Source organism: Oryctolagus cuniculus, chromosome 2, assembly GCF_051225735.1.
Source record: "Oryctolagus cuniculus isolate XC-2025 breed Fujian yellow rabbit chromosome 2, ASM5122573v1, whole genome shotgun sequence".
NCBI lineage: Eukaryota > Metazoa > Chordata > Mammalia > Lagomorpha > Leporidae > Oryctolagus > Oryctolagus cuniculus.
Genome location: NC_142868.1, coordinates 6,514,139 through 6,586,227, shown reverse-complemented (window position 1 = coordinate 6,586,227; position 72,089 = coordinate 6,514,139). Strand labels below are relative to the sequence as shown.

Below are 72,089 nucleotides of genomic sequence, written 5' to 3'. Positions count from 1 at the left end.
AGAGGGTAGTAATCTTCTTCAAATACACCACCCCAGACAGAAAAGACCTTTCCATTAACTCCCCACTGTACAGCCGAGGCGAGGCTTGAATTAAAAATAATGAAAATCAATAGGCCCTTTACTAAATGCTGAAGAGCAGAAACAAGGACATAAACAGCCCTCTGATATCAAAATTTCATCTCAGAGGCCAGCTGCGTTCACCGGGATCCTTAGGGCGGGGGGCTGTGCCTGCTCCTTTTCTTCCCTGGTCCTTGTCCCCCCTCACTCAGCAGATGCTATTTTCATCCTGGGCTGTCATCTGGACTCCTCCGAGTCTAGACGGGGAGGCAGAGGGTGGCTCTCCTTGGATCGGGGACTCTTGTGCCAGAACTCACCTCTTCTCCAAGGAGCTGAAAGCGATTGCCTTGCCCGCCTGACCCAATTTCTTTATAGCCTTGCAATGGACACCATGGCTGCCTTGCCTGAAATCAAGTCAGGATGCCACCATTAATTAATTGCATACATTCTGCTCAGGCATTTATATTTTTGAGCTTCCACTTTTCTGCTAGTAAAATTAGGAGTCTATGTTGGAGGTGAGCTCAGCTCAATTTCTTATCATTCTATAATTCTAGGACCATTCATTTTCACCATTCAAGTTGTTCATAGCCTATGTTTTGTCTCTGACAGAAGATTTCAAAGAAAATTTCCTCAACTTAAAAGCTGAAGTCTAAAAGGAAACTGTAAAGATATCTTTTCTCATAATGTCTTTATTTAACCTAATGTGACAAACTATTTTATTGCAATATGTAATCAATGTAAGCATAGCTTTTTTTAAACATTTTTTACAAAAAAGGTTTTTAATTCATACATAGTCATTGCTTTTAGAGTGCAAGCCTAAGTATGCAGGAAGTGGGCTCCTGAATTCTCTCTCTATGCACAGCACTTAAAGTACTTTATGACTAAAGAAATCCAAGAGAACTTTCTATCTCTGATAAACTCAGCTGCATGTAAAAATAGCACACTATTTCAAACACAAGGGCGAAGTCATCAGCTTCTCCCTCAGGCCCTGGTGTCCGGTCTGTGAGACATGAGAAATGACAAGCAGGATTGAAAGTTGCCTCCTGACATCAAGCATTCGCCTGGATCTGCAAACCATGGCCCAGGGTCATTCACCAAAGGGCCATCGGCACAGATGCAGAAGCGACGCTCGTACAGAACACATGGATAGAATTTTCAGATGATGGTGATGAGGATAAAGCTCAGGCTCAAAAAACAGAAGAACCCCAATGGAAACAGCACAATGGCTTGAGCGACTCCCATGACATTGACAGTAAGTATTATTGTGTCGAAATTTCATGCTGTTAGCTGAATTCTTTGCACCATGAGAGGATCTTAGACAATTAGGTGCTTCTGCTATGGCATGAGCTCCAGGAGGACCACAGCTGGAGCAAGGCAGAGAGGTCTCCAATGAGAGTATGGCAAGAACCAGCCCTAAGAATGTTGCTCCAGTGCAGAATCAAGTTAGGGGTCAGAAGGCAAACTTCTGAATAATGAATATAGAACAAAGGGACTGGATAGGCAGGAAAAATGATAACTGGAGCCAGAACACATCTCTGTTGATAATAACAAGTGTCATTTAAGCACCTTGGTAATGTGGGACATGGAAATTATTAAAGGTCCTATAAATCAATACATCTTCTCAAAAGAGACAGAAGGTTTGTGTTTTCTTGGCTTTGTGATGTCATGCACTTCCAGCTGAATTTGGTTTCCACCACCACGTTGCATGGTACTTTAGTATCATCTTTTTTTTTTTTTTTAATTTTTTTGACAGGCAGAGTGGACAGTGAGAGAGAGAGACAGAGAGAAAGGTCTTCCTTTGCCGTTGGTTCACCCTCCAATGGCCACCGCGGCCGGCGCGCTGCGGCCGGCGCACTGCGCTGATCCGATGGCAGGAGCCAGGAGCCAGGTGCTTTTCCTGGTCTCCCATGGGGTGCAGGGCCCAAGCACCTGGGCCATCCTCCACTGCACTCCCTGGCCACAGCAGAGAGCTGGCCTGGAAGAGGGGCAACCGGGACAGAATCCGGCGCCCCAACCGGGACTAGAACCCGGTGTGCCGGCGCCGCTAGGCGGAGGATTAGCCTAGTGAGCCGCGGCACCGGCCCGAGTATCATCTTGCTAACAATTTATAACAAACTCAGATACCTGAAGTACCACATATGTACTATACCGCAGTTCCAGTGGATCAGGAGCCTTGTCTGGCTCTGTTGGATCCTCTGCTTCAGGGTCGCAGCTGAAAGCTACAATCAAGGTGTCAGCCTCACTGCAGGACTTGCCTAGGAAAGCATTTACTTGCAAGCCAGGTGCTTGTATGTGGCACCTTGTTTCTTGCAATTATCAGAACAAGGGTCTCAACTGTTGCCAGCAGTTAGCTAGAAACTGCCCTTGGCTTGTTGCCATGTGGAAGGGCAGCTGATAACATGGTTGACATGGTAGCTTGTTCCTCACAGGCAATATAGTTTCCTAACAAGGAGATGTTACAAAGTTATTTAATCTAGTCACAACATGCACTCACATGTATCCTTTACCACATTCTAACAGTTCTAAGTATGTTATAGGACATGTCCACATTCAAGTAGAGGGTATAATGCAAGGTCATAGTTCCCAGGAGGCAGGAATTGTGGGGTCTACCTAAGAGCCTACCTGCCATACTTAGAGCTATTTGTTGGCACATGATGCCAATGCTACTCTCCTATTTTCCTTGAGAAATGAAGTAAAGACATAACAGTACAGCCACATCACACAGTATAGGCAACAGACTAGATATCAGGCTCTCTAGTCAAGTCAGGGTTAGTGACACACAGCCATTTCTCCTTTCTCTTGACTACTGACTGGGCTTCCTTTCCCAGAAACCAGGAATAGCAAACTGGATGAAATGAAATGAATAATGTTACATGGAAGAGTATAAGGATCTACATTTGGGTACCTTAAACTTACTGCACAAGTTGAGGCAGAGCTTGGTAATAAAGGCTTGTGAATAAGGCTTAGGGGATTTAGTTGACTCAGTATGAATCAGCAGTGTGATGTGGCTTGCCAAGAATAGTTCAGGCAATTGTAGGCTGTGTTAGACTCAGTGCAATTCGTCTAGATGGAGGGAGGAGATGACCGTTCCTCACCTTGTACTTCTCTGACAACACATGGAAGACAGTGCTAATTGCAGACCCTACTTCCAGATGGGACATAGGTCAATTATATTACCCCTGCAAAAGAGACTTACCAGGAAATTGAGGAGGTTGAAAAACCAGAAAGATAACAAAATCGATAAGGGCTCAGAATATTTAATTTGCAAAGACAGAATCCTGAAGTGCATACTAGCATTGTTGCTAAATACCAGGGGTCTGTCACAGGGACAAGGTTTGGGTGATGGGTTATGAGCCTTGGAAATAGAACTAAAACTCACGGCTGGGAGAAGCACTGGAGAATTCTGCTCAGAATGAGAAACAGTTTCCAATAGGCACAGCTGCCATAGCACAGAATAAATGGCTCTCATTGAAAGTCTACATTGAGCCATTCACTCATTTCACACTGTTATGATTTCCTGGTGATGGCTGCCAAGAACCAACCTATGCAGAAGCCCAACAAACAAGGTGAATTTCCTATTCCCAGGGAAAGTACCTTGAACAAGACAAGTAAACCAACAATTTCAATTTAAAAAAATGGGAAGTGCTAAGTGCCGAAGTGGCTAACAACCCCAGAACCAAATACAGTAATATCTTGATTATGTCACATGCAAGATGGCACAGCTCAGCTCCTATGATCTCATGTGCCTTACCATTCTGGGGACCAAGCTGTAGGAATTTGAAATAGGAGACAAGCAATAAAGCTGATGGAAACTCACCACGCCTTTGAAAGGCTCCTGTCACACAAGGCTAATCTGCTCTCCTTCCTTTGGAAGGAGTACATCCCATGGCCAAGCCCAGCATCAGTGATGCAGAAGCAGAATCTAGCTACACAGGAGGCACAGCAGGTCAGATTGCAATAGCCAGGTACCGTATGTGCAGTCCACTATGGGGAAGTCCTCTGAAACATGCTATGGGAGTTGAGAGGACATCAGAGGAGTTTATGGAAGAAGTAAATTCTGCAGAAGGACTTTCAAAGATAGAGAAGAGCATTCTCTGTTGTCTTGGGTTAATCACTCTATTTTCACACATATATTTGTGGTGTGGAATAATACATTTCAGTGTGAGTGTTTATAAATCAGTTAGCTGTGGTCTAAGTGGGATAGGCTTCTTGCCTGGGGAAAGAAGCGAAGAGAGTAAACAATCAAATTTTCTACTTGGGGAGAGAAATCTACAGAAATTTAAATGAGCTAAATGAAATTTAACAGTTGAGAAATTACAACTATGAAGAGCTAGGTTAATCCGGGAATGAAAGGGAGTGAATCAAGAGAAAAAAAAACATAAGAAGTTGAATTTAATTAAGGGACCTAGAAGGAAGATATTAGTAGCTGTTCTCCATGAGGAATAATAAATGAAAGATTGTCTGTCAGTTTTGCTTGTGAAGGCATAAATTATGGTCTTCCTCTTGCTGAAAAAAAGATTATATTTAATCTATCCATGAAAATTCTACAGATGGAGGGAGAAAAATCAGGCTGATTAAAGTTTGTTTATTTGTTTGTTTATATGAAATTTTTATTGTCTGAGCAGAGCATCACAATTCCCAGTGGGACAGAGAGAAGCATGTTCCCTCTTTTCTAAGTGTGGCCTGAGAGCCAAGGGGAGTCGAATGGGGAAGGAACGGGCACCTGGCCTAAAGCACTTCACTGCTCACATTGCACGTCCTTTGCTTTTTAATACCTTTTATCCTTGTGTTCAGGGAGTAGTTTCTTTTTTTTTTCTGGTGCAAAATTACTCTTTTAAAACATTTGGAATTAGCATGCCAAATGCCAACTGCACTGTGCAATGTTTGAGAATGAATGCTTCCCCAGCAATTCTCCACTGGAAAATGGCCTTGTTCTCCTCCAAGGAAAAACACAAATTTTAAAAACTGTTGTAATTGTAATAATGCTACAACAGTATTTCCCTTGAAATCTAGCACTGGGACCCAGGGTGGGCACAGTTAGGGGTGAACTGGGTGAGTACCAGACTTCTTATTGAATGAAGTTTCTGCTGTGCAATGCAAAGCCTGGCAAATGGAAGTTACGAGGCCCAGATGGAGACATTGGTCCTTGTAGCCAGCAGTGTGATCTTGGCTAATGATACTAATAATGGGCATTGGGGCCAGCACTGTGGTGCAGTAGGTTAATCCTCCGCCTGTGGCACCGGTTCTAGTTCCGGCTGTTCCTCTTCCAATCCAGCTCTCTGCTATGGTCTGGGAAAGCAGTGGAAGTCTAAGTGCTTGGGCCCCTGCACCTATGTGGGAGACCAGGAAGAAGCACCTGGCTCCTGGCTTCAGATCAGCGCAGCTCCAGCCATTGCAGCTATTTGGAGAGTGAACCAACGGAAGGAAGACCTTTCTCTCTGTCTTTCCCTCTCATTGTCCGTAACTCTACCTCTCAAATAAATAAATAAAATCTTTTTTAAAAATAATAATAATAATGGGCATTAAATGTGTGCCACATATGATACTAAGGTTTTATACCTATCAATTCGGTAATCCTTGTAACAATATCATGTGAGCTAGGCCTAATTTTTATTACCATTATTATTGATTATTTCCATTTTATAGATTAAAAAACCAAGACCCAGTAACTTGTCCTAAACATATAAAAACTCTCTAGAAATCAATAACAAAAAGACAAAGGGATGGGCCATACTGTGGCATAGCAGGTAGAGCTGCCACCTGCAATGCTGGCATCCTACATGGGCTTTGAGATCCGGATGCTCTATTTCTGATAGAGTTCTATGCTTATGGTCTGGGAAAGCAGTAGAAAATGGTCCAAGTCTTTGGGCCCCCACACTTGCGTGGGGGACCTGGAAGAAGCTCCTTTCTTCAGATCCACTCAGCTCCAGTTGTTGTGGCCATTTGGAGAGTGAACCAGAGAATGGAAGACTCTCTCTCTCTCTCTCTCTCTCTCTCTCTCTGCCTCTTCCTCTCTGTAAGTCTGCCTTTCAAATAAATAAAATCTTAAAAAAAAAAAGACACGGGAAAAAACGGCAAAAAATATGAAGAAACATTTCATCGCATTTGTCATCACAAAAATGCACGTTAATACCCAAATAATACACTATTACATACTCAACAGAGCACCTAAAATTAAGTAGACCAACACTATCATGGCCTGGAGAAGAAGAACAGCAGCACTCCTGATGGGAGATGAGTTGGCCCAACCTCCTTGGAAAACAGTTCAGCTTTGACCACTCAAGTGACACAATTGCAAGTCTGGTGAATCAGCAATTCCACTTGCAGGTGTGTGCCAAACAGAAATGTTCACAAATGTGGGCCAAAAAATATATGCAAATATATATAGAAGCATGATTTATGGGGACTCTAACTAGAAACAATCCAAATGCCATTAAGAGAAGTATTACCAAGATTATTCAGGATATCCCTACAATCTAGCATGTCTCAACAGTGAAAGTGAAATTCAGCCATGTACCACAACAGGGTTGATTTCATAAACAATGTTCAGTGAAAAGCCTGAGACACAAAAGAACACTGTCTCATGGTACTCAAACAAGTCCAAAGTTTGTAAAATTAAACTTTACTTTTAAAACTCAAGATAGGGCAGCATTTAGCCTAGCAGTTGAGATGCCCACATACCATTTCAGAGTGCCGCAGTTTGATTCCTGGCTCAGGATCTGGGCTCCAGCTTCTCACTAGTGCAGACCCTAGGAGGTAGCAGTGATGGCTCAAGTGAATGGGTCCCAGCTCCTTATGTGGGAGACCATACTGAGTTTCTGATTCCAATTTTTTGTAGGGACCAGCCGTGGCTGTTGTGGTCATTTCTGGGAATGAATCAGTAGATGTCCATCTCTTTGCACCTACATCTCTCCAGTAAATAAAAATTTTAAAATGTGTTTGTAAAAGACTCAGGATGGTAGGAAAGAGGGAGAGGCCACTGATGAGGAGAGATCAGAAAGCCTTCAGGAGGGAGACCAAGTGCTCCTGGTCTTGCCCTGAGCAGCAAAGGAAAGTGGGATGAACATTTTGAATCCACTTCTTTAACCCTGCTAATAGGTCCTGGTAAAAGCAAGGGTTCTTCTGTTGCTTGCTTGCCTGCAAAGCTCTAATAGTGAACACATGCATTATTTATTTATTTCCTCAAAAATTAAACACTAACATATAATACCCTAATAGATTTTATTAAATGATTCCACCTTTTTCTATGAAACTGGGGTTTAAATATACAATGAGTGTTAATGTTTAATAACATTAAACATAAGAAAGTTTATTTATTTACTTTTTAAAGATTTCCTTTTTATTTATTTGAAAGTCAGAGTTACACAGAGAGAAGGAGAGGCAGAGAGAGAGAGGTCTTCCATCCACTGGTTCACCCCCCAATTGGCCGCAATGGCTGGAGCTGCACCCATCCGAAGCCAGGAGCCAGGAGCTTCTTCCAGGTCTCCCACATGGGTGCAGGGGCCCAAGGACATGTCCATTTTCCACTGCTTTCCCAGGCCATAGCAGAGAACGGATTGGAAATGGAGCAGCTGGGACTTGAACAGGTGCCCATATTGGATGTTGGCACTGCAGGCGGTGGCTTTATCTGCTATGCCACAGCATCGGCCCCAAACATAAGCCAGTTTAAAGCTAAAGAATTATAAATACATGGGTACAACAAACCAATAATTTCAATTCCCTTCTTTGTTTCACCTTGTTATTTATTCAGTCTTAATCCCAGCACTGCCTTTGGGTAATAGAGCTGCTTTTTTTTTCACATGTAATTTCTAATTTTCTATAATTTCCAAACTATCTATTATTAACCAGCAGTATTGCAAACTTTAGAAACTTAGCTTGAGTAATGAAATATGGATGCTTAGAAGCAATGTGCAGACTTTTCTCAGGTATCACTCTGGGACTGAAAATGCTTCTTTCTTCCCTCCTGCATCCAGTAAATTCAGGAGAGGATTTGGTCATCTGAAACCCCCTCATTGAAACTAAGCTTTGCTTCCCTGATGCCTGCTCAGGTCCCTCCTCCAGTGTGAGACCCCAGTCCCTTCCCTGATCAGTCAGCAGGAAACAAAACTCCATCAAGCCATCAAGTTAAAGCTATCTTACTTCTCTGAACATGTCAAACACTTTAAGGCATGGTGCACATTCCTAGATCACAGTCGTATTCACCTCTTGTCTGATAAAATGATTTACTAATTGATAAACGACTCAAGATGTGATTCGGTGATTTTTTCTTTTACTTTCTTTATTCTATAATATAATATACATTGTGAAATGTAATAAGAAAGGCACAAGAAAAATGTTATGAAATCTGACTTTAAGGGGTCTTTCAAAGAATTAACATGCTGTATTTCATCAACTTCAAGATTTTTTTACATCTTAACATTTATGAAATTGGGTTATCTCGTAATTGAGATCCTACTATTGTTGTTGGCCAAGAAGCGGACATGGTCCTGATGCCACTGCCTGCACATTTACAGACTTTCTCCTTGGCAGGTGGTCCCTAAATTGGCCTTCAGGGATCCCCACCTTTTGGTGCTCACTCTAAGATCTTGCTTCTGATAATCAGATGTGGCCAATGTACCAGGATGCACATCTGAGATGAAGTTACAGAAAGACTGCTGCTGCCCTCCTGAACACACTATTTTGCTACCTCACTTACACTCTTATGAAGCTAATCATCTTGCTATGAAATTACCTGTGGAGAGACTATGTGGCAAGGAGCCAAGGATGTTGCTTTGAATGGCTAGCAATGGACTTAGGTCCCCAGTCCAACACCCAACAAAGAAGCTAAACCTCCCAACAGCCCTATTAGTGAAGAATCAGATCTTCCCCAGTGAGCTTGGAGTGACTGTGATCCTACCTAACTCTTTCATTATAGACTGAGACACCTGAAGCAAAGGACCCAGCTAAACCATGGCCAGATCCCTGACCCATAGAGACTTCAAGATGATAACTGTGTGTTGTTTATTGTAAGGTACTAACTTTGTGGACAATTTTGTATGCAGACATATGTAACTAATACATTCAGATCACCTCAACTTTAATTTGAGATAGCAGCATTGTTTGAAGTATAAATGATGAGTATAATTTCCATGATGATTTATTTAAAAGATATAGCAAGATTTGATATTAAAGAAAAGGCAGCATAAATGTAAACAGGACAAAAGCAGAGCACTTGTGTATAAATATGATTTTATAAATCAATGCCCCTAGTTGAAGGAGTGACCAGTAACACTATATTCTCTTGCAAAGCAACAGCCAACTTCTTCATGGAACTGTAGTAGGCTAGCCAGGCTGTCATAACCCAGTACCACAGATTGGGTGACTTAAACAATAGATATCTATTATCTCACAGTTCTGGAAGCTTGAGGTCTGAAGTCAAGGCGTCAGGAGGGTTTGTTCCTCCTGAAGGCTGTTTGGGAGACTGTTCCATGCCTCTGTCCTTGGCTGTGAATAGCTGATGTCCCCCTGAATCTTCACATCATCTTCTTCTATCCTTTATTTACCTGAGACTATCAAGTCATATTGTATTACAGTCCACCCTAATGACATCAAATCATGTTGATCACCTTTATAAAGACTCTGTTTCCAAATGAATTCACAGTCTGTGAAATTGATGGACAAATAATTCAACCCTATATATAGCACTTTCTTAAGCACTATATCAATAAATAGATTCACTGTTTGTGGGGATTGGGCTATGGATATCATCAGGAGGCCATTCTGTCTACACCAAGGGTGAATGATGGAAGAAGAATCATGGGAATTTTCTGCATACTCCTGCACAAACTGCATGTCATCCCGACAGTGGAGCAGAGCTGGAAAACCTAGAAACAGAATGATTTGACCTGCACAAGCAAACCTCCCCGGCTGGATCATTGAGAAAGGAAAGAGTCCATGTTTGGTTTTCCATCAGGGGCTTCTTCCTCCTACTCTGCCTTTTCATTATTCCTTATTTTGTTGGTGAATACAAGTCTGGTCAGGTGACATCAGCACCTCTGGCTAACGGTACCATTTGAGGTCAGTGCCAGGTACTCCTTCTGTGAGTGCCAGTCAGCTGCAACATCTTTCCTATTTGTTAACATATGGTGTTATGTCTTTTTTTAAATGCAATTGCACTCTTTATAAAAGAATAAATGAGAACTGGACAGAATACGTGAATGGACTTGAAAGACAGAGATTCAAACTCTACTTTGCATGACTGCAAACTCTTGTTTTTTGAGAATTTTCCTCCTCTACTTTGATTTTCAAGTAGCAATAACCTCTGGAGCAGATGTTTTATATTTACAAGAATAACTGTTTTCTTAAAAGGTCTGTATTACAGAGGCCATTAGTAGTGCTTAAGACAGCAGCTTTTTTGGTTCTTTTTCTTTCTAAGGAAGGTGAATCCATTTGATATAATTCTGTTTCATAATAGCAATGTGTGTTAGGTATTTTACATGTAACAATATGAGAACATTGTTTCTCCTGTGTTATAAAGAACAAATTGAGGTTGAATGGCATGGGGGAAGTCACAGGAAAACAATAGGGAGCTGTTATCTGAACTCCAGCTGTCTAGTTCTGGAACCTGTTCTTTTGGAGCTTCTGACATCTACTGGATGCCTATTTAGGGGTAGTCGTTTTCTTGTTCTCTTTTCAAGTATGAATAGGAACTAAAAGACATAAACAATGAACATAATAAACTTACAGTAACCTGGGGAAAAATCCATAGCCATGGTAACAATTAGAGAACAGGACAGTGCCTAATGAATGCTAATTATGGGTAAGGGAAAAGTGAATTAGGAACAAAGGAAGAAGGGATCAAAGCAGTCATCAGTTTTGGGGTCTTAAATCAGCCTTAATAAGCAACACCCCTTTTCCCTGCTCATGGCACAAAAACTCAGACAGAGGAGAGCTAAGTGCCCTCTTTATTACTGACAGAGAGTAAAGACTGGATTGGACAATGTCATCATGGAGAAGCCAGCAGGCTTGCTAGCTACATTCCAGAACTAGGCACACTCACCTGGGAAGGAAGAAGCAACTCCAGATCGGGTCAGACCTCCCTCCTCCAGGGAAGCAGCCCAGAAAAGCAGTATAGGAGCTGGATGTAGCAGGCACCTTGTCCCAAGATGAACACTACAGTTGATAGCAGCATCTGCAGTTATTTTTCCCTGATTCCTTCTCCAACTAAGTCCTTCCACTGCCCTAGGCAGGCAGAGTGAACTTAGCAATTCAACAAGGATTCCAAGATGAGGCAAGTCCATAAAGGCAGGTGGACCCCAGATAAGGAACAGGAGTTCGGGAAGGGCATTTTGTCCTCCAAAGAATACACCAATACCTCTCTGATATTTAGCTCCATACGGACACGGGTGCTGTTTCTCAGTCACCTGTCTGTGAGGGTCAATGCCACTGCTAAGCAGAGGCTACAAGCTAAAGAATTAAGTGAAGGGGCAAGTGTTTGGTGCAGCCACCACTTGGGATAACCACATCCCATATCAGAATGCTTGGATTCAGGTCCAGGCTCCACTTCTGATTCCATATTCCTGCTAATGCAGACCCTTGGAGGTAGCAGGAGCTGGTTTAAGGAGTTGGGTTTCTGCCATCCACATGGGAGACCCAGTATCACTGTTGCAAGCATTTGGAGAGTGAACCAATGGATGGAAGCTCTCTCTATGTCTCTCTGCCTTTCAAATGAAAGCAAGCAAGCAAGCAAGAAAGAAAGGATAAAGTGAATCTGAAGCAGGATGCAGAATCAAGGGCTTCAACGTGAGATAAAATTTTCCTGGGGACAGTGTCTACATAAGAGCTTTTATGCTTTAAAGTAGATTGTATGTGGGAAGAGAAAAACAATTACACAAAGAACTGAGCTTTTAAACCTATCACTTTCTTTTGCCAATTAGTTTGCTCAGTGTAATTATAACAATATCATGAATATTGGATTTTAATACCTTATGGACAGTTGAATTCCTGGAATGTAAGTACATTTTGAAGACATAAAGAACTCAGCTCTCTCCTTCATTTGAAGAAACAACATACAACACTCTGAAGTTCTCTTTCTGGTTTTATGAAATGTATGTGTGCAGGTGAGAAAGACAGCACTGAACTGTTATCATGAGACAGGAAGAGAGGATGACTTGACTTGGATGTGCTTTTAAATATAAATATAGCATTGCTAATTGCATGCTGGGATGTGCAACCTTTAAGAAGTTATTTAACTTTTCTCTGTTTGCATGTAAAATGAGGATAAAAAGAGAATACATTCAGATGTCCTAGCATATAGTTCCTCAAGAAATGCCACCATTTCTTTTTCACTTTTCTCTCTCTCTTTCTTGTTTCCTACACTATTTCATGGGTTTTCCTATAAGATAGTTTTCATATAAGATAGTCATTTTTCATTCATTTACATTAAAATATGTTTTGGAATACGCCAATCTGATCATTTTGAATACAAATTTTTATATATAGGAGCTAATTTTCTGAGCTTCAAAGCATTTTATGAAATATTTATTACTACCACAAAGGAGAAAATACACAGAGCTAGCTCTTATACATGTCATTATAAACCCTTTTAAATGGAAAGTGTTGCAAGAGTCTCAAGCATCTTTCAGATTTTGTGTGGCTTTCTCTCTATTTTAAACCTGGAATCAAAACACAACTTGGAGGGGAGAAAGCTGCACTATGAGTTTTCAGGGACAATAGGGCCACTCTCTAGCAGGCTGCACAGGAGACCCCAAGAGAATAGAGACCTGCTAGAAATATCAGGTGCTGCATGAAGTTGAGAGTTCAGTGTATGAGGTGAAGGTCTGAGAATCACATTCCAAATGTTTCTTGGGCCTTCTCAGTACACAGAGAACTAGACGGTTAATAGTATTTCCAAATTGAATTGCATTTTTTTCTCTTCATGCAACTATGTGAGCTCCTTTACTTAAGGGGTTGAATTTTATTCTTCTCCATGGTCTCCACCCATGTACCTAGCACAGGGGCTGCTGGATACAAGGCATCTAGTGAATGTTGGTTCATCTGAATCATGGGGTGAGGAAAATTCCTTTGTTTCCTTATGAGCATGTACCTGTCTCTGAATCAGTTCTGAAAGAAGAAATCATCCAGACCTGCTCATCAAATGATCGGTGAGCTTTGGTCCCTGCAAACCTAAAATCAAAGAGACTACCACAATTTTCCATTGCCCTGAAGGCATTCTGGCACTCAGCGGGGTCTAATAATTTGAACAAGTAGACCACTTCAGGTCTGCAATATTGCAATTTTTGTAGCTCTGATGTGTATAATTTAGGGCAAAGCTTGACTTAGGCTCAGAAATAAAAGCAATATGCTGTCTGTAGTTGTTTATCTAACACAACAAATGGACTGTGAGCTATTTGTTTGAAATCGTATTTATAGAATCCTTTTACCTGAATCAACTAAGCATTTGAGATTCATGCAGTCTCATTGTCAGCACAGGCCAACCTCTCCATCAGAAGTGCTAGGCATAGCACTAGGGATTTAAGGGACTCTCAAAAACATGGGCTTTTTAAATTAATTAATTTATTTATTTTAGAGATTTTTATTTATTTATTTGACTGGTAGAGTTACAGACAATGAGAGAGAGACAGAGAGAAAGGTCTTCCTTCTGTTGCTTCACTCCCCAAATGACCACAATAGCCAGAGCTACGCTGATCCGAAGCCAGGAGCCAGGTACCTCCTCCTGGTCTCCCTTGCATGTGCAGGGGCCCAAGCACTTGAGCTATCTTCTACTGCCCTCCCGGACCACAGCAGAGAGCTGGCTTGGAAGAGGAGCAACCAGGACCAGAAACGGCACCCATATGGGATGTCGGTACCTCAGGTGGAGGATTAGCCTAGTGTGCCACAGCGCTGGCCCAGACTTTTTTTTGGAAAGATTTGATTTATTTATTTGAAAGACAGAGTTACAGAGAGGTAGAGACAGAGAGGTCTTTCATCAGCTGGTTCATTCCTTAAATGGCCGCTAGGGCTGGAGCTGCACCGATCCGAAGCCAGGAGCCAGGAGCTTCTTCTGGGTCTCCCACATGGGTGCAGGGGCCCAAGGTGTTGGGCCATCTTCTACTGCTTTCTCAGGGCATAGCAGAGAGCTGGATCGGTAGAGGAGCAGCCAGGACTAGAACCGGCACCCAAGTGGGATGCCAGTGCTTCAGGCCAGGGCTTTAGCCTGCTGTGCCACAGTGCCGGCCCCTACATGGACTTTTAAGTGAAGAAAATACTTAAATATAATGATTCATCTGCATACTGATGCAGTCATAAAATTAATTTGTGTGTGTGTGTGTGTGTGTGTAAAGGAAACTAACATATGCAAAAGTCATGAAAGTCAGAACTCAAACCTGTAAGTACATATGCCAAGAGTAAATCGGGTGTCATAAAGGCTCTCAAAATCTTGTTTTCATGGGGCCAGCATTGTACTGCAGTAGGTGAAGCTGCCGTCTGCATTGTAGCCAATCCTGGCTGCTCCCCTTCTAATCTAGCTCCCTGCTAATGTGCCTGAGAAAGCAGCAGAATGTGGTCTGTGCTTGGGACCTGGGTGATGTTCGACTTCAACTTAACTCAACCCTGCCCAGTGGATAGATCTTTCTGTCTGTTTGTCTCTGTTTTTTCCTTTCTGTCTGTAACTCTGCCTTTCAGATAAATGAATCTTAAAAAAAAATGTTGTTTCAGAATAAACACAAAATAATCATTTAATCATGATCAGTGAATTGAATGGACAAACAAGGAGTTTTCAAAACATTTGTGAAAAATATGTATTATGAAAAAATCATGCATGGATCTTAAAAATCTTTTATATTCAAATAAACTTACCTTTTAATTCAATTTAACATGAACTTTTTAAAGCTCCCTCATCCAGATAAATTGGGAGTTGGGCCAGGCTGGCAGCGGAGACGTGTGATGGGTTAGCCGAGGTGGAAGGACCCACAATCCTCCACGTTTTGTGGATGTGACCCTCATTTCCTCTCTCACAAGCAGGCTGCTCGGGCTAATTAGGAAATCAAAAGAAATAGAAACAATTCTAGACCTCAGCACAATCAAATTAGTGGAGCTATTTGAGGAGACCATTTTTATGCAGTACAATCATTCTGTCTTTGTTTTGGTCAAATGAGCGAAAATCATCTTTCAAACCCAGTGCCTCCCTCTCTGCCCAGCCGGCTCTGTGGATTGCAGTGTTTCCTACCAGCTCTCTTTGGTGTCAGATGATCTATTCCTAGGAAGATGGGAATGCACAATGTACAACCAAACAAAACCCATCAAGCTTTCCACGCAACAAGGACCTTTTAAGAATGCATTTGATTTTAAAGGTGATTCAGCAGTAAGAGCCATTAGAGCAACATCTAAATCAGGACTTGGAAAGTTTATTAAAATTGGATTTTTAACCTGATCCCAATTTCCTCTGCTTATAAAGAATCCCATTGGACTCCTTAATATCCGTGCTATTAACCTGAAACATTTAAACAGCCAGTATGGGAGAAGAGATGAGATAGCGCAGCCCAATAGACAGGGGCTACAGGTAAAATTCTCTTGTGTCCAGGCAGGTAGAGTGAGTGTGGATCCTGGACATTATTCAGAAGAAGTGGTTTCTCTTTCTCTCTCTTCTACTTGACCCTTCTCCTGACCTCCACACTCTCATCACCTATTAGGGAGAAAGGGAATAACCAAAAGCAACAACAGTAAGCATCAACAATCCATCAAATACAACAACCACTAGACTAGGTGTCTACCTTTTTAAAAATAATCTTATTTATTTATTCATTTGAAAGAGAGTTACAGAGAGAGGGGGAAAGATAAAGAGATAGATCTCCCTTCCGCTGGGTTCATTCCCAAAATGGCTACAATAGCCAGGGCCGGGCCACAGGTCTTCCATGTGGGTGGCAGGATCCCAGGCAGTTAAGCCATCTTCCACTGCTTTCCCAGGAACATTAACAGGGATTTGGGTCAAAAGTGGAGCAGCTGGGACTGGAATAGGTGCTCCCATGGAATGGTGGAGTCACAGGCAGTGTGTTAACTCTTCATGCCACAATGCCAGTGCAAACTTTTATTTTTTACATATTTAAAAATTTTTTATATATTTGGTACACACACACACACACACACAGAGAGAGAGAGAGAGAGAGAGAGAGAGAGAAGTCTCCCATTCACTAATTCACTTCCCAAATACCCACAACCAATTTGAGTCTCCCATACAGGTGACAGAGACCCAACTACCCAAGCCACAACTGCTGATTCCCAGGAGTGAACATTAGTAGCAAACTGGAATCAGGAGTGGAGTCAGGACTCAAGCCCAGACAATTTGACTGGGATGTGGACATCTTAATGGGGATCCTAACTGCTAGGTTAAATACTCAGCCCCAGGAGCCCCTAGGAGTCTAATTTTAAGAGGAAGGGGAGTGCCACAGATAAATCAGCTCCTCCTCTGTGCTCTGATGAACTCCCTCAGTCATAAAATGAGGAAGTCTGGATTAATGATTTCCAAGACTGTTTAAAAACATCTGCTTTAGAGCCAGCAAGACGTAAGACTTGAACGTCAGTCTTATCACATATTACTATGCCACCTGAACAAGTCACTTCTGTAAACCTGTTTTCCCACTTGTACAACAGGAAGCTCCAAGTCTAAGAAGGTCAGTCGAAGAACAGGAGGTGCTACTTACGCAATTCATCGTGCACAGGACCTGGCATATAAGCCCTACATCGGTCTTGGCTGGTAATTATTCGTGATTATTGATCAAAATCACAGGTCAGTAGCTTAGCTTTGCTTTCCATTTCATTCCTTGACCCTTTACCTTCTACAGAACACAGTTCATGACCTAACTGATGTCAGTGAGTTTCCGTAAAGGTGGTCCGTGGGTGTTTGCCATGTTTCTGCTTGAGATAAGAGTCTATGCTCCCTTGAGACAACTGTGATGCCTTACTTTGCCATTTCTCCCGTAGCGTCTGGCATAGTGTTGATTATATACTAGGTGCTAATAAAAACCGATATCTTGGAATATTGGCAGTATGCAGATCAACTGCTATTACCCTGCCATTTCCAAGTTGATAACACTGAGAAAGAGAGTCTTGGGCCACATGTCTATGAGTGGCAGCCATCTTTCTACTTGGCTACCACTGTGTCTCTAGGAACCTCCATTCCTATACACAGTGCTTTGAAATGGAAACCTGTCAGGCCTAAGCTGTGATTCCTTGAGGGAAGTTCAATGTGTACTCTTTTTGAGAGCACAGGAAGTTTCAGACACCAAGCAAGGTGCTGGGGAGTGGTACTTACAGTGCTCAATCCGTGTTCAAGGCACTGTTAATCAGTAGGGAAGACAGATGCCTAAGCAGGCATTTTAAGAGCAATGTTTATTATAGCAGAGCTAGGTTCTGGTGCCATATGGCGGCCTGTTTGCAAGCCTAAGTCCTGACCAGAAGGCCACAGATAAGCTATCTGGGAGAGCAGGTCAGTGCCCAGACAGAGACACGAAGCTGAAAGAACAAAAGGGACAGTTGTTACTTTCATTTATCTGAATAAATCACTGATCATTGATGAATAAGCGTTTGCTGAAAAAAATTGATAAAAAGAGAAAATGTCAGCCCTTGAATTCTTGTCACTTGCCAGATGCAATTGGATTCACTTCCTGCAGATAAGATTCTAGTTTCTTTCAAGGTCTTGAGGTCAGTTAATCTGCCTTTGGCTTCCAGGGTTCAAACAGAACCATTGCCAAGTGAGACCTCTGTGTCTCACCTGTGAGTCGTAAAATTCATTCCATGGGCAGCAAAACATCTTGAACCCTTTAGAGAAAGTAATCCTATCAACTTAGAGTATCAGGGCTGCTGCCTGCTTTTGAAGAACTCTCTGGCTGCCCTGTGCTTGGCTGCTGGTGGACACTGAGGGGCACCAATGATTGGCAGGGCTTTAGCCCAGACTCCACTCACCTGTACAACCTCATACCTGATGTTGGGCGCCTTCATACAATGGGGAGACAAAAGCAATTTCATTTAAAACTAAGATCAGTTTTAACACTAAGGATTTTTAAAGTGTAGCTTAAAAGTGACCTTTAAAAATTCTTATTTTGGGGGCTGGCACTGTGGTATAGCGGGTAAAGCCACGGCCTGCAGTGCCAGCATCCCATATGGGTACTGGTTCAAATCCCAGCTGCTCCACTTCCAATCCAGCTCTCTGCTATGGCCTGGGAAAGCAGTAGAAGATGGCCCAAGTCCTTGGGCCCCTGCACCTGCGTGGGAGATCCAGAAGCTCCTGGCTCCAGGCTTCGGATTGGCCTAGCTTTGGCTGTTGCAGCCAATTGGGGAGTGACTCAGCTGATGGAAGACTCTCTCTCTCTCTCTCTCTCTCTCTGCCTCTCCTTTTCCCTCTGTGTAACTCTGCCTTTCAAATAAATAAATAAATAAATCTTTAATAATTCAGATTTTAAAGATTTATTTATTTCCTTATTTTATTCAAAGGCAGACAGAAATAGAGACAGAGATCTCCCAGCTGCTAGCTCACGTCCTAACTGCCCACTGCCCACACAAACCAGCTTGGGCCAGGCTGAAACCAGGATCCTGGAACCCCCTCCAGGTTTCTCACATGGACGGCAGGAACCAAAGTACGTGAGCTTCCCAGGAGCCAAAGTACCTGCTGCCTCCCAGGGTGTTCATTAGCAGGAAGCTGAATGGGATGGACGCTCCAATGCAGGTGCTGGAAACGGGATGTGGCTGTCCCTACCCAGGGCACAGCAACTGCACAACGGGCCCTCCACTAAAACTTGTATTTTTAAACTCAAATAGGCATGTCGGCATTGATCTCACTTAAAGAAGTAGCCAGAGTCACTGAAATCCCTAAAACCTTGTTTTCCAAAACCAAGGCTTGGTATCCACCTCTCGGATGCTCTGGTTTTATCAGTCATAAAGTGTGGGCATTGCTTTTGTCTTTCTGAAAGTGCTGATGAAAATCTTTGCACTAAGGAGCCAACTGACTATGGTTATCTCCCCCTAAGAGGGAGAATATTATTTTTCAAAGGTAAATGACAAATTCGAATCCTTCCAAATACGACTCACATCTCTCAATATTTAAGAAACGGCCGATCCTCTGCGATCTCATCTAAAGAAGTTCTCTGAAGCGCTTTTGCGCCTTGCGGGGGAAGTGGGTAGTGATGGGTACTCTTGCCCTACGGGAGGACCTGCCTTCGCTCCTGTAAGCTGCGCTGAGTTTCTCCAAGGAGGCTGCAACCCCGTGGCCCGCGAAATCTTATATCTAACGAGAACTACCGGATGTCGGTGTGGGTTCGCGCAGAAAACCGCCCAGGGGCGGGGCAGGGAAACCCCGCTTAGTTTCAGGGCTGACGTTTGGCAATTCTGGTGCAGGAGCTGGTGCATGGCTGAATCCTCCCCGCTCCCGGGTTAATCCGCATCCTCTCGCTAACTCCAGAGCTAATGTGAAGACGTGTACAATGCCAATACCGCGCGCTCGCAAGCCGGGTCAGAGCGAGGATCCTGGCCCAGGCGGCCACCCGGGTGCAGCGCCAGTTTCAGAGGACCGACGGCTCCCCCTGCTTCCCGGGCGGCGCACGGAGCACCGCCGCCTAAGGTAGGTCACCTGCTAGGAAGGAAACTCGCGGCGCGAGCGTGCAGGGGAGCGGCGCAGGTCAGAACGCACCACCAGCTCGAAGGTGGGAAACAGGTGCGCTCGCGGCTCGGACGCAGCCTGAGCGAAGAGTAGGTGCAGTCCGTCCTAGCTTTGCAGCGACAGCCGAGTCATCCAGCCCAGCCCCGCCCGCTGGCCACTCTGACCCCTCCCCTAGCGCCGCCACCCGCGCCAGGTGGGCGGGACCGACTCCTCCAGCACCCTCCGCCCGAGCCCGGAGTCCGCGAGCGCCGCGGAGTCGCGGGCGGGACTCGGAGCGGGCCGGGCAGCAGTGGGCGCTCGCGATCCTCTTCTGCCCTGCCCGCTCTCCCTCCGGGCCCGGCTTCCTCCGTCCCCTCCTCCTTCTCCTGCTCCTCCTCCTGCTCCTCCCCTCCTCAGGACTGAGCACCAAAACGCCCGCCTGCAAGGTCTCCGGCGCGCTGGCAGCCGCGAGCCGCCGCCACTGCCGGGTCTCCGTGGGTGCCTGCGTCCCTTCCACCGCGCGCTCGCCTGCCTGGACATCCGCTCCACCTGCCGCGGGTGCTCGGCGGTGCTGCCCATGGCCCAGCCCGAGAGCCGATTGAGGGCGCCCGACGGGCTGGACGGCGGCGTAGCTCAGGTGAGTGCAGCGCGCGCGGGGCGGGGGCCGCCGGGCTGGGGAGCGGCGGAGCCGGGGATGCCGACGTGCCTGCACCCGGTGCCCGGACAAGTGCCGGGACCAAGGTGGGTGCAAGCTGGAGCAGGTGGAGGGGATGGGGTGGGGGATGAGGAAGGCAGGAGAGATTCGGGGTTTCCCCATGCTCCTCACCTCTTGCCCTTGCACCTCAGTTCTTCAAGTCCTGAGGGACAGGTCTAAAAGGGCAGGAATCGGGGTTTCAGGATCTTAATGGGTTAGGATTTTTTTTTTCCTTATAGCAGCCGTAGGTTCTCTCCTGCCCGCCGCTCGGCGCCCGAAGCTTCTTCCTGGGACTGTGTGAGGCAGCGGGAGTGCAGCGCTCCGCCGAGCCGGCTGCACCTGCAGCCCGGGGCTGCGTTCCAATGCCCTGGGCTCAAGTCCCTGGGCCGAGGAGCAGGAGGAGGGAAAGCCCCTGGTTTGCGTTTTCCTTAGGCAGGAGTCGATGGGAGATGGGGCATCTCCCGAGGGCCAGAGGTGCGCCTAACGCGGGAGACGGAGGCGACTGTCCGGATAGGAAGTAGCCTCCTGGTGAACCCCAGGTGCGCGCGACTTGATATGTTTCTTGTTACTTTTTACTATTTTTTTTTCGTCTCGGCTTCTATTTGGGGCACCCGGGGTAGAGACTTCTGATGGCGGTGGGGTGAGGGGTGACGAGGCTCAGAACGCCAGGGGAGAGAGCGTACCCCGGCTCAGGACGCGCTTTCTCGCGGAGCGGGTCGGCTCCAGGTGCGCTCTCCCGGCCGAGCGCTAAACCGTGCGCTGCTCCCCCTTCTGGCTCCAGCCTGTCCCGGGAACTCGCCGGACGCCCGCGAGAGAGCCGCACCTGGAGGGCGGCGCACGGTGGGATGGAGAGGCGGCTTCAGCGCCAGGTGCGGGGTGTCCTGGCTCCGCAGTCACTTGCAGGCGCTTTAGGGCTAGCATCGCGCCCCTCCGCCGGGAAGACCCCTGCACTTCCCCGCACACCCTGGACCCTCTCTCGGACAAGGGGCTCTGTCCCTCCCTCTCCGCCCCCACTTCGCAGAACCAGCGTGTCCCTGCCTAGCCTTGCGCACGTCTCGCTCCTCCCCTCCCCCTGTGTTATCCTGGGCTATTTTTAGCTGCAACTTGTGCCAAGATGCTTCTTGGGGGGATTTGGGGGAGGCAACTCCAAATCCGCCGCCTCTGGACTGCAATCCCAGAAACACCCTGCTATTCGGCAGCAGCCACAGGAGGTGGCTGAGGGGCTCAGGGTGGAGTGCGCTCGCCTTCCTCTCGCAGCCCGGGCTTTCAGAGGGAAACCTCTGCCGCCTCCGGCTCCGCTGCGCCGCTGGCCTCTCTAGACGCAGTCTCATTCGCTTTGGCGCTGGGCGCTTGGCCCGCTGCTTTGGCACGCAGGATCCTTCAGCCCCACTCCTGCTCTCTCCCTGGGGAGAAATCTCACCTGATGTTGGAATTACCAGGTTCCAACCAACGGTTAATTCCAGCAATTTCATCCTTCCAAAAAAATTAAAAAGGAGGGAGATAGAGCTATCTTGTACTTCCCAGCATCTTCAAAACGCATCCTTTGACACTCGAAATCCGGCTTTTTTGCTTTCCCATAACATTGGGTGCAATCCGAAAAAGCCTGACCTAGTGAATTTTCAAGGGATGAACGCCTCCTCTGCACATCCTCCCATTACCCTGCCCTTTGTACTTCCAGGGCTTGAAGCCCCCCACTACTCAGGTTGCAGAAATAACATATAGCGATGGACCGTTGTGTTATGTAAGGTTTTCCCCAGCGCTCAGCACGGAAAGCTGAAGGAGCTGTTCTGGGCTTTAGTTAGCTCCTCTTACTCTTTCAGTGGAGTTTGACAGGGATGGACAATTTCATGACTAAGCACTCTTAAGTTGAAGTGGTTAATTACGCCAGCAACATTCCATGAAGATCCCACACTGAGGCTGTTAAACTGTGCCTCTGGGCATCAGGTCCTCGGAGCAGCTGCAGGGTCCCCAGGCAGGTGGTTTTAAGAAGATGGGTTGGACTGGAGGAAGCTAGTGGGGAAGTGTTGCCTTGGCTTTGCAAATGGGTATATGGAAAAACCCAGGGCCCTGGCTTCTTGCTGGTATGCCCATCCCCCACCCCTCAAGGCCACCAGCTAAAATAGTGCCTGGCACTGGTGAGTTCCTGAGTAACTCTTGTTGAGGACGGAGTTTGGCTTTAGGTGGACTCCATAACGTATCTGGGACTTGTACTTTTGTTGGCAAAAAAAAAAAAAAAAAAAAAAAACAAAAAACAACAAGGAATTCTTGTTGGAAAATTCCTGGGAGCTCTTTGAAGGGAGGCCACATGGAAGCTTTTCTCATCTGGAAATAAAATGTGGCAGTGACTAGGGGAAGGCTAGCGGGAGGGACTGCCTGGAGACAGTGGCCTGATCACATGCATTGCCTTTCTGAGACAGTGGCATCTACGGACGTGGCACACACAACCACGGTGACTGTTGAGTCGTGTTTTCTCTGGGGAGGCTGGAGTCTGCAGGGAGGGACAGGCTAATTATGGGTTTTCTGAGGGAACAGAGCCTGGACCCAGGCATGCTTGGGCAGCAGGTTCCTGGGCTTGTGTCTAAGCCAAGGTCAGTGGCTGGGTAAGACCTAGTTGTGGCTGCAAAGTAGCGACTTCCTAGCTGCCCCCAGGGAAACAGAGTAACTTTCCAGTTACCACTGAGGAAGGCAGGAAGTTTCCGGCTGGTGCTGGAAAAGACCAGGGTTGTGTTGCCTGCCCCTATCCGGTTCATCAGCCTGATGCTCTCCACTTCCCTCAGCCTGGCTGCGTGTTCCAGGCGTTTTCTGTTAAGGTCGCCCTTCTCTTTAGGGAAGGGCCAGAGAGTGCTAACTGGATTCCAGGCCAGCTTGTGGTCCCATGACCTTAGGCAAAGCACCCCCCCCCCCAGCCTCAGATTCTTCCTTTGCAGAATAGCTGTTGCAGCATTATTATGGGAAAGTGAAATACCGCATAGGAAATGGCTTTTGGCAATTATGACACATTCATGGAATTGAGCAGTTATTTACCTTCCTTGCATTTTTAAACTTTTATGTCTACTTTAGCATTCATTTTCATTGTTGTTTGTGTATGTCTGAGTAAAGTACAGTGCTAAATGTTGAATGAGCAAGATTTCATGTAACGGACCAGTCTCTTGTTGTCACTCCAGGTGAATTGTGCCAGCATCAGGCCTCACTGCTCCTCAGAATTACTGACTTCTTGTTTTCAGAATCAGAGTTAATCTTTAGAGTTTTTTTTTTTCTCTTCTTTAATGTATTGTGTGTCGTATTTCTTAAGAAAATCTGTGGAAGGAAGGCCTTGACATTGCTTTCCTCAACGCAGGAGGAAGTCACAGATGTGTGAGTGAGTGACGGGTTTCCTGAGATACCTGAGAACTGTCCCCACCCCACCCCCAGTCTGTTCTGGCTCTTCGTTGCCTTCCTGTAGGTATTGTTGTGGATTTGTCCTCAGAACCTAGCTCAGCGCCTGGCACTTAGTAGATGTTTGGTAAATATGCTTGGAAAAAGGATTGAATGAACACAGGAGAGCAGATGGCATCATTTCTGTCATAAAGATTTGCAATCTGCAGATTGGAAAATGTAATTAATTTTTTAGGGGTACAAAAGACTCCTGATTGGAATTCAGGTCTATCCCCATCCCACTCTTCCTCCCTGCCTGTGGTGCCTCGATCCTCCGTCACCACTTAAAATCCTAAGTGGTTAGAAGATGCCCGGCATCCATATTTAGGGAGCACCACCCTCTCTTCAAGGAATGTTTCTGGTGGAGGCTAGGGATCTTTCTCCTTGTCCAACTCCAGATTCTGAACACGGAGCTCAGCTGAGTGATCCCACCTTGGGGCAAGAGTCTTGAAGGACAGCTGAAAGACACAGGGGCACGTGAGTGTTTATTTTGCACCTTGGATCATGGGACCAGCAATGTCAGCTGCAGCATTGATGTCCCAAGGTGTGGTCCCAGAGGGGCCATTAAGCTGGCAGTGTCTTCATGCGCCCTCTGACATGAGGTTCCCTTCATTCCCTTTCATCCCAATCCTGGCTTCTTGGCTTCTCTCCGAGTCCCAGAGGCAACCAGTAGTCTCCCAATGAATTCCTTCTCTCTCAAGTTAGCAGAATTGCCGTCAGCTGGTACACACAGCCCTTGCTATTCATCTTCAGGCCAGCCTCCGGCAGAAAGCATTCTCAGCTTCCTCTGCCCGCAGGGAATTAAGTCCATTGCTTTTTCAGGCTGTTAGAATAATATTTACTGGGCCAAAGTTTGTCAATAGTTATGTGCTACCATGAGAGGCCTAGAAAAATGAATACATTATTCTTCCAAGGAATAGCCTGAACATAACAGAAATAGATCCCAGTGGGCATCTTTTCTTTCATTTTTTTCCCTCTCTGTTGCATGCTTTTTGGTCATTTCCCAGCAGGGGTCGCCAGCTCAAATGCTTTCGGCAGCTGGAGGAGCACCAGGCTGTGCGGAATGGGCCTACGGGGCCGCCTAGCTCACACCCAGCCTGGGGCTGCTAGAGGGATCTCAGACCTGGTCCTGCCAGATGAGATTTTCTTGTTATCAAAATGGACTGTGAGTTTATAGTTTTATGGAGAATCTTCTGACTTTCAAGTGCCAGCAGTTAACTCAGTATTTCTAAATAAAATCATGTGAATCTCACAAAACACGTTGGTGGATCAGCCTCGTATCCGCTGCACAGGCCTCCCATTTATGGCCTCTGCGGGGAAATTTGGCCGCAATATGAGATCCACAGGAATCAGTTTCCTAGGATGCCCAGGTGTGTGTGTCTGTGTGTGTGTGTTGGGGGTGCCTCGTAGACAGCGTTCCAGATTCTGGTCACGGTCACAGCTCTGTGTTTTTACGTATTTGGGATACACCTGTCCCTGTCTCAGTAGGCCATCCCATTTGCGTCTTTAGCAGGCCTTCCTTGAGATCCAGCTACATACCACATATTGTTCTGCTTCCTGTGGGCACAGCAGGAGCAGAGCAGATGGAAATCCTCACCCTTGCCCTTATCTTATAGTGGAGGAGACATACAAAAAGTGAGCTAGATAAGTAGAATCTCCTCTTGTTAGGTAGGGATGTGCTAAGGATAAAAAATAAACAGACCTGGGGAAGGCCCTGTGAGATGTCTCAGACCTGGGTGAGGAAGCCTAGGCAGGCAGCCAGGGACTTGCAGTTCAGCTTCTGGCTCCACATAACCGAAGTCGAGCTTCATTGCCTGAAATGAGAGATTGTTCCCTGTGGGAGCTCAGATTCTTGATTTTGTTCTGAGAGTTGCAATTGTGGGTTAATCCCTGATGTTGGCCCATATTCCCAGTTTTAATTGAACACATTTATTGGGTGCCTACCTTGTGCTAGGCATTGCTTTAAGTGTTAAAATACATCCAGGGCCAGTTCGCACAGAAATTGTAGGCCAGCGTGTAAGACACAAACACAGGATCACAAATGCTGAGACAACTAAAGCAATTGAGGAGAATGTTCAGCTCTGTTTTGTTTTTAATGTTAACACATTTATTTTCATCTGCTTGAAAGGGACAGAGAGGAAGAGAGGGTAGAGAGACATTTCTACTGATTCACTCCCCAGATGCCCACAACATGCAGTAGTCAGGGCAGGGCCAGACTGAAACCAGGAGCCTGGAAATCCATCCTGGTCCCCAGCATCAGTGGCAGAGCGCAAACACCTGGGGTATCACCCACCGTCTCCCTAGATGCATTGGCAAGAAACTGAATTGAAAGCTGAGGAACTTGGACTGAAGCCAGCATAAGAGGTGGCTTAACTCGCTGTACCACACCACCACCCCTGGTCAGCACATTTTTAATTTAACTTCAGTTAGATATGTGCCAGGAACAGTTTCAATCTGTGCTTTTCAGCTGTTTTTTTTTGCACCTGGATCCCATTATCTGTAGACTTTTTTTTTTTTTAAGGTTTAATTTCTTGATCTGGCACTGTCCTTTGTGTTACTACAAAATTTCATTTTGCATTATGAAAACAAAGTATTTTCAAATGTGTTCCAAGTGTGAAGTATACTTGTGCGCTTTTGAGACTGTGCCACACCCTTTCCCAAATCTGCCTCCACCGTTGCTGGCAGGACAGTGGGGCCAGGGATTCAGAAGGAGTTCTTGTTCTTGGAGGACTGATGGTTAGTGGGAGAGTCAGATGAGTTAGCCACATCCTGGCCTCTGCCCCTCCCACTCAGGAGACCATCCCAAGGATAGTCCCAGTTCATCATCCTGCCTCTTTCAATGCAGCAATTTCAACTCACGTAATTGTGCAACAGGGGCGTTTATCTGGAGTCCTCTTGTTACTTGATTGACTCACTTGCTTACTACGCCTGCTCCCCCCACCAGATTTCTGTCCTTGAGCAGAGCAGGGATCTGGAGGAGTATGTTTGCTCCAGTTTCTAGAACAGTATGTCTGCTTCCAAGTAGCTGCTCAGAAAAGCATCGGGCGGCATTTCTGTCTGGGGGAATTCGGAAAGGCTTCATGGGGGGAAGAAACATTTGAAAAAAGAATGGTATGGGTATAAGAGGAAAAGAAATAGCACGATGAAACAGTCAAAATTTGGATAGTCCTCACCCTTGCTGAGGACTCGGTAGTCTATTTCGAGGGATTCCAATGTGGTCAGTTCAGCTGAACACCTGACACTTTCACAGGACCACTTTGCTGAGTGGGTTTCAGCTGTGCAAAGCACTGTGGCATGAAAAGAATGTGGGCTGGACAGCTGCTCGCTTTGATACAGTGTGATGCTACCCATTGTCTCCTTGAGGTCCCTAAGCGGTCCTGCAAGGGCAGCAAGGGAGCTCTTAGCATCCTCCCTTTAGACTCAGGAAACTGAGGTTCCTAAGTGAAACAGCTTCTCTTAGCTCCCCTGCCCCAAGGTGTCAAATGCTGGACCCACAGCCAGCCTTCTCCACCTGCAGCGAGCAGATGGCTCAAGGTGGAGATGTGTTAAATCCTCAGAGGACTGACTAGACCACATTTTCTGTAAGTGAGGAAATACATTTGGATTTAAAACGTTCACATCTCCTTTTATCCGTCAAGAACTTCCATTTCAGCATTTTATGTCTTGTCGAATTTCCCCTAGAATTCCTGCAGATTAGGCCCACGTACACCCTGCAGTGGGTTGTTTTATGTAAATGTCTTCCCTCTTTAGTTGGGGAGAGTAAATCAAAGTCCTGTATCAGCAGTTAGAATTCAGTAGGAGAAAGGTGATTGCAGATGTAGCTGAAATGAAAAGGCAAGCTCGCCTTGCTGTGCTCGGAAAATAAATGTTCCGGTGGCACAGGCTGAGGGGCTGGGAGCCGCCTCTGGAGAGCTGCTGGCCTCTTCCTCGGGCCACTTCTCAGAGCACGCTGTCCCCAGCACCCCGGGTAAGAAGGCGAGGGAAGGGCTCAGTTTCAGATTTCTGGGATAACAATTTTAAGTTGTCCTTGTGACAGAAGATGCATGAGTTTCAGAGTCACATCTGTTTGCATTTCTGTCTTGGTTCTTACTTCTCATGTCAACTTGGGAAACAGAGCATTTCTCTAGGCCTCCATTTCTCAGTGTTCTAGGAACGATAAAAGGACCTGGCAAACACCAAGTGCCTGGCTCTGTGCTCAGTGGAAGGTATCCTGCTCTTGTGCACAGCTGCTGGGTTTAGCAAAGAAAACTGCAGGATACCCAGTTCGACGTGAATTTCAAATAAACAAGTAATGTTTTAGGTCCGTCCTAGATCCTGAACACTAAGACATTCCCACATTGATTGTCTGAAATTGAAATTTCCCTGGGCATCCCATGTTTCATTAAGCATCCTGTTATCCTGGCAACAGTCCTGAGAGATTGCGCGAGAGCTTCAGAAAGTTTGTGGAGAAGTGGAATTGAAAGATAAGTTTATTCTGGTGCAGGGGTATTTTGCAAAGCGTGCATAATTTTTCCATCATATGTGTTGTCCGTGGACTCTTTGAAGACAATTTGTGCTTTTCTGAAAGTTCTAGAAGCATGCAAAGTGAGAGAAATGAGAAGACTGGAATCTCTAAGGTGAAATGATTTAGCCTTGGGGAGAAGGATTCAAGATGAAAGAGAAGGGTTGTCTTCCCTGGTGAGCTAAGCAAGAAAACAATCAAAGGAAGGTGAACTTGTTTGTTTGCTTAAAGGAGCAAGAGTGTGTGGACCCAAACACAACTTTCTGTGCATTTAATAAGTGAAATTTTCTCCCATGTCATGAAGACATGAGCCAGGTTGTTCTGAACCCTTCAGAGAGAAGGAATTTCAACTTGTGTGGCCACCAGGGTAGTACTGGGTCCATTAAGACAGCACCTTATTAAATACACATATTACTCCAAGCTCTTTTCTGCAGGGCTGGTATTCAAAAGCCCAGACTCATACAAGGGCTCTACTGAGAACACTGAAGGGAGACTTTGTGCTTGGAAAACTCACCCCTGAAATTGCCGTTGCATCAGAGGAATCCAAAGCTAATAAAACTGTTAGCGGGCCCTGCAGTCTCACTCCCTCTACTAGATGACCTCCGGATGTAAATTGAACCTGAAATCTGCCCTAAGACTGCTGGAGCATGTTGTTTTGAGGATGGCTGTGAAAATGCTGTATTTCCATTCCAGGTAATAGCCTGGTGGGGAACTAAATTAACAAGAATTTTGTTGCAGATGTAGTTTCCAAAGCAGAATTTTATGATTTCTTCAATAGTGAAGTATTGCTCATGCTGAAATACTGGTTTCTATTGCATAAGATATTAATAACTCTTCATTTAACCTGAGCCACTTACCAACAGTTTGCGTCTATAGAACATGGATCAGAAAGGAGGGAGAGCAGCAGCATGGTTAGCACGAAGGCTTGCCCAGCTGGAGAGATCCATGTAGAGTCCACGTGGCTACTTTTCATTTGCTTCACATGCCTAAGCCTCAGTCTCCACACCTGCAAAATGGACACAATGAAAACTAGAGTACAGGAGGTGCAGTGCTCATAAATTGTGCTTTACACAGTTCCTGGCACATAGTCCTTTCAGAAAAAAGATGCTATTAATAAGCTAACAAAAGAAAGCAAAGTGGGGCCCTAGATAGGCAAGTCTTTGTCATGCCACAGAGACCATGAATTAAACCTCATATGTTGTCTTCATGGTTGAGTGCTTGGTCTCTATTTCTTTAGTCTTAATTTATATAATTCAAGCAAACATCATTACTCATTTTCGGGGTCAACAGATTAGAAATAGCAGTGCAGAAGGGATTTGGAAGGGCCCCTTAGGGGACGATAGAAAGTCCAGGGAGAGAAAGGGCAGCAAGGAGAAAGAACGGAGGGGTAGAGGGGAGAGAACAAGAGAAGAGCACGTGAGAGAAGACAGGAGAGCACGGGACAACCATGAACAGCAGACCAAAGGTTTTAGAGGCTGGAAGTCCAGTGCTATTTTGTGACAGGACCGTCTTAGGTGGTCCCTGATTAACCCCGATGCTATCATTTGGTTAAACGTCACCCCCTCTCCTTGTCCCAGAAGTCCTCAGGTCCCCAACATAACAACTGTGTGACTGTGTGGTTGAAGGAAAGACACGAGAGCTGCAGGTGTCGAGCTGGAAAGAAGGTGCACCATGGTTTGGGCAGTGAAGCACTGCCTCTCCCCGTGTCCTACGACTATAAAATCACAGGGAAACCCAGAGAATAGGGGACTCAGAGCCGTCTGGTGGAGCCCCAAAGGACCTGGCCGCGGTGGTCCTGTCACTGTGGGGGATTTGCTTGGTCTGATTTTAGTTTCCTGATAATCTTCAGCTCTGACGCAGGGGAGCTCCAGGGTGGTAACCCTGCTGCCTGGTGCCTCCTTGTGAGATGATCTGCAGGCCTGCTGCCCTCTCAGCCACATCTCCACGCCACATGACTGACGTTTCCAGAGAGGCAGATTGGTGCTCACTGGTCATCTGCAAAGCAGGATCAGCCTTGGGGTCACTGGAGCTCCTTCCCTCAAGTAGATCGGAGGAGTCAGTGGTGACTCTGGGCTCACAAGAAGGTCCCCTGACTGAGACAGGAGTATGTGATTGAAGTATCTGACATTGGGGGTGTGGCTGGGCTTCTCTGAGCTTTGGCTGCCTTATCTGTACTTGAAATTGCACTTCTTCATGAACTTCTATTGTGAGATCACTCTTTATAATATATGTAGCACACTCATTAGAGAGACTGGGATGTAGCATCTCTACCGTGGCATTGAGTAGTATCCTGGCTCCTGCCTTTTGCCTGGTTCAGGCTCTGCTATTTTAGGCATCTGTGGAATGGATCAGTGGATGGAGGCTCTTCCTCCCTGCTTATCTCTCTGTCTCTATCCGTCAAATAAAGAAATAAGTATTTTAAAAGAATGTCATCAAGGATCTAGCATCTTATCTATCACCTTTCAGTCCACTCCTCTTTTTAGCTGATCCACCCCTACAGGCGATAAGAGGGCCACTATGCCCCTAAACAACCAATCTCATCACTCATCTAAAAAGTAGGAAAAGAGGATAGGGGCTTCTGTGTTTTTAATCAGGGGGCGGGGAGCCTGAAGGTCTTTCTCAAAAGCCTCTAGAAGAGGGTCCCTTTGGGTTTCATTAGCAAAAACTAAGTCACAAGACCACAGGTTTAAAAAAGTGAGAGTGGGAAACTAAGGCACAGAGACATTTAAAGCAATGAAAGAGAAAATTAATCGAATGTGGTGACTTTGGATTGATCCCTCCTGCCTCCGAGCAAGTATTGCCTTTATGTTTGTACATTGCAATCGATGATTGATCCTGTTCAGCTTCATAACCTCTCTTTTATTGCTGTCTTCAGCTGAAATAATAAATCTTGTATCCTGGATTCCCCCTTTACCCCCTCTCTGGCTCCATAACTTTTGCAGTTTTTGCAATGGCCAATATTTCTCTGTTAATCTCTCCTGCTGACCTGAGATGTCTTTGTAGAACACCAGGCTAATCAGGTCCTTGCCCTATCCCTGATGTGCGTGCTCCACGGATGACATCGTTTATGGTTTTGGTTTTCAGGTGTGGGACTCTGAGATGCAAGACATGATCAGGTCTCAGCCACAGCTCAGCCAGTGGTTTCATTGCAGGATCACCGTGGGGCAAGTTAATAACCGCTCCAAACCTCAGATATTCTTTCATGGTTTTTAATTATGTGCTTTTCATACACTCATTTATTTCATGATGAATCTGTCTCTGTGGATTAAGTTGTAGGAAGAATGGAACTTTGTGTTTCTAGTCCCCAAACATGGATCAATCCTGAACCAATGCCTGGCAGACAGTCGGCACCCAAGAAATAATGGTTGAAAGCAAAAGGCATAAAAGCCTAATACTCAGCATTTGTAGAGCCATTTTGATGATAATGGCTTGAATTAATGCACATTGTGGTTGCTTGAAAACTGGCTCTTCTCTCGCAGTTTTGTTTTTTGTTATAAAAGTGGTGATGAACTTCAAGTTTTACAGCATGGCACTCGTTCTGTCCATTCAAGCCTCAGTGGTGAGGATACCATTCTCCATTATGTACACACCTAAAAGTCTGACCACAGGATCACCCATTGAACCCTTAGAGATAAATCAGGAGTGTAGACATACCCACGCTTTGCCTCTGCTGTTCCTCTGCCTGGAACCACCCCACTCTCCCCTTTCCCATCGGATTCAGACTGTGCCATTCTTCAAAGCCTGCCTGTAGCTCTCTTGTTCCACTCATGTCCTCCTTGTTTCATGGTAAATCACTGCATCTGTGCTCATCAAAACAGTCTCCTTTTTCCTGGTATGGCAGCTAGGACGGCACTTTCATTCCTAGTTGACACTCATCATGGCCAAGAGGACAGTTGTGTACCACCTGGCCTGAAGCAGTAAGGATTCTCTTCCCTGCCAGCCTGGTGACCTGTACTGCTCAAGACAGGGGCCTCTCTGTCTTTCTGGGTCCCAGAGACTCGAGCAAGCAGGGTTCTGCTAGCAGCCTGCCTGGGAGAGGCAGCCCAAGGTTAGTAGGCACCAAGACGCAGGTGTTTATCTCAATTTAAACAAGAGGGTCCTGAGCAAGACACTGCCTACCTCTCCAGTGTGGCCAGAGCACTGCTGGTGGTGCAGGGGACATGGTTCTCATGGTTCTAATTGCTTGTTGCCTCGCCTCAGTCCCTCAGGAGAGAGCTCCCGGAGAGCAGAACAATCCACTGTGGTTGGTGCTTGCCATGTCCCATGCCTGGTGTAGGCATTGGTTCAAGATGGCTGAAGGAAACAGAAAGTGATGGGGGTAACGGTGAGGGGGAGGACCTCTGGTCCCTTTGGTAACTCCTAAGTAGAAGTGCCATTATTATAAATAAAAGCAGCAGTCTTTGAGAGGAAACTGGTGCTTTAGTTTAGATAGGCAGCTGCCATTTGTCACCTCTGGAAGGAATTAAAGTGATCTGAGAAAATGCCTCCTGAGCAAGGTCACTGCCACTTGCATTCTCTCCTTCCCAGAGCTCTCATTGGGAGCCTCGTCTACAACAGCCTTTCCCCGGCCTCAAGGCGCCCATCCCAGGGACATCCTGGCAGGTGGCACCTACTCCTGATTTGGGCATGCAGTCGGATTTTGGTTACAGAGGCCGCTGGGCCCTGCTGATTTAAGCAATGCCTGTATTTAAGACTGTCATCACCTGCTGCCTTTTCTTACTTGAATAGTGCTGTAAGGCTCTCTGCTAAAGGCTAATTATCTCATAATCATTGTCCTTTAAAAACACTAGATTAGAGCCACATTACACTCTTGATTCTGTTGTTCTTCGTCATCTCTCTGGGCAGAGCTATCAGTTCAGCAGAATTTCTTTGCTTTCACTGAAGAATGTTTTCCTCTCCTTTGTCAGTGCTTGGAATGTTGCTGTTCTCGTTACGCCTGACTATTTTATTTTAAACTCTGCTTAACTCGATTTGGGGCCTGAAGCATTCTCAGTGTCTCTTTGCAGAGTCTCCTGCAGTCACCAGCCAATGGACCTTTCTTGGGAGGTGTTGCTATCACCCCAACTCTTTGGTAAATGTTTATTTCAAAGGCAGAGTTGCAGAGAGAGAGAGAGAGAGAACACAAGGGAAATCCTTTATTCCTCAAATGGCTGCAACTGCCTGGACTGGGCCAGGCCAAAGCCAGGGGGCCCAAGTGGGCCAGCCTCTGCTTTTCCATGCACATTAGCAGGGAGCTGGGTTGAAAGTACAGCAGCTGGGACATGAGCCAGCACCCATATGGGGTGCTGGCATCACAGGCAGTGGCCCACTATGCTACAATGCCAACAGCCTCAGCCCAACTCTCAACTTATGGCAATACTCTATCCCATCACCTGATCTTCGAGCTCTGTCCAGTGACCTCAGCCATGACTGTCAAAGCACAGCCATCAATTTGGCAGGAACCACATGGACAAGTCTTCTAGAGTACAGCACACGTGAGCAGCTTCTGGATTGCTGGTGATGAGTGTGTAGGCCTCCTTGGTGTGGTGGTCTGCTCCTTCGAGGTGCACAGGCACTTCTTCCTCAGCCCACCTGGGTGCTCGTGCAACTGGGGCTGCTCCCAAGGACACTGTCTCCATGCACATATTGACCTTCATTTTCTCAATGCCGAAGCGCTTCCCGGATGACTTCGTGCTGAGGTTTTGGGAACTGCCACCTGTGTTTTGGATCTATATCTGACAGCAAGAGCTGTAGCCAAAACAGAACTCAGCAGAACTGTCACAGGAAGTCCTTATCCTTCTCCCATGACAGGGTCAAACTCATCCCTTGTATTGTCCAGGGTACAAGTACAGTAGCCAGCATCCTCAGACAGCACCACTGATGCCATGTTTGCCTCACTTGTGACAAGTATTTAAGCAAACAAGACTAGTTGCTATAAAACCTAAATGATTACTATCATTGTCATTTCATCTTTCTCTTCAACCTCGCTTCACTATCATTGATTGGGCACATGTCACTGAGTTCCTGTTTATTGAGTATCTGTGTTGGGGGGGCTAACTTCTTTTAGAAAAATAATCTTATATTTTTTAAAGATCTATTTATTTATTTGAAAGCAGAGTTAGAGACAGAGGGGGAGAAATAGAGAGGTCGGTGTTCCATCTACAGGCTCACTCCCCAAATGTCTGCAATGTCAGAAGCTGGGCCAACCCAAAACCAGGAGCCAAGAGCTGCTTCTGGGCCTCCCACCTGGGTGCAGGGGTCCAAGCACTTGGGCCATCCTCTGCTGCTTTCCCAGGCACATTAGCAGGGAGATGGAATGGAAGTGGAGCAGCTGGGACTCGAACCGGTGCCCATACAAGATGCCGGCACTGCAGATGGCAACTTTACTCATTATACCACAGAACCACAATGCTGGCCCCTCATTCAATTCTTGTAGCTCCCCAAGAGGATGGACAGAGTTCCCTTTCTTGAGATGCAGGAACTGAGGCCCAGAGAGGGATGTGACTATTCCAAGAGCACATAACTAAGCCAGGGTTTAACTGCAAGGTAGTTTAATCTCGGTCGCTTTGCACTTCCCACACTACCCCATTTATTCTCCTATTTCCTTATATGTCTGATTTGACCTGGTCTTGGGTTAGAAGTGTTCAGCTTTTGTTTTGTCCTCACCAGATCCCTGGGAGTTTCTCAGGGCCCTTTTCTGTGATACATTTCCCAAACTACTTCTTCCTGCTCCCCTTTAAGTTGGTGAAAACCTGTCTGAACTGTAGCCTCTTTCATCTCACTGGATCAGAAGTGTTTGTTTCCATAACGGGCTCTTCCTCTCCATAGGGAACTCCTCAGGGGAACTATATCTCCTGCCCATGTTCCTGGACATGTCCAGCAGAGCCTGCACGTAGGAGGCCTGGCTGTGTCCTGAGCAAATGCTGTGTATCCTTGGGCAGTGTCTGAATTGCTAATTTTACAGTGAGGGGAAGGAGGAAGGAGAAAATAATTGTGAGAAGACATCTTAGAATCCAAATAAGTGACTTGCAGTATTAAGTCTCTCCCTACTAATCCAAGTATTTGAAGAAAAGCTATGAAACACCAATCTAGAAATACCAACACAATCCTCAAAGCCTCATTTATCTTGAGCCATCGTTCTTTGGCTGAGCCTAATGAATCTTCAGGTTTAGTTTTGGTACCAAAGTGGAAGGCAAAGCCTGGCCTGAGCCTGCAAACCAACTTCTTAGGGAAGTAAATGTGGTTGTTAAAGGAGAAAAGCTGTGCAACGGATTGATCAAAGCAGACTCAGCCAGTTTTACCCATTAGCTACCTCTGAAAAACTCATCCTCCTGGGAGCATCATTTGGGTTGAAAGATTGCAGGACCTTGAGGTGTGCGCTGGCCTCATTAATGCTCTGATGGCCTGGAGAGGGTGTGTGAGTAGCTGGGAGTCCTGAAATCTTGCTCAGCCCCTGAGCAGTCACAACCACACAAATGCATGTGCGTGCACACACACACACACACACACACACATTTTATGCAGCAGGCACCTGTTCAGAAGAGCTGCAACTGGGCACTTCCTGGACTCTGCTAAGGTCTGGTTGAATCCAGTGGACAACACAAGGAGCAACCCAGAAAAGCCTGTGTCATCCAGGCTCTCTACTTGTCCCTCCTTCCCTCCCTCCCCCCCTTCCTTCCTTCCTTCCTTCCTTCCTTCCTTCCTTCCTTCCTTCTTCCAACACCTTTGTTTTTCCTTCTGTTCAGTAAGACCTGGGGGAAGTAATACAGTTATTAAGAGATGGTAACTCCTTTCCACATCATTTATTTTTCCTTTAATTTTTAAATGCAAACCAAGCCATTTCTAAATGCAGCTCTGTATTAGTTCTTCTTATTTCATAACACGTGAACAAAAACATTCTTACGTGGGATATATGTACAAGGAGAATTCAAAAAATTATTGAGAAATACATATCATGAAAACATTATGCATGGATTTTAAAAGATTTTTGTACTGGGGGTCAGCACTGTGGAGTAGCAGGCTAGATCTTCACTTGTGGTGCTGGAATCCCATATGGGCACTGGTTCGTGTTCTGGCTACCCTTCTGATCCAGCTCTCTGCTTGTGACATGGGAAAGCAGCGGAGGGTGGCCCAAATGCTTGGGCCCCTGCACCCTTGTGGGAGACTGGGAAGAAGCTCTTGACTCCGGGCTTCGGATTGGCCCAGCTTTGACCCTTGCAGCCATTTGGGGAATGACCCAGCAGATGGAAGACCTTTCTCTCTGTCTTTCCTTCTCTCTGTCTGTAACTCTGCCTTTCAAATAAATAACGGCTTTTAAAAAAGATTTTTGCACCAAAATAAGGTTATCTTTTAATTCTATTTCCCAGGAACTTTTAAAGCACCCTCATTGATCTAATTTTTCATTATCTATGGCATCTCTATGCCCTGCTAACAAACCTCCTGTTCTTATCCCTCTCACTGTCCTAATCCTAGTATAATCATGACAGTTTTTGTTTGTTTGTTTGTTTTTTTGCCTTCTTCCTCTTTGGTTCCTGTCCAGTTGGGTCTGGTTTGTGTGAAGGAAGAGGTAGGATGTATGTCACTTTGTCCTGATTTCCTGGTGTCTGACACATAACATTTCTAGTTAGGTCTTAAAGATGTGGATTCTCTGGGCTTGCTGATACTCTGGTTCTCTCGCCTCTTGATACTCTTCAGCATTGGTGCTGCACTTCCTTAGGGAGAGGTGGAATGTTATACATGGTAAGAATGAGAAAGCTGGACCCCTTTAGCAGCTCTTGGTCCTCCTCTGTTGTCCTAAGCCATTGTGCTCACTCTCAAACTTCTATACCCCAGTGCAGCAAGCAACAGCCCTGCGGTAAACCACCTCCATCCTGCCTAGAAAATTGTTAAGATTGGGAGAAATTAAGTCATTTCCTATCACATGCACATCCTGTTGGTCCATAGCCCCAGGCAAAGGGCTTCTACTGGTATGCTTTATTGCCAGTGAGGAACTTTTTGTATAATGTTTTTCTTAATCTACTGGGACTATTTTAACAAAGCACCATAGAATGAGTGTCTCCCCCCATCCCCAGTAAAATGCATTATTCCTCTAACTCCTCTTATCAAGAGGATCTCAGCAGCTTAGAAATTTGATAGACATTGCTACTTTTAACCTATGAAATGTTAGACTGATGCTGGCATGAGTGACAAAACTTTGTGGTTAACTTTTAACAGGAATCATTGTTTTCAATTTGGATGATACAGGTTGAGCATCTGTAATCTGAAATCTGAAGCGCTCCAAAATGCAAAACTTTTTGAGTTCTGACATGACACCACAGTGGGAAATTCAACACTCTGAAACTTTATTTTAATACACAAAATTATTAAAAATATTTGTAAAGTTATAATTAGGCAATGTGCATATGGAGGCTATGAAACATATGAATTTTGTGTTAGTCCCCAAGAGATCCCCAAGTATCTCATTATGTATACAAGTATGCAAAGATTCCAAAATCTGACAAAGTCCAGAATTTGAAATACTTCCATCCCCAGAATTTTGGAAAAGGTATACTGTAGTATCTTGCCATGAAAGACAAGCAAGTTTATCTTTTAACTCCCTAAAGCCTTCCCTTTTGAGTAATATTGAAAGGTTCCAGAATTTATGACATAGTTGTTTCCCTTTGGAAATAACGCTTGGAGTATTTCCATGTCCTGCTGCAGGTCAGATAGAAGTCATGGTGGAAGTGTGGGTCTGGCTCCCAGCTCCGCACCCTGTTCAGTCCAGTTCGTTGGTCCTTGCAGGCAAGGCAGGCATGGGGAAGCTGCATGAAATAGATATGAAATACCTGTGCTAGCAACGTTTGTGGTCTGACTAAACCTGCATTAGTGACAGCAGTGGAAATGACAGTCTGGCACTCACAATAAGTGACGTTCCTTGAGGCCTATCTATACACCGTGCCCTCTCTTAGCGCTTCATGTAACAGTATCTCCTTTTGTTCTCATGGCAGTCCTACAAAGCTGGTTCTGTTTCCATACCCACATTTCAGATGAGAAACTGAGCACACAGACATCAAACCTCTCACTCCTTGTCACACACAGGAAAGATGAGGCAGAGACTGGACTCACAGTCAGAGTCTTAACCAGTAGCCTCCCCACTGTGAGTGCCTATCACTCATCTTGATGATTCCTGAATATTTTCTTTAGATGCCAGCCTGCATCAAATGCTTTATGTAAGTAGTAATAAATAACATTAAAAAGCATAAAATACAGATCATTTTGTATCAATATTCAGAAGGTATGAATGACTATGTCCAAAATGATTAAACGACACAGACCATTGTGTTGGAAGATGCTGAGTTCTCATGAGAGGTAACAAGAGATTTAAATATTTAAATATGGCATTTAAATATTTCAAGATTAGGAAGATAATAAAACAGGCATCCCCTGTTTAAAATGCATTCATTATAGAGAAGTTAAACATTGAGTTTAACATTGGTAAACCAGGTGCTAATTTGTTTGGTAGATTTGAAATGTCAGAAAAAAGGAATATTCAACTTGAACAATGTTTCTGAATGTTTTGCAGATAAGGGACACATAGAAATGTCAGTGTGTGTGTCAGTGGGGTGGGGGGGATATTCCAGAGACGAGAACTATGCTTCAGAGCTTTGTTCAGGCCATCACATGTTGAGCAACAGTTTTACTCGGAAAAGGAAACCATGCAGGCACCGTAAAGCCCTGCACTGCCATGGTCCGGCCCCTTCCTTGCTTCCAGGCTGGTTTGCACCTGAGCTCCTTGCAGGCATGGGCGTCTTAGTCACTGTTCTCCTTCTGGTGTGTTTGTGGTACTGGCAGTGCAGATGGCCCCTGGCCTAGGATGGTTTGACTTACAACTTCTCAATTTGAAAATGGGGCAAGAGTAATATGTGTTGAAGAGGTACCATCCATCAGAGGCTGAATCTGCACCTCACTCTGGGCTAGTGCAATGCAGTCCAGTCCTCTCTTGCAATTCTGGGCAGTGGCTGCAACCACATCTCCCAGAAAGTCCCACAGTCCCGAGGAAAAACAACTCATGCTATGGTGTGCTGTGTTGTAGTGCTTGGATGTTCAGTAGGTTAGGTGGACTCAGTGCCTTTTCAACTTAGCATATTTTCCTTTCTTTCTTTAAGGTATGTTGGTTTTCATAATTAAAAGCAATTTTATGTATTTATTTTTGATATGTTGGAAAGGCAGAGCAATAAAAAGGCAGAGACAGACAGAGCTCCCATCTGCTAGTTAACCCCCAAATGCTCCTAACAACCAAGGGTGGGCCCAGCAGATGCCAGGAACTGAGAACCCATTCTGAGTCTCCCACGTAGTGGGCAATGACCCAGGCACTTGAATAATCACCTCCTGTCTCCCAGGGTGCACATGAGCAGGCAGCTGGAATTGGAAGTGGACAACAACTTGAACCCATACTCTCTGATATGGGATGCCGACATCCCAACTGGAACCTTAACTGCTGTGCCCCCTCCCCCCCCGCCTGCCCTGACTCAGCGTTTTCATTTGATGCTGGCTTGTTGGGATGTAACCCTTCCTATGTTGTAAAATGTCTGTACTAAGCGCTCATTTAAGCATCATGATAAACCAAGAATGTATCTGTTCAAAAAGAAATACAGAGACAAGGTCATGGGCCAACACCGAGCTTTAAGTTCCGTTGGCTTTCTACTAGCTTCCCCCAAGTCAGCACCCATACACAGTGAAGATGCGCGCCTGAGATTCGAGCCCTGGATCTGCACTGATGGATGTCCAGGGTTTGGGCCTTCTGCTCTTGTTTCTGAATTCCTCAGCAGGACGAAATCTCTCAAGCAGGGGCCCCTGCAGCCTCATCCTGGCCAGCTTATGCTCTCATAGCAGACCTCAGTGTAGACAGAGGCCTGCCTTCCCCTCACCCAGCCTTGACCTCTGCTGCAAACTCCACCCAGAATGAAGGCGCCTGTGGGACTTTCTGCTGAGCAAACTCCAAGTCTCCTCCAAGATTATGCAGAACCCTGCCTTTCCCACAGCAGTGTCCTTCCAGGCCTCATTCCTCTGCCAGCTCCTTGCTCTCTGAGCTCTGTTCCTGCTGTGGCTGTGGCTGGATCAACATTCACTCTGAAGCCTGTCATCAGCTCCTTCCACGTGCGTCTGCCACATCCTGGGGTGCTCGCTCCTTGAGGAGAACAGCTAGGCCATTTTGGTATCCCCAGGAATGCATTGCAATCTTATATCATAGGTGCCTTATAAAACTGGAGTGAGGGGCTGGCACTGTGGCGTAGCAGGTGAAGCCGCCGCCTGCAGTGCTGCCATCCCATATGGGCACTGGTTCGAGTCCCGGCTGCTCCACTTCCTGTACAGCTCTCTGCTATGGCCTGGGAAAGCAGTGGAAGATGGCCCAAGTCCTTGGGCTCCTGCACCTGCATGGGAGACCAGGAAGAAGTTCCTGGCTCCTGGCTTCGGGTCGGCGCAGCTCTGACCATTGCAGCCATCTGGGGAGTGAACCAATGGATGGAAGACCTCTTTCTCTCTGCCTCTCCTTCTTTCTCTGTGTAACTCTGACTTTCAAATAAAATAAATAAATCTTAAAAAAAAAAAAAAAACTGGAGTGAGCACCTGTGGGCAGCGTAGACCTCTCCACAGACTTACCCTCTATTCTGTTCTCTTTACCTTCACCTTACTTCACCATTAGTATTCTGTTATTACATCTGCAAAAACCAGAACCTTCCACATAAGAATCTTTTTTTAAAGATTTATTTATTTACTTGAAAGTCAGAGTTACACAGAGAGAGGAGAGGCAGAGAGAGAGAGAGAGAGAGAGAGAGGTCTTCCATCCGCTGGTTCACTCCCTAATTGGCCACAACGGCTGGAGCTGTGCCGATCTGAAGCCGGGAGCCAGGAGCTTCTTCCAGGTCTCCCATGCAGGTGCAGGGGCCCAAGGACTTGGGCCATCTTCTACTGCTTTCCCTGGCCATAGCAGAGAGCTGGAGCAGAAGAGGAACAGCCAGGACTTGAGCCTGCACCCATACAGGATGCTGGCACTGCAGGTGACGGCTCTACCCCCCACGTCACAGTGCCAGCCCCCCACATAAGAATCTATAACTGAATCTTCAAACATCGGATCAGACCACTCTGGTCTCTGGTCTCCAGTGACAGCTGCCGGAGTTGCCAGCAACAGCCTCTTTAAACAGACCACATGCTCAGCTGTTTGCTGCCATCCCCCTGCCAGCAGACAGGCTTCTTATGTTGTGGTCACATGCCTGAGACCAGGGGCCGTTGCGTGCTGCCCAGCAGAAGAATCCCAGCAAACTCTTCCTTTATTATTTTCTCCAATGGCAGTGTATTGTTCAGCTCACACTGCTATAACCAAACACCATAGACTGTTAAACACAGCTCTGGAGGCTGTAAGTTGGGGTTTTTGCCTGGGGTTCTTGGTGAGGCCCCTCTCCCTGACTTACGGACTTATGACTTCTGTGTTTTCACATGGAGACGAGAGAGGGAGAGAAGGGGCAAGGGAACATTCTAGTCTCTTCACTTCTTCTGAGGACAGTGGTTCTGTGGGATTAGCCTCTCACCCTTAGGACTTATCCCAAACACCCCCCCCCACACACACACACACACACACCTCCAGACACCATTACATAAAGGGCTGGGGTTCATCCTGTAAATGTAGGGAGGACACAGACATTCAGTCCATAGCAGACTGGCTCAAGAAATGAGAAATGAGACACATCCCCGCTCCTCCTATGCTCATGCCCATCCGGGAAAGAATTTACCTTGATTTTTCCAACAATTACGAGTATTTTCAGCTACAAACAGTCCAAATCTCTTTTGCCCTGACACACAAAAAAGCAGTTCAGCACCTCCACGGGTTTCCACACTCTGCTTAACTCAATTTCCCTCTGCAAAATAAGGCAGGACAAGAAGACAGCGTGGGGCCCTTTTGCCTCTGACGCCCTGTGTATCTTTCCTGGCCCTTTGTGGGGAAATGCTTGGGATTCCTGGGTGCTAGTTGGCTGTGAGGTGATGCACAACTTCATGCCCCAGCCAAGAGGATCCTGCAGCTGCAGCTGAGAGCCCCTTTTCCAAGGGGGAGGCATGCCCCAGACAGGGACTGATGCCATGTGCACCACTGTGGGCTGTAGCGGCCCTGCTGCCTGCAGCCCTGTTTCCACTCAGCTGCACTAAGTAATAAGAGGCCCTGTCCGCCTTCCATCACAGAGCTCTGCCGTTCACCGCCGGTGCCGGTGCCTTTCTGCTTCTAATGAAGGATTTATTTAGGTCACCACTGCGTGTGTCTGTGCCCAGCAATGCAGAGGAAACAGGCAGAGGAGAAGGAGCCCCTCCTCCTCTCCCTTCAGGGGCCCGGCCATTGCACCGCCCTCACTGCTCATCCCTCCTTCTGAGGCGTTTACAAAAGACCCTGCCCGTGCCCTCCTGCAAGCAGCTGAATCTTGTGTCACTGTCCCTTCTTCCTGTGCCTCTGTCTGGTTGAGTCACTGCCATCCCTTGGATCGTGAACGAAAGTGTTTGACTAATTATCATCCTTGCATCCCATTTATACCACATAGCATTTGGGGGGGAGGTGCATTTGGGGGAATGGATAAAAATAGCTACCGTGAATTGTAGGCTTGCCACAGGCCAGGCAATATCCTGAGCACTCTATCTGCTATTTCATTGAATCTTCACAATAAATATAACAGGGTCAAGGCATTTGCTTTGAAGAACCCAGCTTCAGGGCTGTCTTATGGATTTAAATTTGCAGAGCTGAGATTTGAGCCCAAGTTTCTGGCTCTAAATCCTGTTAATTCCAGTACCTCTCCTCCAAAATGCCATCTGTGTGACTGGAATAATCCGTCTTTTTTTTTTTTTTTATATGCTACAGCTATTTTTAATTCTGAGATTAAAGACAAATTACCCAATAGATAGATGGAAAGAAAGAAAGAAAGAATGAACGAACGAACTATAAAACATGCGAAGAACACCCCCATAGAAGTCAAAGTGATCAGAATCTCCCTTGCCCTGATGCAGAAGCCGTAAAGATTCCCTGGTGTTTGGGGTCAGTGTGAGGAGAGTCAGAGGATGCTGGTTCTCAGTCACTTAAGCACCTGCATGCTTCAGCTTGGAGTTCTAGGCCCTTTCCAAAGACTGTGGGTGGGTAGACCAGATGCCCTGTGAGCTTGGTAAGAATGAGGGTTCCCAGGCCTGCCTGCAGACCTTCTAGACCATCATCGGCATTTTGAGCTGCATAGTTGGGTTCTGAAAGCACTGTGTCCTGCAGCTCTGTCCTGGGAGGGAAGCTGTGGTCACCTCCCATCAGAATTATTGTCCAGATCCTTGATCCCTCTGTCCACCTCCGGTGAGAATAATGCTGTGTGGCTTCGATGTCAGGCTGCCCAATAGGGCTGGTTGCATTTGTGGTGGAGTTCTCAGAGGCTCAGAGACAGCTTGGAGACCTAAATCTCTGGCTCCCAGTACTGCTCCTGTTATTCTGTGCCGCCCTTCTTGGCTTGCCAAGGCTTCTTCCTTCAGTCTAAAGAGTGTCATGTCCATTACCCAGTTAAACTTTTGTAAACACGGAACACCCAGCTTTGCTAAGGACTCAACAGAGCATAGAATGTCTGGATGAGAGGCATTCAAAGAGTCCTGCTGTTTTTACAAGGGGACTATGGGGCCAATCACACAGCTTTCTTTTCCCAGACAGTAAATGTGATCCAAGGAAACTTATTAATGTTATGTGGCCCGAACCATGGTCTTTTCCACCCCATCCCACCATGAATTCTTTCCACCCCATCCCACCTCACAGTAATTATCATAAACAAATCCAAACAAAAATCAATGTCAACATTTGTTGAAGACTGTCATGTATAGGCGACTTCAGGGAAATAAATATTTATGGAGGTCTTGAAACATCACTGTCTTTTTGTAGACTGACAGGCACAAGCTAAATCTGTTTTCTATTTCTTGCTTTCTGAGATGACTGGCCAAGGATGGAAATTGGATACCAGTGCAACACGCTCTTAAATAGCTTTGCAAAGATGAAAGGGAAAACATTTTGACTCCTAAAGATGAACAAATAACCTTATACTTTTAATTGCCCAGAAGTTTGGTTGGCTAAAAAAAGGCAGTTCTGCTTTGCAAGCTGTCTTAAGTCAGGTTTCAGTTCATTCCAGAAAATTAAATCACCCAACACCATGGGCTGCTTGGAAAGAAGCAGCCCTTGCATATCGGTATCATAGCTCTCATACTTTCTGTTATCTCATCCTGCATTGCAGAAAGCTGGCCCCTCTTGCCTGGAATGCACTCCTCACCATGCACAGGGAAGCATCACCACTCAGGTTGGGGGTGGGGGGCATAGTGAGAGCTTTGGAGAGATCCCATGGAGTTGCGTTTGGGTACTTCCTGATTCTGTGACCTTGAAAAGGTCATTTAACCTTAGTAGTATGTTTCCATCTCTATATCCTGGGGAGAAAGTGAGACCATTAACATTTGCTGAATGCCTACTGTGTGCCAGGCATTAAGCACATATTGGCCATTGGTGATCATATTTCATGATGGTGACATCCATATGACACAGGCCTAAGCCCATTTTGTAGAATGGCACAGTGAGCCATTTATAAAACCTGAATTTAATTATGTAAAGAATTCTAGTTTGGATCTGTCTTCTTGCAAAAGCTTCTTTGCTTTTCCATTACATTTACCACCTTTTCCTTTCTTAACAATTGCAAAATAAAAGAGAGCAGCCATATCCTGGCATTGCTGCAAGTCCTAGAAGAAGTAATTTATATACAGGTGCTTACTGCCTGGTACGTAGTAGACGCACAGCAAGTAATCCCTTCCTCTGCATCCCTTTTGTTATATCCCATGAAATACTTGTGGCTGAGTGTTTTTTTTTTTTTTAAGATTTCTTTGTTTATTTGAAAGGCAGAGTTACAGAGAGGCAGGGGCAGAGGCAGAGAGAGAGAGAGAGAGAGAGAGAGACATCTTCCATCCCCTGGTTCACTCCCCCAAATGGCTGCAACAGCCAGAGCTGGGCCCATGAGCCAGGAGCTTGGAGCTTGTCCCAGGTCTCATGCGTGTACAGAGGCCCAAGGACTTGGACCATCTTCCACTGATTTCCCAGGCCACAAAGACAGCTGGATCAGAAGTGGAGCAACTGGGACTTGAACAGGTGCCCATATGTGATGCCGGCACTGCAGGTGGCGGCTTTACCCACTATGCCACAATGCCAGCTCTGGCTGAGTGGTTTATCATCACTGCTACTCTGGGAGAGATTCTTATGTGTGCGAGCAATGTCCCCATCTCTTGTGGAGAGGCTGTGAGGTGTGTTGCCATTAGAGGCATGGCAGACAACACTGATGCTTGTATGTGAAATGTACCTTTTGTGAAATATTCCAGTTATCTCATTTTACCCATGAATATGTTCCAGTGGTGGGACTGAGAGCATATATTATAGTTAATTACACTTGAAATCTAGGTCATGATGTAAATTATGTAATGGGGAGACTTAAGGAGAAAATTAAAATATTTTTGAAGGGTTATTTCATAGCTTTCCTTTATTTTTAATTAAAATATTTTTAGATGCTCAGGTGATAATGTCCGATCACCACTAGAAATGTTGAGCTCGCCTTTTGACATCTGATTTCTGCTTGACTCTCCAGGGGTGTAAGAGTCACGGCCTTTTGATGCAGTCTTTTTTTTTTTTATATAGACAAATAGCTGTTAGCTTTCTCTTTCTACTATATTAGAATCCTTTTCCAGTAAATTCAAGCTGTTTCCCTGACTGTTCACTACTACTGACAGGCTCTTTCATCAGGAAGAGTGACTAGAACCTACTATGTGCTAGCTATTGTGCCAGGAGCAGGTGGCATAGGAAGATGAGACTCTACACACGAGGCTCAGGGACGCACATTTTCTTGGTGGAGAGACAGAAAGTAAACAAGAACGTAAGATTTTGGCTAGCACATGAGAAATATAAAATGGGATGATGTAAAAGAAAATGACTAAAGGGGGCCGGCGCCGCGGCTCACTAAGCTAAACCTCCACCTTGCGGCGCTGGGTTCTAGTCCCGGTCGGGGTGCCGGATTCTGTCCCGGTTGCCCCTCTTCCAGGCCAGCTCTCTGCTGTGGCCAGGGAGTGCAGTGGAGGATGGCCCGAGTGCTTGGGCCATGCACTCCATGGGAGACCTGGTTCCTGGCTTCGGATCAGCACCATGCGCCGGCCGCGGAAGACCTTTCTCTCTGTCTCTCTCTCACTGTCCACTCTGCCTGTCCAAAAAAAAAAAAAAAAGACTAAAGGGGGTGGGGGTGCATTGTGCTGCAGGGAGAGTTGGCATTTGAAATAAAATCTGAATGGCAGGGAAGAGGCAGCCTCAGAAAGCCTGGGGCACAGTATCCTGGGGACAGGGAGCTGCAAATGCCAAGCCCCAGCGCTGGGATGAGCTTTGTGAGCTCAAAGGGACAGAAAAGCAAGGGAGTCAGCACCTTGGCTGGAAGGAGCAAGTTGAGGCAGAGGGTCAGGATGGTCCAGTTCTAGGAGTTTTGACTTAATTCTCACCGCAGAAGAAACTTCATCTGGACAATCCCATGGACTTTTCCTTGGGTTCCCCATGCCTGGCACGTGGCTAACGTCTTCAAGTCGGGGCCTCAAGAAGCCTAGTGTCACTGATGGGAAGCACTCTTGTCTTTTGAATTCCTGAACCTCGGGATTTGTTTCATATCTTCAGTTCCCAGAAAACAGTCTCCTTGATAAAGGGAAAGAGATAGGTGATGGGGTTGCCCCTTGGGACCTATTGGCCCATGGCCAAAAGAGAGGATTCATTTTGTCCATCAAGCAGGTCTGGGCCTTCAAAGAAGCTCTGTCTCTTAGCAAAGAACTGGTGCCAGGTGTGAATGCTTTACCTGAGCCAAAGAATCAAACCAAGCAGCTAAGTTACCAAGAACCAGACACTCGACTCGTGGTTAGGAATCAAACCATCGAGTCCAGTAATTAGTTGCCCACTAACTCCAGGCATTACCAAGTGTGAGAGAGATGGAGAGGAATCTGGCTTTGCCTATTCAGCCTGAATTTGAATCTTATCTCTGCCTCTCACTTTCTAGACAAATCACTTCATTTCTCAGAGCCTCACTTTCTTGTAGCCAAATTAGCTCTCTGGAGGACTTGCAGTGAGGATTGCAAGGAGCCCTGTGGGCAAAGTTGCCAGCCTCGTTCATGTTTAGCAGCAAGTGCGGCGGAAGGGAGCTGTGATTGCTGCTTGTGCCAAGGGATGTGGCCTTGGCTGCAGGTTCAGTGAGCTTCCTGTGTCCACTCACTTGCCATCTCAGGGCTCCAATCTTTCTGAAGGTTCCATGAGCTCAGTATTACCTGGTGTGTTTCTTGATGTTGAAAATAATGAATTTATCTTCAGAGAGAATAATTTATTTGTGCTACCTGCAAGCTTAAACTTGCCTCCTTCGTCCTTTTCCTGCTCAGGAAGTTCCCTAATCTGTGAGTAGGAATCTTGCTGTAAAGAGTGGGCTGTGCACACTTCAACAGCTTTTGGACTAAGAATCCCCACTGTGCTCAGTGCTCTCTGTCATTGGCCACATGTGGCCTTGCGATACAGTGCAAGGGTAAATATGTACACATGGAATTTGGAAGACTGAGTACAAAAAAGGGCAAAGTATCTCATTTTTCATGGTGATTTTATGTTGGTGTGATAACATTTTGGCTTATGTAAACTATATTATTTCTGCTTTAATGTGGCTCCCAGCAAAAGTAAATATGCATGTGTGGCTCATATTACAATTCTATTGGATCACCCTGATACATATTATCCTCTTTAGTCTCAATGTAATCACTGTCAGTAAATGATGCTATTACCATCCTACTGATGAGCAAACTGAGACTGACAGGGCAAGTCACTTTGAGATGAAAGCTAGGGCAGAACTCCCAACTCCAGGGCCTGAGTGATTCCTTTTCATGTCTTGACTGAACAGAAGGAACAAATGAGTTTGACCTCGTGCTGTGGGTACTCTGTGAGCCAGTGGCTTTAAGAGTTGGTGGCCTGTGAGCTATCACTGCTGGGTGGACATTGCAGGGACTTTCTTCCTCAGGACCCCGACAACATTGTCAGTATTTTACGTTAAGACTCCTGACTTGGGAAAGAGCGAACATAGCAGTCACACTGCAGAACTGGCATTCGGGAATCAAAGCCCCAGGCTGAGGTACCAAGATTTACTCTGTGACCTTGGATGAGTTATCTTGGGCTTTCCTCACCTATAAAATAGAAGCCAAAGACTAAATGATTCCGTGCTGCGCTGATGCTCATAACTCCGTCATCAAGATTAAGCTGGAGGAGGGGCAGGTGTTTGGCCCTAGTGGTTAGGATGCCAGTTGAGATGTTCATGTCTCATATCAGAGTGGCTGAGTGCATCCCTGAATCAGCTTCTGACTCCAGCTTCCTGCTAATATGGACCTTGGGAGGCAGCAGTGATGACTCCAGTATTTGGGCCTCTGCCATCCACATGGGAAACCTGGCTTCAGTTCCCAGCTACTGGCTTCAGCCTGGCTCCACCTTGGCTACTGCTGCCATTTTCCCTGGGAAGTGAACCAGCAGATGTGAGCTCTGTTTGTCCGTTTCTCTGCTTCTCGAATAAATTGAATAATAATAAAAAAAGATCAGCATGACCCAGATGACTGGTTAATAGGATCACCTGAGCTTGGATATCTTCCCTTTTCTGAAGATGTTACTAAAAATATTACCAAAATATCATAGGAGGAAGTTGGCTCCAAATAGGCACTGTGTGACTATAATACAATATAATTTACATATAAATTCATACCCATATATACACACATGTGTACCTGTGTTCTTGTTTATATGTATATACATAAACATAATCATATATGTACACAAGAATACTTCAAAAAGTTGGTGTAAAGTGGAATCAAAGTTTAATTTACTGTGGTGCAAAAAATTTTTAGAGTTCTTGCATAGTTTTTTTTATAATACTCATTTTCCATGAACTTTTTACAGACTTCTTGTAAATGTGGCATTCATGTATACATAGGTGATTTTATTTCATGAGATTCAAATATTTTTGGAACAAAAGGCCTGAATGTAAGTAAATACATTTTTTGGAAGTATTAAAGTGGGAACAGGAGATTTTAAAACTACTCACTGCCCAGTTTCTCTTTGTGAAGCACATGGTATATTTAGTGTTCTCTCTGTATGTGCTGGTAACTCCCCTTGAGGAAGCAATCTCAGATGTGCACGGTGCTAACCAGGGTGCTTCATATCAAGGTGGAAAGAGCCTGAGCAGACAGGAAGGCGAATTTCAGACCTGGTCTCTGTTTCTAGTGCTTAGCTGTGGAACACTCCCCATCTCATTTCCTGGGTGTGAATACAGACCTGTAAGATGGAAGGAACTGTGCCCACCCCCATGAGCACAGCAGTCAGACCACCCCTTACTTCAAACCCCTCACTCTGCCACACATTAACACATACACACAGAGGGCACACACACAGAGGGCACATACACAGAGGGCACATACACAGTGGGCACACACACAGAGGGCACATACACACAGAGGGCACATACACACAGAGGGCACACACACAGAGGGCACACACACACAGAGGGCACATACACACACAAAGGGCACACACACAGAGGGCACACACACAGAGGGCACACACAGAGGGCACATACACAGTGGGCACACACACAGAGGGCACATACACACAGAGGGCACATACACACAGAGGGCACACACACAGAGGGCACACACACAGAGGGCACGTACACAGCGGGCGCATACAGAGGGCACATACAGAGGGCACACACACAGAAGGCACGTACACACACACAGCAGGCACACACACACAGCAGGCACATACACACACCCTAAAAGTGTATCAGGCAATCATGACAGGTCCATTGGGTTAACCATGTGGGTAATCGAAAAGCAAATGAAGTTTGACTGAAACATACTGAAACTTTCAGTTGACTAAAGCAAATGGGCCATTAAATTGAGCTCATCTGATCAGTAGAACCAACCTTAAACCTCTTTGTACTTGGCAATCTCTCCCTAAATATTTTTCCCCTAAGGAGTTACATCATTGGTCTCTGAGGTCCCTTCTTCAGTTTTTGTAGTTCTCTAACAACTTCTCTGTGCTTGTTCTTCAGTATACACTTTCAAAGCAGATTGCACAGTGTCTACGGGGTTAGAGCCACTGGTTTCATCATAAAGATGGAAGCCCTGAGCAGCCCTCTTCTGAGCTTGTCTGCGTCCCTTCCTGAGCGTGTGCTTTTGCTTTCATATAAATAAATCTTACTTCTTTGCTGAACTTTATCGACATCTCCTCTTTGAATTCCTTTTTGCCAGGGAGAAAAGAACCTGGACCAAGCCTAGCCAGGAGTCACCCCACAATACCAGGTGGGTGGCAGGAACCCAATCATTTGCTAATTTGCCCCTGATGTCCTGGAGGAAGCTGACATGTGGAGTGGAGCTGGCATTCAAATTCAGGCACGTTAATATGGGATGTGGGCATCCACGTGGCACCTCAACTGATAAGCCAAATACCTGCTCCTGCTATCCCTCTTAAACATACTTAAATGTTTAATATGGACTAAGGGAGTCTCCTTTTTCAAGATCAATACATAAAGACTAAGAATAAAAAAAGGGAACCTTAGATTTTGTTGCTTATGTCTTCTTTATCAGTTTTAAACTAATGAAGTGATTTTTAAACCTGCTATAAAAATGACAGGTCCTACTGATGGAGAGTTTTTTTGTTTTGTTTTGTTTTTTTGTTTTTTTTTTTTTTGGAGGTAGCTTGTAAAACCTGCAGTGCCCAAGTTGAGTCTGTCTCTAACCCATTGCTTAATATATTTAAGCAGGAATGGAAGTGGGAGCCTCCAACCTCCTCTTCCTGGGACACAAGCTGTTGTGTATCATGCATGAGAACATGAACCATGACTTGTTCATCTGTGGGAACTGCATAGCACTTAGGCCAGCAGTGCCCGTGACCATGAAGAGCTTTGTTGCCCAGACGTGATACATCTCGTGGGTAATGAGGATTGTGGGAGAAGGGAGGCAGTCTGTGGAAAGGGATCCCTATACTTAGAGTTTTTTATGTGGGCTCCAAATTTGGAAATGGGTTAAATTTCTGTGTCCTTAGACAAGACTTGCATCTATAAAATGGTGGTAATAGGTATCCTGCCTTGTGGCCCTGTCCTGCAGTGTCGTGGTGACAATCACAACTTGATAAATAGCAGAGCTTTGTGAAAAAGAAGGCTTTTTGCTCTTTCTAGTAAGCTCATGTACTTATCCCTTTAGGCCTGCTTCAAACACTCCCTTTACCACGAAGAAATCCTAAGGTGCTCCAATGAAAGGAATGAGCATTCACTCCTCCTAAACGTGCTCATTACATGTGCCGCCCTGATGCTTGTGGTCAGGTTGACAAATTCATGTCACAATGCAAACCAGGACACACCTTAGTGGCTTAAAAGCACAACGGTGCATTAACAAGAGGTGACATGGAAGAGGGGAGAAGTCCTCTTGACATCAGGCTGGGGACAGGGGCAGTGTCATCCATCCACATGCCATTGGCCAAGCCCAAATCGATCCTGAAATGCTTCCTTACTGGCAATGAGGCCATGGATGCAGAGTGAAGCATTGCAGCTAACCATTCACTGTTCTGTACAGGTTCATCTACCCCACTAGATTAGGTGCCTCTGGGTGGGCAGAGCAGGAAGGGCAGAGACGCCGGGTTGTCTATCACCAGGGTCTGACAAGGTGGATACTCCACGATGCCTGCTGAGATCCAAAGGACCTGACAATGGTTTGTGGTTTCCTTTAGCACTGGTTGGCAAGACTATGACTGGTGGGCCAAATTTCATTTATTTATTTATTTTTTGTGCAGCCAGCCGGAAAGGAGCAAGCATGTTAATGACAAATGAAAATCACATGAAAGTCGCATCTCAGTGGCCCTCCATCAAGTTTTCCCGGAATGCGACCACACCCTTCCTTTGGGTATTGTGTGTGGCTGCTTTAGATCTACAGCAGCTTAGTTGGCATTGGAGTTGCCATAGAGACCGCATGTCCCCTGAAGCCTAAAATATTTACTCTCTAGCCCTCTACAGAAAGTGTTTGCCACCCCCTGCCTTTAGGATAAAGAAACCAAGGGTGGCAACAGAGCGGTGAACGCAGTGCCCAAGCCTGCAACTGTCGGTTGGATTACCTCTGTGTTTATATTGGGTTAATATTTCCTCCTTTGTTCCCTAGTAATTGGCGGTCCGCATCGCCCATGACCCACTGATCGGAGGCCACACCCTCGCTGCACGCTTCATGACCCAGCGGCACTCGGCCCAGTGAAGCCACCGTGGTGTCCAGCATGGCCGCGCTGCTCCTGGGCGCGGTGCTGCTGGTGGCCCAGCCCCAGCTAGTGCCTTCCCGCCCCGCAGCCCCCGGAGCCGAGCGGGGCCAGCAGGAGCTGGTGCGGAACGCGGGCACAGTCCAGGGCGACATGGGGGACCGTGCGGCCCCCAACGGCTCCGTGCAGCAGCTGCCGCGGACCATCATCATCGGCGTGCGCAAAGGCGGCACGCGCGCGCTGCTGGAGATGCTGAGCCTGCACCCCGACGTGGCGGCCGCCGAGAACGAGGTGCACTTCTTCGACTGGGAGGAGCACTACAGCCACGGCCTGGGCTGGTATCTCAGCCAGATGCCCTACTCCTCGCCACACCAGCTCACCGTGGAGAAGACGCCCGCCTACTTCACGTCGCCCAAAGTGCCTGAGAGGGTCCACAGCATGAACCCGGCCATCCGGCTGCTGCTCATCCTGCGGGACCCGTCGGAGCGCGTGCTGTCTGACTACACCCAAGTGTTCTACAACCACTTGCAGAAGCGCAAGCCCTACCCGACCATCGAGGAGTTCTTGGTGCGGGACGGCCGGCTCAACGTGGACTACAAGGCGCTCAACCGCAGCCTGTACCACGTGCACATGCAGAACTGGCTGCGCTTCTTCCCGCTGCGCCACATCCACATCGTGGACGGCGACCGCCTCATCAGGGACCCCTTCCCCGAGATCCAGAAGGTGGAGAGGTTCCTGCAGCTGTCGCCGCAGATCAACGCCTCGAACTTCTACTTCAACAAAACCAAGGGCTTCTACTGCCTGCGGGATGGCGGGCGAGACCGCTGCTTGCACGAGTCCAAGGGGCGGGCTCACCCCCAGGTGGATCCCAAGCTGCTCAGCAAACTGTACGAATATTTTCACGAGCCAAATAAGAAATTCTTCGAGCTCGTGGGCAGAACATTTGACTGGCACTGATTTGCAGTAAGCTTAGGCCCTGGACATTTGCTATTGTCAGTTCGGGTGTACATGGGGGGAGGGGAGAATTTTAAAAGGGCATTTAAGCTATAATTTATTTGTAAAATCCATAAATTACTTCTGTACAGTATTAGATTCACAATTGCCATATCTATATATATATATATACTAGTTATATTTTTCTACTTGTTAAATGGAGGGCATTTTGTATTGTTTTTCATGGTTGTTAACATTGTGTAATATGTCTCTATATGAAGGAACTAAACTATTTCACTGCAAAAAAAAAAAAAGAAAAAATAGATTTTTCTGGAGATGCTGTCTTTTTTTAAATATAACTGACTTGCCCCCAACTCAAAATAGCTGTCTGTGTTGCACTCATTGCAGAATCTATATTCATTTGTTACTTAAAAAAGTAAGGTTTTCATGGCTATTAAGATGGTCTCTCCTCCCCTTTCCTTTCTGCTTTGCTCTTTTTAATTATTAATGTCTCACTGTGGTCATCGGATTTATTTATTTTTTGCTTGCATTGTAAGATGTATCTTCACTGAGTTTTCCTGTTATTCATGGAGGTTGCATTGTCACCCATTCCTGACTGCAGCAGGTACCCTCTGCATCTGGCTTTTAATCCCAAGTAAGCCCAGTATGGAAAAAGTCATGTTAAGAATGGAGAAGCTGTTAATAACCTGCAAGAGGTTCCCTGTAATCCATCTTTGTGGTCAGGAATATTTGCAGATACTTCTGATCTTAGCAATCAGCAAACCACTAGTAAAGGGGATTATACCCTTGGCCTTCACAGTGTTTGGGGCTGTGTGCTCTGCTCCCTGTTGACAGTTAGCCTCTGGCAGGCCACTTAGAATGGACAATGGAAATTGCAAAATCTCTGTTGTGTGTTTCCATCTTTTAGATGCTGTGAAAAACTGACTGAAGTGGTAGCTCTTGCTTAGTTTGGAAGCCCGTGTTTTTTTCCTGAAAGATCAACGTACATTTATAGACAGATACACCCCATGCATTGGAACATAAATGTGTGAATGTTTCAAAATAAACTCCAAGCTTGGAATCCTGGCTATGGAAGAAAATGTAAACTCTCAAGGGTTGAAGTTAAAATGTAAAAGGGCCTAGTTGAGCATAGCATAGAAGGAACCCTTACACCTGCACCCAGAGGCAAGAGGCCCTGTTTGAACTGGAGACAGTCACATAAGCTCGTTTGACTGTCAGTTTTCTCATGCATTCTTCATTTGGTCAGCCTTGAACAGAATTAATAGGTTAGGGTTTTTTTTCCTTATGAAAGTTAAAGAGAAAATACAATAAGCAAAATAAACTTGGTTCCTGACATGCTATACACTTCAGAATGAGGGGAGGATGGCCATTATTGATTGTCTGCTTCACTAAAATTTCTCCAAGCAGTCCCAGGTTGGAGGAATTATTAGGGCAAATTCGAAGAGGGAGGAATAGACTTGGAGAACATGGGACTTTGCCCAAGATCACAAGGACTATAAGCCAGGCCCTGGAATCCACTCATAGCCAAAACACAGATATTTGTTTTGAAAAGCTCAGAAACAGTGACTTGAGCTGACTTTCCTCCCCTGGTACCAAAAGTCATCATCCTAGGAGGTGTGATTGAGCCAGAGGAAGGGCAAGGAGGAGCTGTTGTTTTGTTAGCAGTATTATCAGGGAAGTGAGTCATCCTGGTTCTGCTTCAGCTACTCAGTCTGATCTGACCTTAACATGGCCCATGCCACACCCCTGGCCATGGATGGACAATAGAGAGTACTGGGTCCTCTTCAGAACCCAGTGAGGTTATCATTCAACCACCGCCTCCCCAGAAGGCATAGCAGAAACATTTATAGCAGGGTTCCCCCCAACATGGTGGTGTTTTGTTTTGTTTAGTTTTGTTTTTTGACAGGCAGAGTGGACAGTGAAAGAGAGAGACAGAGAGAAAGGTCTTCCTTTGCCATTGGTTCACCCTCCAATGGCCGCCGCGGCCGGCGTGCTGATCCGATGGCAGGAGCCAGGTGCATCCTCCTGGTCTCCCATGGGGTGCAGGGCCCAAGCACTTGGGCCATCCTCCACTGCACTCCCTGGCCACAGCAGAGAGCTGGCCTGGAAGAGGAGCAACCGGGACAGAATCCGGCGCCCCGACTGGGACTAGAACCCGGTGTGCCGGCGCCGCAAAGCAGAGGATTAGCCTAGTGAGCCGCGGCGCCGGCCACGACTTGGTGTTTTGCAGTGTGCAGAGTGCCTTCCTCTACCCCACATCCCTGGATCTTGATTTTTATCTCAGTCTTTGAAGAGCTGAAGAAATGAGGAGACCCAGAAAGGCAAGATCAGGTTTGAAGGCTGCTCAGGAGCCTGCTGACTGCAGAAATTCTGACGACAGTGTCTGAGTCTCAAGGTGGGGTCTTTGCAAACTTCCTGTGCATGTCTGTGCCCTGTGGGAGGGGGTGTGGCTGAACCCTTGACTGTCGGGCAAGGGATGATGAGCAGGAATCGGGGAAGACAGGACCATCAGAGTGGCATAGTTGGTAGTGGGGGGTGGTCTAGTATGAAAGGGTTGCTGGGTATAAAGGAGTCAGATGTCAGATCAATTTCTGGTATGACTGCAGCTCATCACTGGGAAGGTAAAGGATGAGCAACCATTGCATCGGTTCCAGCCCAGGTGTTCAGATTTCTGAGCACTGATACTAGGAGGAGGCCCTGCAAGTAGTCAGGGACCCTGGTCCCTCATAAACATGCCTTATGCCAATTATATTAACAAAGAGACAGTGTCCAGCTCGGTCAAATGAGGCTCCTGCCCAGCCTACCTGGGGGAGGGCAGGGGCATCCTGGACCTCCACAGGGGGTCCTTCCAGAAAGGCAACTGAGAGTTCTGAAAGGAAAGCCTCAACTATGGAATTTGGAGATTGCCCCTGACCTGGTGCTTCTGAATGAAGGCAGCCCCTGCCCCTTTCTCCGGGAATGAGCTGGTGCTGAAATCCTGCTAACACGGTTTGCTTATCAGCTCACAGCTCCAAAATTGACTAATCTAGGAAAAATGATGATGCACCTCTGAGCAGAGGGTGCCTTACTTCTTCCATCCAGGGAGACTGTTACTCAGCTGTGGGAACATACAGGGCAGAAAAGACCACAGGCCAGTGTGCCTGCTGCTTGTAGTGGTAGGGTCAGAGGTTAGCATTAGGCACTAAAATTTTATTTTTCCTTCAAGCCACTGCTCTGTGCTCAGCATAGTATTAATTCCTCAGAATAAAAAAAAAAACTAAAATGCAGTGACTAATAGCCATTAACTACTTTGGGTTTTAATAAACAAAGAGGGGGCCAAGAGAGCAAGAGAAATGGTATTGATCTATTTACAGCCTGGAAGGGCAATGTAGTTCATGGCTTGACAGTTAATTCAGCAACAGCCCTCGGAAAACTCAACTAGCCCCATTATAGAGAGGAGAAAACTGAGGCTAAAGAAATTATCCACCTGCAAGTCATGTTTTTAGGAGAAATAAGGGAGTATGTTCACTCTAAGGGAATAGTGATCCAACAATGGGACGTGTTGACACTGGGTATTGAAAACGTGATAGAAGAAGTCACCTCCCATCTCTCAGAGTAGTGAGGGCTGAAAAATCTCCCCAGAGATCACATTGCATGACAGAGCTATGACCCAGGCCACTTGACATCAGACCACAAGGGCCCTAAAGTTTTACAGGAAGGCATCATGGAGTAATTGCCATGGGATCATGGAAGGCAGTGATGTCACTAGACATTCTGCACAAAGAAAGCTTGAGGATTCAAGCCATTGCTATGGGTGGGGAAGTAGGAGGAAAGAGACAGGCAAATGACTTGTCTAGTGGGCAACAAAATGGGTTGAACACAATGAGTAGGCAAGACTCTTAGACCCTTGTGGCCTTGGTGACTGCTGTCCAACGCTGAGGTCCTAGAAGCTTACTTTTCAAGCACTCGTGTCTCTGGCTCCTGTGCAGATGTTCCTGTTGCATAAAAACAACTATCATGTATTGTACACCTGCTGTATGCTTCGTATTTTAAGTATGTTGCTTCTAACCCACGTAATTCTGAGAAGGAAAATGTGTACTAACACAAAATGAAAGTGAAAGAGCCTGCCCAGCATAGAGCTATTGATTATTACAACTGGAATTTTGTCTCCAGTATCCTTGTTTGACTACTTTTCGTCCCGTCATATGGGGAAGGGGAAGAAGCAAAGCGGGAGTGTCTTTTAGGCAAAGCTTGTAAGGGAAAGTGTAAGCACTAGGATATGAGGTTGGCTACATAGGGGCTGTTGAGATCACCTTCAAGCAGGATCATGCTGGGAATTGATGTCACACAGACAAGATAAAATATGCCACTTGCTGGCACAAGTCCATTTGGGAACTTCAGTTAAAGGCCAGAACAAAACTCTCCAAATGTCAAACCAGGAGAGGAACAAAGACCAAGAGTAATTGCCATCTGATTCACTTGCTTGGCTAAAATATTTTGATATAGGTAACAGCCTTGGTTCACTCTGATGTCCAGACCTTTACTCCCTGTTTCTCAAATTCCCATTTGGGCAAAAGGAGAGAAAAGGAAATTAGAGCCAGGAGACTGAAGTGTGAAGCCTGGACCTACCAGTCATGATCTATGTGGCCTTAGCTTCAAATTTCTAGGACCACAATTTATTTCTTGGTAGAAAAATGAGTTGATATTTACTTCACTCTGTTTAGGGGGATAAGTCAATGGCATAAATAGGAGAAAATTATAAACTCAGTGAGTATGTGGCATAGTGATTCAGAGCATTTATGATATGCAAGACTGAATACAACTGGTTTGGATCAGTCAGCAGGCACGGTTGTAGCGTGGCTGCAATGGCTCACCCTTTAGTGTTTTCTGGAGGAATCCCTTCCATTAGCAAGAGCTGGCTTTCCTGGAGGTTCCTGGGAAGTAGGCCCACCATGCTCCCTAGCTTTCCTGGGGGCAGTAGGTAACTAGGGATTAACTGATGTGGGATGGGTGTACAGGTAGTGGACGACGTACTTGTCTCTTGCAGAACAACCTCTAGTACATCCCATGCTCAAAGCCCCTCATGAGAGCAGACAGAGGCTAGACTTCTCCTAAACCAAACTCTTGCTTGATTCTTCCTCTGCTTTGTCCTTGTGCCTTGTGTCTTACCCATTTCTTCTGTAGTTGCTCCCCCAGTAAATGGCCTGCCCAAGAATACAGGCACCTCCATCTCAGCCATTGCTTCTAGGCCATCTGATCTAAGACAGTAGCCCATATGCATGTCTTATTCTGTCTGTTTTTTAATGGATAATATGACCAACTCACAGGGCTATGGTAATTCTTGCAATTAAATGAGAGGCTGTGGGGAATGCATTATTTTATTGGCTGGCACATACAGGTCTTAAATAGACAGTATATAAAAAGTGTTACCAAGTAATAGGCTCTTTCTTGGCTTATAAGATTATCAGCATATTAATAATGTTTTAATAATATTAAACCCAAACTTCACCTTCTTGAAAGCTTTCTGCGTCCTACAAATATGCATGCATTGCTCCATGTTAATTACATCACAGGATATTATATCTCTGTTTTTTGGTAAGTGTTCCACTTAGAACCAGTACATGATGCCTCTTCCGCTTAATTGCAGGGACCGGCACGACACCTCACACAATGCATAGCTTGTTGTGGGTGGAAGCACTTGCGTGTGGATGCAATGATAATTCTGGTCTACTTGTCAGTCTGATATGAAAATCCTCTCTGCACATCCCAGCCTTGTGATCTGGCCTTCCTCCTGGGAGTGCCCACAGGCACTTTCAAGCAGGTTGCAATATGCTTTTTTAATCCTCACAGATTCTCCAACCTCCACATGTTTTTTCATCATCATATGCCTGTAAATAATACAATACATGACATGGGAGTTGCAAATATTTATTAACCCAGCAAATCATCTGACAAGCTTTTTCAACTCTTCCATCTTATATGTTTTCTTGAGTATCACACCAATGACAATTTAGTGTTTTCCAAGTCAATGCATCAGAAATTGGCTATTGAAACTCATATTCTCTGCACCCAAACCTATATTTCACTAATTTTGTCTCATGGATCTGAGTTCTAATATATTGTATCATGAAGAAGAAGTCTAAAATCACTTTTTAATATTGGCCTCCTGTGAAAAACCCTGGCTCTGGATTCTGAAGACCTGAACTTAGAGGTTTAATTTAGTCTTTTTCATAGATATGTGGCATTGGACAATTTCCTTAACTTCTCTGAATTTCTGGTTAGCTTCTATAAAATTTGTAAGAGAAGTTTTCTTCTTCACAGTGATTCCATTAGTAGAACACATATATTTGATAATGTACAAATATAAGAGACTACAATGACATAAACACATTTCTAATAACAAAAAAATCTTCCTCTGACTTCAAGCAAGCCCTTGTGGCTGGTGTCATCTTCAATGGAGGGTAAAGGAGTGATATCTGAATATTTACTGAAAGGAAATTTGAATATATTTTACCACTCAATCTCCACATCAATCTACATGACAAGTATTATTACTAACCTCATGTTATGAATGGGGAGCCAAAGCATGGAGATTCAAGTAATTTTCCCAAGGTCACATGGTAAGTAAATGGTAGGGCCAGATTTCTTCCCTGAGCAGTCTCTTGATAGCTAGTATACTTAACCTATAGGCTATATTGCAAAAGGGAATACCTTCTCCAACACATCTGCTCAGGGAGGAAGCTCACACACAATGAAGGCAAAAACACAAATAAGGAAACTAATACAAATATCAGCAAAAAAGCAGTAAGCCACAACCTGGGATGCCCACATCCTCTATCAGAATGCTGGTTCCAACCCTCACTCCTCCACTTTAGGTCCAAATTCCTGTCAGTGTATCATAGGAGGCAGTACATAATGCCTCAAATTTCTTGAACCCCTGTCACTGTCACCCACATGGAAGAACCAGGTAGAATTCCAGGATCCTGACTTTGCCTGGATATCCTCAGCTCTTGAACTAGCAGATGTGAAAATCAATCTCCTCTCTCTCTGTCTCTCTCTCTCTCCTGTGTGTGTGCGTGTGTGTGTGTGTGTGTGTATGTGTGACTCTGCCTTTCACATAAATATATATATATGTGTATATACATATACATATAATTATATAAATGCAAAAAGACTATGACAGGCAGAATTCTAGAATAGCCTCCAGGATTCCCACCCTTGGTACATACACCTTGCACAGTCCTTTCCTCTTGAATGTGATCAGAATTTGTAAATAAGATGGATTTTTTTGTTGAATTTTATATGATGATGATATATAACTACTTTATATCATGATGATATATAATTACTTTATGTGATATATTACTCTAGTTTTGTAGCCTGGAGAAGGAACCAGAGAGAGCGAGAGAGAAAGAGGGAGAGAGAGAGAAGAGAATATCTCCTCCTGGTTTGAAGGTGTCACCTGCCATGTGAGAGAGTCCTGTGATGGGTGCCGTAGAACAGCAAGGGACCATGGTGATCAACAGTAGCTAAGAATGTCCCCTGCCAAGATACAGCAAGAAAACAAAGGCTTCAGTCCTATAGTTGCAAAAATCTATTTTTTCCCAACAACTTGTGAGCATGGAAAAGAGCCCCAAGCTGTAGATGAGAAACTTTGACATTGCCTGGGGAAATGAGAGCAGACCTAGGGCATGCTCCAACTCCTGCACCTTAGAAACGGAAATAATAGATATATGTTGCTTTAAACTGCTAAGTTGACAGTAAGTTGTTAGGTAACAGGTAGCTAATAACAAGCTTAAGTCTGTTTTCTAGTCCATCCAACTTGGCCTACACTCACATTTTTTTATATATCTTTTCTTGAAAACAAGCAAAATGCATGGCTTCTGATACCCAAGGAATGGGGTTCCACCGTATAATAACCAGTGCTATCAAGTAAGATTAATCAGACATAACATTTTCCAACATTTTGGTTTGTATCTGTCCAGATTTTTCCAACCTGGAAACCTTAAATCTGTGTATCTGTTGTCTAATCACTTCCCAAGTGAAGTCTTGTTTCTTTCTCTGGAAACCAGTTCCCCTCAAAGTACTCTGCATATAGCAGATCTTTTTAATTGAGAGTTCTTGACTCAAGTTATACTCTTCATATCATTGTGTTTTTGGTTCAGTGGACACAATAATAAAATTTGAGCAGATCTGTTGTTCCAGTTGCTTTTGTCTATACAAGAAACTACTCCAAACCTAGTGATTTAAAGAAGCAATGTGTTGTCTCTTATAATTTTACAAGATGGGCACAGCTTGGAAGGTCTTAACTTGAGGCTCACCCAGTTATGCTCAGAATATGGCTAGGGTGGAAGTCATCTGTAGGCTACACTGTGCTGGGTATCCAAGACAGCATTTTAAAGCACATGTTTGGAATCTAGGTCAGGAAGACTGCAACAACTGGTGATTGGTTGGGTATCCTGTGGCCATGTGTCCAATTTGCCATGGAGACATAGGGTTATTGATGAGACTTTTTGTAGGATTCTGTAGGATTTTCTCAGAGAAGTCCAAGAGATGTAGGCTAAGCATGTGTACAATAGTGAAGCTATTGCCACATTCTATTGTTTCAACAGGCTCAGCTCAGAGAGAGTGTGAAAGGAACACATAGGGGTGAAATAATAGGAGTGGTTCACTGGGGAGCCCTCTTTGGAGAGTAGCCTCCATGACTGGCTATTCTTTTTTTTCTTTTTTTTTTTTTTTTTTGACAGGCAGAGTGGACAGTGAGAGAGAGAGACAGAGAGAAAGGTCTTCCTTTTGCCGTTGGTTCACCCTCCAATGGCCGCCGCGGCCGGCGCGCTGCGGCCGGCGCACAGCGCTGATCCGATGGCAGGAGCCAGGAGCCAGGTGCTTTTCCTGGTCTCCCATGGGGTGCAGGGCCCAAGCACCTGGGCCATCCTCCACTGCACTCCCTGGCCACAGCAGAGGGCTGGCCTGGAAGAGGGGCAACCGGGACAGAATCCGGCGCCCCAACCGGGACTAGAACCCGGTGTGCCGGCGCCGCTAGGCGGAGGATTAGCCTAGTGAGCCGCGGCGCCGGCTGACAATAAATAGAACACATGTCCAATGGATCTTTGGTGACACATAAAAAGGGATATTAATAAAGGTATAAGATTTTATGATATTTGAGTCCATTATATTAATATGTTATCATTATTGTTAGTCCTTGCAATTTCAACTATTTTGACCAAAGGCATTTGACTATTTTCATTCCAATCTTTTGATTATATGTGATGGGGATTATGTGATTTTGTGTAAGTCTATTTGTTCCATACATAGATCCCAGACATATATTCTGTTTTGCTTCCTCTGAATTTTGCTATTGCTCAACCAAACCATTGGAGGGAAAGACAAACTTAGAACACGTGGTGAGTTGGACTCAGCTTGGGAACCTTTGTATTATATGAAAGCACAAGCTCTGACATACCTACAAGACCTCTGAGAAAATTTGTCAAACACTAAACAACGTCGCTGAGACATTTAGCACTGCATGTTAAAGTCTACACAGCACTGAAAAGAGAGTGCATGATAAATTCTATTTCCACTTTGTTTAATTTGGAAGTTCTATCTTTAGTAGCAATTTACATTTTCCACACAATTAGGAGCTGTACCTGGTTCTGATTTGCACTTCAAATATCCAATTCAGCTGTGATTTGCATTTTTCTGACTTACCTCTTTCTCAATAAGAAAACTAGGTTTTGAATAGGGATATCATTAATTAAAATCTGTGTAGTAGTGATTAGCCATTTCAGAAGGTCAGTTTGTTGGTGTGGTAAATGGAGATGATAGTTTATTTAAAGAATTCTGAATGCTGTGACAACAGCCAGGCACACAAGTAGGCGATCAACAGGTTTGCTGCCCTGCATAACACTTTGTGGACTCTTTCTACAGATCTGAAAACAGAAAGTCACTGCTGGCGATAGACATATTTCAGCTACCCTTGTACCACCATGAACACCACAAGGCCAATATATCTAAAATCAATGGAATTTTGTTGCTCCTCTAAACATAAGCATTCACGTAAGTCCAAATCATGGACAGATATGTTATCAGGTATAATAAGAAACATATACTGTATCTTTTTTCTTTATCCCTATTTCTTGATCAGAGCTCCTAATATTCTTGGATTTTCCCAAATAATAAGTATGATAAAGATGATAAGAGACTTTTTCAAATACATCTGAAATTACCTCAGTGAAGTGACTTTCAGAAAGCCTCTAGATAATCACAGGAAGGGGCTGGTTGACAGGGGAATCCATCTGGTCACTGGAGAGGCAAAACGTTCAATCCACCCCCACCCAATAAGCCAAAAAAAAAAAAAAAAAAACCAACCTTCATTATCCTGAAAATTGTCTAAAAATTGCTTTGTGTGTTGTATTAAAAAAAAAAACCCTGTCGTTTTGTAATCTCACTCAACTCCTCCCACTGCCCACCCCCTTCACTTCTGGTCACCTGCCGGTGACCAAACAATCCTTCGACTCTTGGCAAAGACTAACAGGTTGTCCTATGATTTAACTCCATTCTGACAGTTTACTGAGAAAGCACCAATCCCTATAGGCTAAATCTCCATTGCACATGGCTGCCCCTCCTGTTCAGACATAGATTGCATTTCAGTTTATCACCTGTTCTTCTGATCCATGGGCTATGGGTGCCAGGTTCCTAAAGTCTCCTCCTCCGGTTCAATAATCTGATAGAGCAGCTCACAGTACTCAGATGAGCTCATTCCTGATTGTTGGTTTATTGTTAAAAGGTTAAAGTTCAGGAATAGCCAACTAGAAGACATGCATGGCACAAGGTGTGGATAAAGAAATGTGGAAGCTCCGTGCTCTTTCCAGGTGGCCACCCTGGCAGCACCTGCACATGTCCACCAACCCAGGAGCTCTAAAGTCTGTCCCTTTGGATTTTTTTGACACTTACTGTTTATTTATCTATAAAAGGGAACACATTTCATGTATTTTATATATTAGCAGTTTTTCAGTTTTGTTTTTTTCCCAGAAAAATTTTATTTAAGGAATACAAACTTCATGCATTTCTTAAGTACAACTTTAGGAACATTGTGATTCTTCCCACCTTACCCACCCTCCATGTATACTCCCACCCCTCTTCCTCCTCTCACTCCTATTCCCATTCTTATTTTCTTTTACTAAAATCTATTTTCAATTAATTTCAAACACATATGATTAACTCTAAATTAAGTGAAGAGCTCTACAAATAGTATGAAAAAAATAAAAAACTGTTTTTCAGCAGTCAAAACAAGATCTGTTAAAATCATAGCATCTCAAAGTGTCAATTTCACTTCTACAGGTTACCTTTTAGGTGCTGTATTAGTTATCACAGATCAAGGAGAACAAATGGTAATTGTCCTTTTGGGACTGGCTTATTTCACTAAATACAATGTTTTCCAGTTTCATCCATTTTGTTGCAAAAGACAGGATTACATTTTTTTTAATGCTGTGTAGTATTACATGGTATACATATCCCATAATTTCTTTATCTTCAATAGTCTTCAATTGATGGACATTTGGGTTGATTCCATGTCTTAGCTATTGTGATTTGAGCTGCAATAAATGAGAGGGTACTGATAACTCTATTATATGCTGACTTCATTTCCCTTGGGTAAATTCCTAGGAGTGGGGTGGCTGGGTCATATGCTAGGTCTGTATTCAGATTTCTGAGGTATCTCCATACTATCTTCCATAGTGGCTTTACCAGTTTACAATGCCACCAACAGTGGATTAGGGTACCTTTTCCCCCACATCCTCACCAACATTTGTTGTTTGTTGATTTATGATTGAAAGCCATTCTAACTGAGGTGAGGTGAAACCTCATTGTGGTTTTGATTTGCATTTCCCTGACAGATAGTGATCCTGAACATTTTTCTTTCTTTCTTTTTTTTATTTATTTGACAGATAGAGTTAGACAGTGAGAGAGACAGAGAAAGGTCTCCCTTCTGTTTATTCAGCCCCCAAATGGCCACTACAGCTGGCGCTACGCCAATCCGAAGCCAGGTGCTTCCTCCTGGTCTCTGATGTGGGTGCAGGTGCCCAAGCACTTGGGCCATCCTCCACTGCCCTCCCAGGCCACAGCAGAGAGCTAGGCTGGAAGAGGAGCAGCTGGAACTAGAACCTGGCACCCACATGGGATGCCGGCGCCGCAGGCGGAGGATTAACCATGAGCCATGGTGCCGGCCCCTGAACATTTTCTCACGTGTCTGCTGAGCGTCTGGATTTCCTCTTTTGAAAAATTACTGTTTATGTCATTAGCCCATCTCCTAACTATCAACTTTCCTCTGAACACTGCTTTGCTCTACCCCCTAAGTTTTGATATGTTGTGTTGTTGTCTTCATTTGTTTCCAGAAATTTTTTCAATTCTCTTTTGATTTCTACTATGACTTACTGTTCATTCAGGAGCATGTCGTTCAGTCTCCACGTGTTTGCATATATTCTAGAGATTCCTGAGTTGCTGATTGCCAGCTTCATTTCTTTGTAGACAGAGAAGATGCATGGTATGATTTTGATTTTTTTGAATTTTCTCAGACTTGCTTTATGGCCTAGCATGTGGTCAATCCTAGATAAAGTTCCATGCATTGGTGAGAAGAATGTGTACCTTGTGGCTTTTGGATGGCAAGTTCTGTAGATATCTGTTGGGTTCATTTGGTTTATAGTATCGATTAACCTGTTGTTTCCTTGCTGATTATCTATCTGGTTGATCTGTCTGTTGCTCAAAGTGGGGTAGTGAAGTACCTGAGTACTATTGTATTTGAGTCTATGCCTCATTTTAGATCCCTTAACATTTTTTTTAAATAGCCAGGTGCCCTGTTATTAGGTGCGTAAAAGTTTATACTAGTTACATCTTCCTGCTGAATTGATCCCTTACTCATTATATAGTGGCCTTCTTTGTCTCTCTTTACAGTTTTTGTGTTAAAGTTTATTTTGTCTGATATTAGGGTGGCTATTTTTTGGTTTCTGTTAGCATGGAATATCTTTTTCATGCTTTCACTTTCAGTCTGCATGCATCTTTGTTGTTGAGATGTATTTCTTATAGGCAGCAAATATATTGATTTTGTTTTTGAATCCTTCATCCAGTCTCTGTCTTTTAACTGGAAAGTTGAGACCATTTGCATTCAAGATGACTACTTGTGGGCGATCACATGAGGCTGCTGCCCTAACCCTAGCCCATGCAGGCAGCCTGACTGCTGGCAGGCAACAGGAGCCCCAGGTGCATTTCTCCTCATCCCTGCCCTCTGCCAATCAGGTAAACTGCTCCCGGGTGTGCCCCAGGTGAATTAGGCCCACATGGAAAGCTACATGACCTTCAAGCTGATTGGAGAGGCATATTGGCACCAGTGTCAGTTCTGTCCTATGGTTAGAGTTCCCTAGAGTTAGTTATGCCCCTTCTACCTTGCCCTTTAAAATGTATGTGCCTGTGAATAAACCGAGACATGTTCAATGAAGCCTGTCCCTGGTGTTTCTTTGTAGGAAAGGGCACCACCGCCCTGCTCTTCCTCGACAGTGTGGCTTTGCAGGACCAAGATGCGACTATTGATAAGTAACAACTTTGCCCTGCATTTTCCCATAAATATTCCTATTTTTTGCTTTGAGTTTCCTTTGTACTTTTACTGGGAGATTTTATTCCTTTACCTTCTTTCATAGTGATGACCATGTTCCTGTTTTTCTGTTTGCAGCACATCCTTAATCATCTTCTGTAGGCCTGGACGGATGGTGACAAATTCTTTCAATTTCTGTTTGTTATGGAAGGTGTTTATTTCATCTCCAGTCATCCATGAGAGCATTGCAGGGTATAGTATTCTGGGTTGACAGTTGTTTTCTCTTAAGACTTGGAATGTATCTCACCATCTTCTCCTAGTCTGTAGATTTTCTGATGAGAAGTCCACTGAGAGTCTAATTGAAGATCCTCTGAAAGTAATCTGGCATTTCAATCTTTTCTTTATGTTTTACTGTGGAGAGTTTGCTTACAATGTGTTGTTGTGAAGATATTTTCTGGTCATGTCTATCAGGAGTTTTATGTGCTTCCTGTACTTGGATGTCCCTTTATTTCTCCAAATTGGGGAATTTTTTTGTTATTATTTCACTAAAAAGGCCTTCTCATCCTTTCTGTCTTTCCTTGCCTTCAGAAACTCCTAGAACCCATATGTTGGGTTGTTTGATAGTATCCTGTAGATTACCAACAGTGTTTTTTAGTTTGCTAATTTCTCCTTCTTGTGTTTGGTCTGACTGTATAATTTCCTGTGCTTTGTCTTCTAAGTCAGATATTCTTTCTTTGGCATCATCGATTCTGTTGTTAAGGCTTTCCACTGCATTTTTATTTGTTCTATTGAAATCTTTATTTCTAATATTTCATTTTGATTTCTCTTTAAGATCTCAATTTTGTGGGACAAATTTCTTTCATGTCATGTACAGATTTCATTAGTTTGTGCATTTGCTTTTGGTTACTTCTAAGTAATCCTATGATCAATTTTTTGAATTCCATTTCTGGCATTTCTGCAATCTCATCATCTTCATAATGTAGTATTGAAGTGTTATGTTCTTTTGGGAGCATCATGTTGTCTTTCTTATTCTTGTTTGAATTGGTGTGTTTGTTATCCAGCATTTGTGGAGCTACTGATTGATTTCTCCTTTGTTTGCGGTGTTGGCTTTTATCTTTGTACTATGCCTCTGCAGATTAGTGGAGTGTCTGCTTTTAGTGAATACCTAAAGGCACATGGTGGGTGTGGCCAGGGAGCTCTGTTCAGTTCTCCAGGATGGAGAGCTTGTCTGAGGTGACACACCCAGATTTGGTGTGATATTTTTTTTTTTTAATTGGAAGTGAGGTTTGTTCTCATCTTTTGCGTAGACTCAGCTGAGCTCCTGTCCTCAAAGGAGATCAGTACGTGGATGCCAGCCCCAGTGGGTATATTATTCATCCATTCTGCCACAAGGACCACACAAAGGATCTGTGCAGCTTCAGTATAAGCTCAGATCCCCCATCAATGTCCCTTACCAAGTAACCAGGGAGCTTTGATTGTGTGGAGCCTCCCGCAGTGACTGTTCAAAGTCCCAGCCACACTCTGAGTTCTCTCATGAAGCCTCAGTGTTTTCACAGTCCTGGCACACAAGCCTCCCATGGTCACGGGCACCCAGCTCCCCTGTCTGTTCTCCAGACTGAGGAGTCTCCACTTGGATGGTTGCTGAGCGCAGACACAAGCTGGCACAGCTGTTTCATATGTCCAAAATGGTGTCTGTTCTCTATCAGCTTGTTACAGGATGCCGTTGCAGGGTGATCAGGGAGAGAGAAATGTGACCCCCCCCCTTTGTTTTTTCTCCTCTAGTTTGGCAGGTACACTATCCCCCACAAGGCTCCAAGCTGGATTCCCTCTGGGCTCTTCCTGCAGCTTTATCACCAATGGCTTGGGCTGCTGCAGTCTGGTCTCACCTCACTCTCCAGTGGTGGTGCAGAGGCTCTCAGCTGCTGTGGTCCTATTGGGCATCTCCATGCTCTCTATGTAGGTCTGCTGTGTCCCTCTAATTTGCATAGAGTTTCCTCTGCTGTTTTCTCCCTAACTCTTCCCTGAGACTGCACTCTTTCCACTTTTGTAAAAGTATCTTCCCCTATACTAGAGCAATATGCTCCCTCCCTGCTCAGCCATCTTAATACAAATCCTCTTCCTTTTTATTTTTTCTTGAATTGCTACATTTATCATTAGGCATTGTGGAGATACTTGATTTTTTCCCCTGTGGTGGCATTTATCTTTGGGCTCTGCTTCTATGGCTTAGTGGAGTGTCTGTATTTTCAGTGAATATGCAGAGACATGTGCTGGATATGGTCAGGGCACTGTGTTCATTGCCCCAGATGGTTGTAATGGCCAATATGGGGCCAGGCCCATGCCAGGAGTCAGAAGTAACATACAGTATCCCACATGGGTGGCAGGGTTCTAAACACTTGGACCATCTTCCACTGCTCTTCCCAGGCCATAAGCAGGTAGCTAGCTTGGAAGTGGAGCAGCTGGACTTGAGCTGGTGCACATATGGGATGCCAGCATCACAGGGGACAGGTTTATCCACTATGCCACAAATCTCATCCTCCATTATCCCTAATGGGAACTTATAAGTATAGGGAGTTGATGGGATTTAGAAGTTGATCATGGAAAAATGACACTAGAAGGAATACACAATAAGTCCACTTGAGCTGCAGGGCCAAGTACCATAGAAGAGACATCTTCACAGCAAGAGGTCATCGAGAGGCACAGGACTTTACGTCAATGGACATTCCAGCAAGAGGAGGATCAGCGAGGTGCTTGCAAAGGGCTTTGTGTCTCTGTGACTTAGCTCTGCAGCATGGCGAGGAGTCTCAGGGTTTGAGAGCTCCCAAGGGTAACAACTGTTTCTTCAGGACTTGTAGTACAAGGTCTTTTTAAAACAGTCATCTTGTGAGGTTTCCCAGGCAAAGCAAACAGGCTCTAAGTGGCTTGTCTGGGCCATGTGTAAAATAATTGGATATGTAAAAACAAGGAGTTTAGAGCTGGTAGGCTTTTGAGGTAAGAGGTGTCAACCTGTTGTGAAGAAATGAACAACCCATCTTTGGCTCATTTATGTGATAATAGGAAACCTGAGTGTCTTGTGTAGGAGCGAGTTGTTCACCTATAGATGAGTGTTCATGAACTTGCAAGATCCATCAAGAGCCCTGTACTAGTTTCCTATTGCCAATGTTGCGAACTTAGTGCCTTAGGTGATAAAAATTTATTCTTTATTGCTCTTGAACTTGAAACTCCAGAATCAGTCTTAGTGAGCTGAAATCAAAGTCTCTTCTGTAGCTCTAGGGACACATGGCCTTTCTGATCCCCACTCCCTGGCCAATGTTCCCACATTACTGCACCTTCTTTCTGACTCTGACCTTTACTTACCACCCACAAGGGCTCTTGTAATCACTTTGGACTCACCTATGGTAATCTCATATCAAGATTCTTACCTTAATCGCATATCCAAAGTCCTATGACATAAGGAACAGGCTTACAGGTTTCAGGGATTAAGGTGTGAACACATTTGGGAGCATTACTGAGACCCCCACCAAGCTCTAAGGCACAGCCCTGATCTACCTCAACGCATAGACCCCAGATCTTTGAAGTGCCTAAGGTTTAGGATACAAGATAAAAGAAAGATCAATGGGCTCCCTTCCAGGAAGTTCTTTAAGCACATTCAAGAACCTCTGGAAAGGAGTGCAGCTATTTCTAAAATAGAGATGCTGAAGATGGAATTTATGGTTTGAACAGTTCAGTTCTAGCCCAGGGCTACTGTCTGATTCTCAGCCCGGTACAGTTTGAGATGGCCAAATAAAGCCAAGCTTTCCCTTGGTTCTTTCCTCCCCAGGGCTCTCTGCACCTCCAAATCCTAATGAATGACAAGTGGCCTCTGATGTGGTCATTGTCCTGTAGGATACCATAGCCCAGTAAAGGAGTTAGAAATACAAACGGAGACTGCATTTCCTCCCAATTCTCTGACCAGACGGTCAAAGCCTTGGCTACAGCCCACTAATCCATATGCAACGTAAATCTGAATATTTTCCTTCCTAGTACAAGTGCATAACTGGGGACACCACACACCACTCTGTCCTTTCCCTTCACCATTGTCTTGCCGGGGTAATCCAGAATGGGGTTCTAGCACCACAGCTGTCCATTTTCACTGAGGGCCTCCATATTGTGCAGAACCATTTGTCAACTAATCAGAGCCCTTCCCATGAGGCCACAGGTGCAGAGGGAAGGCAGTGAAGCAGCAGTGGAGACTGTAGACATGTGGACCACTTCTTCATGTAAAATACTTTTCCCCGCTGCCCAGTCACCTGGATACTCTTCATTTGGTGATGAAGCATTGCTATGTACCCCTAACTTTATGGCTTGCAGGATCAGGTAATCAGCTCATAAGGGTCAGGTCTGGTTGCATGGTAAGTTGGTGGCCCATGATCAGGGTTAACTTTGCACAAAGGCCATGATCTGTCTCTCAGATGAAAAGTTTTTATCTGGGAATGATGGCATGTCCTTGCTTGAAAACCCTAAAGGCTTTCACTGCAGTTCACCATGGGGACCTGCCAGATGCTCCAAACAGCATTCCTGTCTGCCAACAACATTTCAAGCTATGATTTTCTTAAAAAATAATATATGTGTTAATCAGTTCCATGAAGAGAAAGAAATGAATGGTTGAACCATTGTTCTGTAATTTGCATCTCAGGGTTGCAAGGTTGAGAAAGGGTCTTTATTTGATGGCATGGAGGCGGTGCCATGTATGGGTTGCTGTTAAACCACTCTCCTGTCTGTGTCTGTGGCCAAGGACAAGTAGCTTAGCTCTCAGTGCCTCTTATCACCAAAGTTGAAATGGCTATGATATTGGCACCTCCTCACCGAGTTATCTGAGAACCAACTTGTCCAACACATGGGAAAGTCTAAGAATGATGCTGTGAGATTACATGATTAATACACAGTCCCTGTGATCACCACCTCACGTAGTCTCTGCTCAACTGCCACCATGCTGGCTAG

General features: G+C 45.3%; 1 protein-coding gene across 3 annotated transcripts; it reads left to right on the top strand.

The window, feature by feature from the left end:
* The first annotated feature begins 20,159 nt into the window (after positions 1-20,159).
* HS3ST1 (heparan sulfate-glucosamine 3-sulfotransferase 1) lies at positions 20,160-53,911 on the top strand. 3 transcript variants are annotated; one of them, XM_017350365.4, is made up of 3 exons: positions 20,162-20,300; positions 50,611-50,661; positions 52,510-53,911. In XM_017350365.4, exon 3 carries the CDS (start codon positions 52,619-52,621, stop codon positions 53,552-53,554), a length of 936 nt encoding a protein of 311 aa, XP_017205854.1. In that variant the 5' UTR covers positions 20,162-20,300; positions 50,611-50,661; positions 52,510-52,618; the 3' UTR covers positions 53,555-53,911. The 3 variants fall into 3 exon arrangements, with proteins under 3 accessions (XP_051685963.1, XP_017205854.1, XP_069925687.1); XM_070069586.2 differs by having other exon boundaries at positions 50,611-50,751; XM_051830003.3 differs by lacking the exon at positions 50,611-50,661 and having other exon boundaries at positions 20,160-20,300.
* Positions 53,912-72,089: the final 18,178 nt, after the last annotated feature.

Coding starts and splice junctions, on each gene's coding strand:
- HS3ST1 (XM_051830003.3), top strand. CDS start 52,619: ATGGCCGCGCTGCTCCTGGGCGCGGTGCTGCTGGTGGCCCAGCCCCAG.